Consider the following 70,189-nt stretch of genomic DNA (forward strand, 5'->3'; position numbering starts at 1 on the left):
GTGTGTTTACTGTGGAATTGACAGGCTTCACATCGCTGGACCATGTCGCATGAATCTTTAAGGGCGGTTGGCCAGAAAAAGCCTTGTCGAAAAGCTTTGCCGACCAATGTCCGACCGGCGGCGTGTGACCCACATATGCCTTCATGTATGTCGAGGAGGAGGTGTCTGCCGTCGTCGGTCGAGACGCATTTGAGAAGTACCCCGTTTGGCACTTTCTTATATAGATCATTGTCGACCATACAGTAGATCTTTGCTTTACGGGTTATTTTCTCGGCCTCTGGATCGTCCTCGGGCAACTCCTCACTGCTGATGAATTTGATTAGTGGGATGCGCCAGTCGTCTGTGGTTTCGATGTCGGCAATGGCGCGTTCTGCCTCGGTGACCTCCGAGCTAATGTCGGGGGTGTTCGGGCTGACTTCGCCGCTAACCTCTTTCACCGATGGCTTCATCAGGATGTCGAGAAAAGTGCCGGGCTCGAGCGATTCTCGTCTGGAAACACGTCGTGCTAGGTCATCTGGCTCGACGTTGTCCTTGCGGTAGACATGTCGGACCTCGATCCCATCGAACCTTTTCTCTAGCTTCCTGACTTCTGCGAGATACTTGGATAACTCGGAGTTAGAGCATTTATAATCTTTGTGCACCTGGTTCGTGACTAGCTCGGAGTCCCCTTTGACGATTAGTCGCTTGGCCTCAAGTGTAGCTGCAGCTCGTATCCCGGCGAGTAGTCCTTCGTATTCTGCAGTGTTATTGGTCGCCCTGAAGTTGAGGTGGATTGCGTGCTTGAATTGATCTCCGGAGGGAGACGTCAAGATAAATCCTGCCCGTGCTCCTTGGCTGTTGAGTGCGCCATTGAACGCCATTGTCCATGTTTCATTGTCGCCTTGGTTGTCTGATTTGTTATCTGGCATAGTCCAATCGGCAATGAAGTCGGCGAGTACCTGGGACTTGATGGCTGTTCGTGGCACAAAGTGGACATCAAACTGGCTCAGCTCGACTACCCATTTCGCAATGCGGCCGACAACGTCTTTGTTTGTCACAACTTCGCCAAGAGGGAAAGAGGAGACAACTGTGACTCTGTGGGCTTGAAAGTAGTGGCGTAGCTTCCTTGATGTCATGATGACTGCGTAAAGCAGCTTTTGGATCTATGGGTATCTTGTCTTTGCGTCGTGGAGAGCTTCGCTGACGTAATAAACTGGTCGATGTACTTTCTCTCTCTCTCTCGACAACAATGACAGTGCTAACGGAATATGGCGTGGCGGCAATATAGAGGAATAATTCTTCATTAGGTTGGGGAGCAACAAGTACAGGGGGGTTTGATAGGTAGCGCTTGAGTGCAATGAATGCCTCTTCGGCTTCCTGTGTCCATACAAATTTGTCTTGTTTCTTCAACAGAGCGAAGAAAGGTTGTCCTCGTTTTCCCATCCTAGCAACGAATCTGCTTAGTGTTGCCATGCATCCGGTTAGCTTTTGTACCTCCTTGAGTCTTGTAGGCGACTTCATGTTCTCGATTGCCTTGATCTTCTCGAGGTCTGCTTCTATTCCTCTGCCAGAGACAAGGAATCCGAGCAGCTTGCCCGACGGTACTCCGAACGTGCACTTCTCAGGATTGAGCATGAGGCGATATCGTCGGAGGTTGTCGAACGTTTCCCGCAGATCGTCAATCAATGAGTCGCCTGTCTTGGTTTTGACAACGATGTCGTCGACGTAAGCCTCGACATTATTGCCAAGCTGGTTGCTAAGTGCGCCTTGGACCGTGCGCTGGAAAGTATTCCCAGCGGTTATCAGTCCGAACGGCATCTTAACAAAGCAAAATACCCCGAACGGCGTGATGAATGCTGTCTTCTCTTCGTCCTCTTTTGCCATGCTGATTTGGTGGTAGCCAGAGTAAGCGTCGAGGAAGCTCAATAGCTCGCAACCGACTGTTGAATCCACCAGTTGGTCTATTCGAGGGAGTGGAAAGTGATCCTTGGGGCACGCCTTGTTGAGGTCGGTGAAGTCAACGCACATTCTCCATTTTCCGTTGGCCTTCCGCACCATGACTGGATTGGCTAGCCACTCTGGATGAAGTACTTCTCTGATGAAACCAGCTTTGAGAAGTTTGTCGAGCTCTTCTCGTATGGCTTGTTTTCGGTCTGGTGCAAATCTCCGCAGTCTTTGCTTTACTGGCTTGGCATCGGGTTGCACCATGAGTTTGTGCTCAATCACCTCCCTGGGGACCCCCGGCATGTCGGACGGCTGCCAAGCGAACACGTCGGCATTGTCGCGGAGGAAGGTGATGAGCGCGAGTTCCTATTTCTCGTTTAGTGTCGCCCCGATCTTGACGGTCTTGTCGGGGTTGGCACTGGAGAGTGGAACGATCTTGATGGCGCCGTCTGGTTTCGGCGTCTTGTTTGTCTTGGTCATTTTCCTGGGTGGCTCAGTCGTGGCGGGTGGGCTAGGCGTTTGCTCGACCATGTCGAGGCTCCGCTTGTCGCATTGCACCGCCAGCTTTGCGTTCCCCTGAATAGTGAATGTTCCCTTCGGTCTCGGCATCTTAAGCACTTAATATGCGTAGTGAGATGCGGCCATGAACTTCGCAAGTGCAGTTCTCCCGATGATGGCGTTGTAAGCTGTATCGAATTCAGCAACATCAAAGGTGATCTGTTCTGTTCGGAAGTTGTTGGCTTGGCCGAAAGTCACGGGCAACGTAATCTTGCCCAAAGGTCTGGACGATGATTGGGGAGTAATTCCATGGAAGGGTTGATCAGTTGGTGTCAACTCGCTTTGCGGAATTCCCATCGCGTCCAAAGTGCTGGCGAAAAGAAGATTGATTGAGCTGCCACCGTCAATGAGAACTCGCGCTACCTTGATGTTCCGAATAGTGGGTTCGATCACGATCGGATATCGTCCTGGGATAACGGCGGTCTTGGGGTGGTCTTCTTCCGAGAACTCTATCTTCTGCTTAGACCACTTCATCTTGGGTGCAGCCCCCTGCCATGTCGAGCAGACTTCACGTTCCACTTTCTTGTATTCTCGCTTGGAGGAGTACGTTGTGGAACCGCCGAAGATGTGTGAGACGTGCAGGTCAGAGTCTGAATATGCTGAATCCGATTCGTGAGGAGCCGTCTCTTCGTTCTTCTCGACAATGCGTACTCGCTTGCCTTTTTCAAATGCCATGTGCTTCTCGAGCGACTTTTTGAAAACAAGGCAATCTTCCAGAGAATGTTTGTCCGTCTTGTGTATGGGGCACCATGATTTCTTTGTGTCGCTGCTTTGTGGGTCTGGGCTTTTGGGAGGGTTCGCGTATTCTGCTGCGAGGACTTCCGCTTGAGCTTTCCTTTTCCCATTTTTGCGATTTTTCTTCTTGCTTGACTCAGATGTGTCCGTGGCTGGTTTCTTCTCTCCCCCGGTCTTCGGCTTATCGTTCTTGCGTCTTAGCGCATCATCAGCGTGGGCGCATCGCTCAATGATCTCGAATCATCTCCGAGTGGTTGTGATGCGTCTTATCGCCAACTCTTGGGTAGTGTAGCGATCTCTGACACCGGATTTGAAGGCGTGAATTACAGAAGCGTCGGTGATTTCAGGAATTGTGTTTCTGCACTCGTTGAAGCGTCGAACATATTCCCTCAATGATTCACCCGAGTTCTGTGTCAACACGTGTAGGTCGTCTTCGATCGCGTGGCGCTTGTATGTTCCTTGGAAATTGGCGATGAATTGTTGCCACAGGTCTGCCCACGAAGAGATTGAGTAGGGAGGAAGATGCATCAGCCATGAACGTGCAGAACCCTTCAACGCGGTTGGTAAATAGTTCGCTAACGCGTTGTCGTCTGCTCCGGCAGCATAGAGTACTGTGGAGTAGACTTGAAGGAACTCCTCTGGGTCGGTGCTCCCATCATACTTTTCTATTGCTCCGGGTCGGAATCTCTCAGGCCATCGGACATCACGTAGGGAACGACCGAAAGCCCTACACCCAGCGTTGGGGGCGGTGGGTTGTCGGCGGTCGTGTGTCCTTCGTGGATGTCTGTCTGACGATGAGGAGGACGCGGATGATGACGATGACGATGGGTCGCTTGGTTCCGGCGTACGATTACGAGGATGACGGCCTGGATCTCGGGAATCCTGTCGTCGTCTTCCGCTGTTGTCTCGGCACCGATCTCCATCGTCGTCGTCGTTACGGCGGCAGCCATGACCAGTATTGTCTGGCACCCATCGTTCGCGATCATTGTGATCGTGGTGGTTGTCGTGGTCCCGGTCCTCGTTTGAGCGGTCTCCTCGATTTCCGTTATCATGGCGCTGTGAAGAGACATGACGCCGAGAGCGATTCACGTTGTCTCGTGTGCGTCGTGCTTCTCGGCGGCCGTTGATTTGATCTCGAAGATCGCTAGTGCCGCGAGGTGGAGGGGTAGCTCGTTGAGGTGATTCCCTCCGTTCCGGATCTTCACCATTGGCATCGCCAGTTGGTGGCTGCTCCTTGTGTGCTGCGGTAGCGGCTTCTTCAAACGTATTGCTGAGGTTAGTCACCGATTCCCGTAGTCGTTCTGTCCAACGATCGAGGTCATCGTTCAGAACGGGATCGTAAGGAGTTTCCCTCAGTATCGCTTGAACGGCCCTGATGTGCTGGGCTGGAGTAGTCGATTGATTCCCCGCTTCTGCGTTGGCGTGCACTGACGTGCCAACGTCATCGATAGCCAATACCTCCCGCGGCGCGCTCGTTGTCGATGACCCATAGTCCTCGAGGAGATGTAAGACCGATGGTTCGTGAGGATCGATTACCCCAACGAATCGATCTGAAGTTGGAGTCGCTCCTTGTTCCTTGCCGTTATCCCTGATGGGGACATATAACTTAGGAGACGGAGCTTTCATGGCGCCGAGAAAGACTTTGCAGCTCGAGAGGTCGTGATTCTTTGTCTTGTGAATAGGACAATAGACCTCCCGAGTTGGAGAAGTACGCCGAATTCCACGTTCTTTGTAGGCGCGAATTTCAGCACGGACGTTGAGGAAAACCCAGCAATCTTGCAGAGTGTGTTTCTTGGTTTTGTGGATAGGACACCAAGACCTTGTGGCTTCGGAAGTCATCTTTGTCGGCTCATGGTTCATGTCGGAAGGACAAGGTTTGGCCGTATCAAAATCCTTCCCGAGCTTGGATGTCGTCGATGTTCCGTTCTCCGTCTCAACGGGAGGATTTTTCGACATGGAATCGCCTTGGTTTGTAGCCACTGCGTTCTCGTCTCCAGTCCTTGGAGGACCGGTTGAGATCAGCGTCGTGGTGTAAACCGGGAAGACGATTTCGCCGACTTGAGTCCATACCAGCATTGTTGAAGCAGGGAGTACTTGGCTGAGGCTGGTGCTGACGTTGTTGTCGACGAAGCTGGATGACGTAGTAGTAGAACCTTGAGTACCAAGGCTCCCTACCTGGCGCGCCACTGTCGACGGGTGATACCCGTAGACCGGATATAGAGGGTATTGGAGTACGTTGGTACAAGGATCTACGTAGTACGACATCAAGCAAACAAAAGACAAGAATTATACTGGTTCAGGTCCCTTGATAGGTAATAACCCTAATCCAGTTGATGTGGGATTATATGGTAGAAAACACAGGTTACAAAGGGAACAAGGGAACTTGTCGGATCCGGCAAGATTGTAGTCGAGTTGTTTCGACTAGCTCTCGATGACTTGGCTCCTCGTAGGCTGTGTAGGTTGTGTTGGCTCTGAGATTCAATCCCTTAAACCCTCCCCGGGGGGTCCCTTTTATATCGCAGATCTGGAGGTCTCCACGTAGAACTCGGAGATATCAGACCCTATACGATACGTCAACGACCCAATTCTGCCCGAGTAGGATTCTTCCCGTCTGTAGATTCCATGAAAGGTTCCCTTAGAATATACAGGAAATATCCGCATGCGCGTGGGTATGTCATATCGATATGTAACATTTATCGAAGGGTAAAGGGTATGCCTAACCCGTAACCCTGACAACCTATCTTTAGGTGTGTTTAGTTCACGCTAAAATTAGAAGTTTGGTTGAAATTAGAACGATGTGATGGAAAAGTTGAAAGTTTGTGTGTAGGAAAGTTTTGAGGTGATGAAAAAATTAGAAGTTTAAAGAAAAAGTTTAGAACTAAACTCAGCCTTTATTTTTTTTTTTAGCGTAAAGAGAGATTTTATTAATGGCAGAACATAGGATTTACATTCCTGGTTAAGCGATGCAAGAATTTCTGGCGGAGCGCATAACCTCCACTCCGCTTCAACTCCTGATCTCATAACCATTTGAGCTAACATATGAGCCATGTTATTTGAATCTCTCTTTATCTATCTTGTGCACTTGCACCTGCACCAAACATCGCATCACCGCTTTTGCTTCAGCAATTATAACTCCCCAGTCTGCTCTTGAGTCTTGTGTTGAATTCAGTCCTGCTACGACTTTGGCGTTGTCGGATTCTAAAATTATTGGCATCTGTACCCAATTGGCAGCCAATTGGACACCCTCCAGGCAAGCCAAGGCTTCAACCTGAGCAGCTAAACTGCATCTCGATACTCCCTCCGTCCGGATTTTAAGTTTTTGCTTTAACGTTTGACCACTCGTCTTATTTAAAAAAATTTAAAATTATTGTTTATTTTATTTGTGACTTACTTTATTATCTACAGTACTTTAAACACAACTTTTCGTTTTTTACATTTAAAAAAAAATTTGAATAAGACGAGTGGTCAAACGTTGTAATCAAAAACTCAAAATCCCTTATATTATGGGACGGAGAGAGTAGTTTCTTACAAACTGCAAACAAAACCAAACCTCTGCAATCTCTAGCGATGATTTAAATATTCCATGCCCTCACCAATCAAAACATGCATGGATATTTTTTATTAGATTGGCGGAGAGAGAACATAATACTAATAGTGATTCTCATTTCTCACATGCGAAAACAAAAATATGTTTTAGATATTGCATAATGCATACCACCCACACTAGCCTTAGCTCATGTTTGGAGGTGGTGTATAGAAAATAGATGTAGGTTTCAAAAGGGCTTCCATAATCAAAACTAAATTCTCTATTTAATGTTAATTGCTATTTTATTTTTTGTTCCGTAGCATCGCACAAGTATTTTCTTTCTATCTATTCCCTACTATTATAAAAATTAAAGATGTTTTTATTGGTACGCCATTCGTGTATGAGTCAATTTTTAAGTTTGTTCGCTTTTAGAAATACATATTTGTATTTGAGTCGGTTTCTAAGTTCGTTCATTTTTTAAAATAAAAAAGGAGTTGTATAAGAAATTTCTTTTAAAAAAACATTGGACTCCTAATAGCATCTCATTATTCTCTACTACTTAAAAAATACAAAACATTTCCTTCGTCCATCTAAATAAAAAATAGCAAAAAAAAAAAGAAGTCCAATTCCCAAAAGTTTGAGAAAAAATAGCGAATAAAATAAAAAAATCGTAGATTCAGTTCCCCTTAAAAAGGGAAAAACAACAAAAAAAAATGTCCGATTCCTATGCAAGGCGGAAAAAAGTGGCGAAAAAAAAAACATGTCCGATTTGCAAGCCGGAAAAAAACAGTAGATCTAATTCCCCTTAAAAAGGGGGGAAAATCCTATTCCTATATAATCCTATTCCCACGTATGGTTTTTCTGTTTTCCTTCTTTTTTTCGTTTCTTTTTTTTCTTTCTTTTTTTGGTTTTTTATTTCCTAATACTATATATGTATACAAACTTTATATACACGTATACAAACTTTGTAAACTGTATATTTTTTTATACGCATGTATATAAGCTTTGTATGCTTCTCTATCACTGCTACTTAAAAAATTCAAAACATTTCATTCGTCCGCCCCTACTTAAAAAATTCACATCTAAAAAAGCTCCATCTGATTCCCTAAGAAAGTGGCGAAAAAATAGTTCGTAAAAAATAAAAAAGAATGAGAAAAAAAGTAAAAGGAGCGGGAAAAAGCGCGGTAAAAAAAGTTCGATTTCTATTCGTTTTAGTAGTCCGCATATATCTCTTCTCTATCTCTAATCTAATCTAATCTAACTATTTGAAAAGAGAAGTTTTCATAGTACAACTAAAAAGAGAAGTTTTCATCGTACAATTATAAATAAAAGTTTTCAACGTACAACTAAAAATAAAAAAATACACGAGAAAATAAAAATGGTTAAAAAAGCGTGAGAAAAAAATGTCAGAAAAAAGCGCTAAAAAATGTTTCCGTCATCCCTAAAAAATAAAAAAAACATGCGAAGAAAAAACTGTTAGAAAAAACATGCCATTTCTAAAAAAAATGGTTTGGAAAAACCTCGCATGAAAAAAACACTGTATATAAAAAAACAAGCTGCTCTGAAAAAAATATCAGAAAAAACACTAAATTGATGGACGCTCAAAAAAAACACTAAATTGATGGACTCTTAGGTCGGATAGGATCATCAATTTTTTTTCATCTCCTACCATGCTTTTGTTTCGTCTCTATATGCAATTATTAGACTATTTTTGTTAAGTATAGCTAATATTTCTGATAACATATGATATAGAAATAATACTGAAAAATAAACATATTTTTAATTGTTATTTAGAGAAGAGTGCATAGTGACTCTATTTTGTGTAGACTTGACCATGCGAGGTAATGTAGTATCTGATTAATCCTATTATTGGTTGCAAGAATAAGATTGAAAGAGTATTTTAGATTATATATATGCTGTCACGTGGATAATCCAATTATTTTAGGTAAAGCAGGCATCGGTAAGGTTGTCATCGTTGAGGTTGGGCCATTACATTGAAGATGTTCCAACTTTTTGATTGTCTTAGCTATAAACAATCTATACAAACATTATCATTGACATGGTTATGTATGAAAAAAATAAATTATCGTTAGAATTTTTTCACCCGTTGCAACGCACGGACATTTTTGCTAGTTTCTTAAAAAATATATCTCTAAGCGAATTTCCACAGTAAATTTCACATTAACTAAACAGTATAGCAATAATAAGATTAACATAGCCTTCACCCGTTACAACGTACAGGTATTTTTTCTAGTCTCTATAAAAATAAAAATAAAAATAGTAACTGTTTAGATTGAAGGATTTGATCCTCTGCTTCAGAAGAATAGGGGATGTCATTATCTAAAAAAAAGAATAGGGGATGTGGATCCTCTGCTATATCAACAATAAACTGAGTCTAATACTGTACTGTAAGACGGTACTCCCAGATATGATTGCTCTAACATTTCTCATATTTATATCGATGGTAATGAATCTAAATAGATATATATATCTAGATTCATTAATATCAATATAAATGTGAAAAATACTAAAATGACTTACATTATGAAACGGATGGAGTATATTTTTGAGACGAAGTCCATATTTGGGACTTCGAACTTTAGTAGGCTAAGCTAGTGAGATGAGTTGAACCATGTGAGGTGTCCACCGCAGCCAATCAGGTGGAAAACATGGAGGTACACGAAATACCGCACCCAAACCATGAGCAACGCCGACATGATCTCCGACGAGCTCGACCGGTAGATCGAATGCTTGCCTGTCTCCCTCGCCATGGTGATCTCCCCCGCGATCACCCGCCCCAGCAGCACGGCGGCGCCGGCGTCCATGGCCCAGAACGCGCCGGCGATGACCGTGGCGAACGTGCCAACGTCTCCGGCGTTCGTGGCGGCCGAGGCCCTGACGAGGCCGCACAGCACGAGCGCCACCGGCGCCAGAAGCGTGCACCACGCTGCCGCCGGGTTGCGCTGGAGCACGCCGTCGATGGTGGGGTAGGGGTCCATGTGATTCTCCGGCACGTACAGGAGGCACATCGGCAGCGCGAAGATGCACAGGGCGGCGGCAATGGCGGCGGCGGCCGAGGAGAGGCCGCCGAGGACGCCGACCGCCGCGCCGCCGGCGACCGCGCATGTGGCGGACAGGGCGGCGGCGAAGCGGACGGCGTCGCGCCTGGCGGCCTTGGCGGTGGCGGGGACGTCGAACACGAGGGGGAACGCGATCTCCGGCGTCCGCTCCACCGCGTCCATGAAGCTGGCGTACTGGTCCACCCTCGAGAACGCCACCGCCGTGTAGCCGCCGTTCGTGAGGCACCACCACAGCGCCGCGGCGGCGGAGGCGTTCGCGGCCCAGGCGAGCGCGACGTCGTCGGCGGCGAGCACGGGCACGGCCAGGACGGCGGCGAGGAGCGCGGCGGGGGCGGCGACGGCGCACGCGAGCATCGGGTAGGGCGTCTGGTGGAGGCCGCGCGGCGCGCGGAGGAACGCGAGCGCGTAGACGGAGAAGGGGAGCATGAAGAGGAGCGCGCCGTGGCCGAGCGCGAAGGCCAGCGCCGCCGGCGCGGCGGCGGCGGCATGGTAGGACACCGCGGCGGCGAACGGCGCGTAGGCGGCGGACACGGCCATGGCGACGTCCGCCGCCTTCCTGAATATGAACACCTTCTTCTTCTTCGCCATGTGTGATGCGCTAGTAGCCGCTTAATTTCTCTCTCTTTCAAATCAAATCAATCGAATTATATAAATCAAATTGATTTGATTTATATGGAAGAGATCGAATTGGGGGAGGGGGGGTCGTCAATTATATGGACTCATCAGAATCGGTTCTTGTTTCTCAAGAAGAGAATTGGTTCTGGTTTAAGTAAAAGTAGAAGTCGATTCCTATACGTCGGTACAAAATTTTGACAACCCGTTATATTTCACAGTCCTAATCATATCTAGCGTACAAAATCTCTATTTAGGCGTAGACATAGCTCAATTCAAATAGGGTTGCTGAATTGTTTGGCTTAGATATGTGTGAAATTAGAGCCAAGCTGTGTCAGGTTTTGGGCAACTTCGGTCCCTGATGCCGTAAGTTGGTTAGGTTGGGATTCTGCCTCGATCTCTTAAGTTAATGGTAATTTGCTGTGATTAGTTAAGCTATGGCTATAAGCCGTATAAATATGAACCAAGCAAACAAAAAATAATTTAGGGTTAAAACTTTTATATCTTTACTATTTGTGGTTTAAAAGCCAACGCTACAAATAAACTACAATAAAATAATTCTAAATTAACTCTAAAATTGTATTTCTAAATTTAAATTCTGGCTCCAACTGATAAGCCTACAAGTAAAGAATGAGAATGTTTTACTACTCTCTAGCTAAAAAAGCATAAGAGAAGTTTCTAGGATTTGATTATTTTAGAAGTTCCCTTTTTACTGCACATTTCCCGTTTCAAATAATCAACAGCTTCCACTAAACCATTTTCCACTATTTTTCGAAACAAATATAGAAAAATACTTGGAACCCTTCGCTATTATCGCTCCTTTGCCACATAGTTTGATGGCATCCTATAAATACCATGAAGTTGGTTGGCTTTGCTAAAATGCCATATTGATTTTTTTTTTGAGAAAGTCATATTGATAATCTAATTCGCTCATTAGCACACCATCAGATGAAATGTCAAAATTGCTCACATATCAATTTGTATGTATCCTGGTGTGGTTTGAGTTTGTTTTTTTTTTTTAACAAGTTCGCCCATCTGTAGCCATGATTTTTATACATTTCCTGCTTGCGAACCTGAATTCCACTATAAGAAGTTAGAGTATTCAGTCAAGAGACATCGCAATCTTCGGTGTAAAGCATATATACTTTCATGTCACATCCAAACTAAGGAGAAAATGCGACAGTAAAATTGTTTCATCTCTCTGAACATCACTAAAATGCGTTAAATATATACTCCATGTACAAAACCGTCAGCGAGAAACTGAGCTTGTAATTTTCTCCTAAACCGGTCAAAGTTAGCATCATAAACACAGCCTAATACTGACCATCAGGCCAACCTAAAGCTTCTGCCATATGGCACGCTAATTCTCATCGTCGGACCCAAACGGCTCAAGCCGCCGGACCGACTCCAGCACAGCGGGCCGGCGCGAGCCGACGCCCAGCATGGACCTCACCTTGGGCACGCTCATCGAGTTCAGCGGCGGCGTCGGCGTGTTCCGGTTCACCTCCTTGAGCACCGACCTCGCCGTGGCCCTCGCCGAGCCGTCCGCCGCCCTCTTGCCGCCACCGTTCACCGCCGGCGAGGCTCCGCTTGGCCCAGCCTCCGCAGCAGCTGCGGCCTTGGCCTTGCCCTTGCCGGCGACGTCGAGCTTCTGCATGTCGTAGAGGAGCTCCTTCTGCAGCTGCTTGTCCGCCACCAGTATCTCGTCGAACTCGTTCTTGTAGTCCTTGAGCAGGGTCCGCAGGCACTCCATCAGGCAGCCGGTGAGCGGGCTGTTCTTGCTCTCGAGAAGGCGCTTCAGCTCGATGAAGATCGGGATGGCGATCTGGATCAGGTTCTTCTTCGCCACCTGGGTGACGGCTCTCCCTTTCGCCGCCTGGAGAGTGGCATTGGACGACCCGCCATCGCCGCATTCCTCATCCATCTCGGAATTGTCCGTGCAAATGTTGGGGTGGATGCGCATCTCCTTGCATGCCAGTATTTGTAGAGCATCCTGTGAAAATGTAGCTAAATGGTCACAAAGGAAAGAAGCAAAGGCTAAATGGAGGAAATTGCTGAGCAAACATTTTGATACGATTGAGAAAACGTAGAAACAGAAAAAACGTAGGATTTTGATACGAGTACAAGTGTAAAACAAAGGATTGCAAAACACAGGAAAAACACAGGAATGACCGTTTGATTGGACCGCAGGAAAAACGTAGGAATTAGAGGAGAGATGAAGACTCGTAAGAAAATTTTCATGAGGTAGAACCTCATGCTAGATTTCCTCCAAAACTTCCATGTCTTTAGACATTCCATAGGAATTTCATAGGATTTCATAGGATTCATTCCTTTGATTCAAAGGGCTATATAGGAAAAATTCCTTTAGGAATGGAATCCTTTAAAATTCCTATGAATTTCCTTTGAATCAAAGGGGACCTAAACGTGTAAACTGTAAGCATGAAAGTTAATCTCAGTTCCTTGGCTGCATGTGCATGAACAATTTACTTCACATTAGCGTGAAACTTGTCCAAAATATCAATATTGGTATGGTATGTACCTGAAGTACAGCCCTTCCAGCGGCATCATCGACATTGAGCAAGCCATCACAAGCAGCTGCCAAGATCTCGGCACATAACTTGGCAGACGTAGCTAAAAGGTGCTCTGGTGCCATTTGCTTCAGCAGAGATACATATATGTGCATTCTTTTCGACCTCGACCTTTCGTCAGTGCCTCTGCAGCAAAAAGAAAAAAATAACCATGATAGAACTCAGGAGAGGATGAAGCACAGCTTTTTGCAAAGTGGATATCTTTTTTTTTCTCAAAAACGCATGAGGAATTTCTACATATTTTACCGTATTGCAAAAAGGGTTGGTCCTCCGTCCAACCTTCCCTGAGATTCGGTTTGCGCACCATTACCCAAGCAATTGTTTAGGACATAGATAGCTTCTATGAAACTATTATATGCAAGGAGTGGCGCTTTAGCTGCAAAATTTATGTCAACATTAGACAGATAACACAGAAAGGGGGTAAATCCTTCAGAAAAAGAACTTGAGTGCTTGACTTTCCCAAGAAAAAAGAAAACGTGTGGCCACAATTTTTTTCAAATTTCAAATAAAAAAAATCAAGTAAAAGATAAAACAGAACGCAGGGTAAACCTTTCAAGATGTTCCCAAAAAGGAAGTCTGCCAAATGCCTTATCTTCTCTGACTCATCAACTAAAGATGGCAGGAACCGAAGGAAGAGCACACCTCTCCACTTTACATAGTCCCTCTAAATAAAAGAAAAGTTTCAATAAACCATGATCCAAACATGTGGAAGTGATATTAAGAAAATTATTAGCACCTGCAGCAACTTTGAGAGTAGGATAAATGTTTGCCTCCTCACTACCTCACAGGGATCACGCAACGATTTTGTTATTTTTGACATATAACTGCAGAGTGAATAAAAAGGGGAGGTCAGTTAGAAGTTGAACTATTTTAATGTTTTCCCTGTTTCCCACGTGCAGTTTAACTGATAAGATCTTAATCAAACAGTAAAGCAGTTTTACATCTTTTGCAACTGAAGCTGTAACAAAGATAAACCCAAATTTTGTGAATATTGACAGTATGTGCTAATTTTACAAAGTATGCACACACTAGTGATATCTATGCTTTATATTATGTGACTGTGTAAGCAAGCAAATGCAAATCCACTTGAAAGAAACACAGTAACAGGATTTTGGAAGGACATAACAGATATAAAAGTCAACCAATGGAGATGTAAGCTCACCAGTCAACCATTGCGGTATAACGGACATAAAAGTCTGCCAGTGCAATCATGATGTTATTCCGGAGGGTAGCCAAATCACTCCTCTCAAGTTCCTGAGTCAAAGAAGTAGCATTGAGTGTTTCTATTAAGAGTAGACATGGAAGTGCAACCATGCAAGGCTACGCACCTGAACAAAAAGTGGAATATATCTTTTCGCAAGTTTGTCATCCACAAGGCATATTTTAGCCATTGTATCCCAGGACTGTATATATAAAGATGGAGCTAGCTCTTTGAAAGAAACAGTCCCACCAGCAAGATTTTTTGGTCTTGGCTGAGAGTTTCCAGATGTTATGATTGTGTGCAGCGAAGGAATGACGCCTTGCACATTAGCAGTGGGGCAAGCTAGGATCAGCGATCCAATGGTGAATACAGCAATAACTGCATGTGACATTGACTTTTGTGCAGATGCATCTTTTCTTCCCTTGAGTTTTCCACTCAAAGGTGTAAAAAATTTAGGACCCTTAGCAGCTTCTGATGTCTCCTTTATGTATTCATCAAGAATGTTAACAGCTTTACATATAAGTTGCTGCACCCACTTCAGGATCAGTGTTTCGCCCTCCTTAGCTGTTTTTGCTTTTCGTTTGCATAACGTTTTCAGGGATTTTACATGAGCATCAACCTGTATGTGTATGAAAATAAGACATTATGGTGAACATATCACAATGAATTACTTATATCAAGAGCGATGTGGTACACAAAAATGGTATTCATCTAACAAAGAAGGTAAAGGTAGCAATGCCATGAATAAAAATAATACAAGTGGATAAGTAACACCATTGCAGAACTATGGAGAGAAAAAAAAAAAGGGCAGGTAAAAACAAGGTAGGTAACAAATAATCTGAGCATACAGATACGGGATAATCTTGTCATAACAAGTAGGTTTCCACAGAGCAATTTTGGGAGTTGGGACTATGATGTGAACCTTCAGATAAGCTAGAAGGATACCTCATTCAGAAAACTAATTCAAAATATTGTGGATTATTATAGTTATGGGTATATATACCCAGTCTTTACCTTATAGATCACTGACATGTTCACCTTCATTCAAATTAAAGACACCATTAAAAGCACTGGCTAGATCAAATTCTTCATAAAAATAAATACTCCCTAGTCCCATTTCCAATAGAGTAACATGACTAGGGTGGAATGCAATGTGGCATGGTAGATTTCAGCGTAGTGCCATAGTGGATTTACAAATCAAGATGATTAATGATTTAGTGGTTTTTACAACTAAATTGCAGCCTAGTCCTGACCACAAACAGAGTACATGATTTGTTGCTATGTAATAAATCTATTGTACTAGACTAAATTTTGCAATTGATACATTAAATGATTACCTCACTAAGGTTCATGTCAAAATTTTCAATCCGTGTGAGCAAGCTGTGTGCAAGTTCTGCTGCAGGTTCCACAGGCAGCTCCATGGAAACATTTGAAATAGTTTGCAAGAGTGAAACACGATCCACAGCCCATAATGCAGAATTTGGTTCCCCTTTAGGACGAACTTTGCCTTTATCTTGGCCAACATTATCAAGGAGTTTCCAGTGGTGTGAGAGGAATTTCCAGTTAACTGATTTAGGTGCAAATGATGAGACCTCAGAAAGAAGCCACCATGCCCCGGCTGGTGCAGTCCACATCTCAATTGGTTTACAACCTCTCAACCACAAGGACTCTGATATTGTTATGATATTCTGCAATGAACTTGCAAGCAGTGGTTTCAGCTTTTTCTTCTTCCCAAGGCTTGCACATATCTTTTTTATGCATGGTGCAACCTCTCCATCACAGATACTTTTCAGCAAATCCAGTGTCCCTTTAGGAAACACTTCCTCCATATCATTGGAATCATCATTTAGATTCAAATTGGCAGCTTGACAGACCCTGTTCAGGACCAATTCAAGAAACAAATTCTCACATTCCTCTTGGATACTTGTCTCACTATCAATAACCAGTGGTGGCACAGCCTGAAGCCACTCTTTTGTTACCCTCTCATCCGGGAAGTTCCTGAACACCTCTGAGATGGCTGCAAGAGCTGCCTTGCGTATGCTGACTAGCGGATCAGAGCACGCAGCCCCCATAGCACTGAGTAGCGACTCGTCAACAGGCCTCCCGATCAATCTGATTGACTTAGTAATGAGCACAAGCGCAGCCTTCCTCACAGCAGCCTTATCATCAGCGCACCGCAGCCTCAGCAACTCGCCAAGGCCTATGTTCCCTATCCTCATCACCTCCTGCAACCGGTCAACCTCCATGCCTCTTTCAGACAAAACGTCGAGCGCCTGGGCTGCGTTCGTCAAGGCCCGAGCCCTGACCCCTCCCACCGTATCCGAGCACCTCTCCACAAGCACCCGGACAAACTTCAGCCCCCAAGAACCCTCCTGTAGACCACAATCATCCCCTTCCGATGGCAGCAGCAATGGCAGCATCGCCAAGATCAAATCCACAGCAAGCAGCCGCCCTTTCGCCTTCCCCTTCGCCATAGCCACCACATACCCAGCAAATCCCTCCATCTCCAATTGCCCCATTGCTCGCACCACCTCGACTATGGCCTCCACCGCCATCGCCCTAGCCTCCGACTTCTCCGGCGCCTTCGCCGCCAGATACCTCGGTAGGTAACCCACCGCCTTCCTCACCCCATCCTCCCCTCCCTCCACACCCAACGGCACAACCTTCCTCGCCAAGAATTCCACCGCGGACGCCCGCGCCGCCGATCTGGACCCTGAGAGCGCCACGGGGGCCAGCGCGCGCACCAAATCGGGCATCGCCTCGGCGTAGTAGCCAGATCCGAGGACGGCGACGAGGACATCGAAGGCGGCGAGCTCCGCGGCGGTGTCGACGAGCGACCTCCGCGCGTCCGGGTGCTCCCCGAGCGGCAGCCTCCCCGCGGCGTCGGCGAGGAGCGCGAGCGCCCTGGGGAGGAGCGACGGGGCCGCCGCCGGCGACTGACGCTGCTGGTGGCTCTTCCGCTTCCGGTTCCGGTGGTTCCCCTTGCCGGAGCCGGAGCCGGAGCCGGAGCCGGAGCTAGGGTTGGCCGCCGCCGCCGCATCGTGCGACGCGGCGGACGACGACGCCGACTTGCGGAGGGCGAGGAGGAGGGAGAGGAAGGGGAGCGGCGAGAAGAGGGAGAGGAGAGGGGAGGCCGGGGCGAGGAGGAGGCGGAGGTAGGCGACGGCGGCGGGGAGCGGGTGGTGCGCGGAGGAGAGGGAGGCGGCGAGCGGGGCGGAGAGGGAGGAGGCCGGGAGGCCCGCGGCGGCGAGGCGGGGGAAGATGGAGGAGGAGGGGGACGCCGCCGAGGAGAGGAAGGTGAGGGAGGCGAGGGAGAGGGGCGGGGAGGTGGAGGTGGAGGAGGAGGAGGAGGTACCGGAGGAGCGGCGGTGGAGGGCGGCGAGCTCGGAGAGGAAGGTGGAGAGGGATCCCGAGGCGGAGGGCGGGGATCCCGTCTCGTCGGCGGCGGCGTCGATGTCCATCTCGTCGGCGGCGTCCATGGCCGGCGGCGAGGGGGGAGGAGGGAGTGCGGGAATTTGAAATTTTGGTAGTTGGGGGGGGGGGGAGGAGAGAGGTTGGTGCGGTGTGCTGGGTCCTGGGTGGGTTTAACGTTGGAAACTGGAATGTGGGTCCAGAAGTCTAGAGGGTCTAAGAGGAACTGGATAATGGCTTTTTCCTTAGGCCATGTTTAGGTCCCACGCAAAATTTTTTTACCCTATCACATCGAATGTTTGAACATAGATATAGAGTATTAAATATAGACAAAGAACAAAACTAATTATACAGATTGCGTGTAAATTGCGAGACGAATCTTTTAAGCCTAATTGCTCCATGATTTGATAATGTAGTGCTACAGTAAATATTTGTTAATGACGGATTAATTAGCCTTAATAAATTTGTCTCATAATTTGCAGGCGGAATCTGTAATTTGTTTTGTTATTAGTCTACGTTTAATACTTCAAATGTGTGTCTTTATATCCAACGTGACATCCCAAAACTTTTCATCCCTGGAATTAAACAGGGCCTTAGACCCTATTTAGATGGGATTAAAACTTTTAAGTCCCTATCACATCGGATGTTTGGGCACTAATTATAAATATTAAACGTAGACTATTAATAAAACTCATCCATAATCTTAGACTAATTCACGAGACGAATCTATTGAGCCTAATTAATCCATAATTAGCCTATGTAATGCTACAGTAAACATTCTTTAATTATGGATTGATTAGGCTTAAAAAATTTGTCTCGCAAATTAGCTTTCGTTTATGTAATTAGATTTGTAAGTAGTCTATATTTAATACTCTAAATACAGAGACTAAAGTTAAGTCCCTGGATCCAAACACCACTTTAGTATATCTTTGTACGGAAGACGTGTGCAATGCTATATTTCTACTCTCTCAGTTTTATATTATAGGTCACTTTGACATTTTTTTCCTAGTTAAACTTTGTTAAATTTGACCAAATTTAAAGAAAAATTTAGTAATATCTAAAACACCGAATTAGTTTTTATTAAATCTAGCATTGAATATATTTTATTAAACGCACGATAGGACGGCGGGATAGTGTGGGCCAGTTAGGTTGGGCTTGGAGGGGAGGGGTTGGGCTAGGATAGGATGTATAATAGTTATTCTATACTCACATCAAATTGGATACGGACGATATATAACAACTCAAAAACGGATGACGTATCAAAATTTCGACAAAAAACATCTTTGATTTTTATAATAGTAGATATATGTTTGTTTTGTGTTAAAAATGCTACTATGTTTTTCTATAAACTTGGACAAACTTTAAAAAGTTTAACTAAAAATGTCAAAACGACATGTAATACGAAACAGAGAGAGTACTTTGTATTACCTCTATTCAAAATGTAGGTTTTTTTAGTGAGCATGGGTATTTAAAAAATCGGTAGAAATAATTAAAGTAAGGTTGTGATTAGCTGAGAACAGACAGTAGACGAGATAATTAAATGGAGAATGGTTATGATTTGTTGAGAGGAGGGGAAGAGTGAAAAAATAGCTTCATTTTGGGTGAAGAGTGAAAAAAATAGTTTCATTTTGGGACAAGACTGCCTGTATGTTGCAATGGCAAAAAACAAAGTCACGTTGTGCACACTTATCTTTTTGAAGATTCTGCAAACTGGCTCTTTCTAATCCTTTTAACTATATGGATTAATTCCCTACTCCCTCCGGTTTCATATTAATTGGCATTTTAGATGAGGTTGAGATCGAACTTTTATAACTTTGACAATTAATAACTTTAAAAATATTTAATTTAAAAGAACTAGAACAACATATATAGATTTGTCTTTCAAAGCACTACAATAAAAGTAAATATGCAATTATTTATTATATATATTATAATAGAAAAATAAGGTCAAAGATATATTTTGTAGACCGTATCATTGTCCAAAACGTCAATTAAAATGAAACTGAAGGGAGTACGTACTTACCGGACCTTAAAAAAATATTGACATTATTTTGCTTAGACATACTTTTTTTTTTACGTTTGAATCCAGTGAGCACGTGAGTTTCACCGATAAGGAGGCCTAATATGTTAGCGATAGAGGTGATAGTAGCAGACTCACTGCTACCACCAGTCCATCACTACTATATTTTAAAATAGTATAGATAAAAAGTACACTTATTTGAGTCGGATGGTGACAAATGTTAGTATTATAGTCACGTTGATGAAAAAAGAATGGAGGTGTGGCATTCATTTGTGGTGTTCATTTTTTGTGGCCTGAGTCAGGCAACTCTCCAGATAAGTAACCAAACAAATTTGTATGTTGTTCAGACTTGTTACAGGTGTGGCATCTAGGCTACCAACCAAACACACTCGTAATGTTGCTATGAATGTGGAGGATATCATGGCCTTAACGGATGTATGGAGATGATCGAGAAAAGCATGCTACCAAGACGTGGTTAAGATATGATCGAGGAGGACACCCTGACGTATGGAAATAGTTAAGTTGATAAACAATGGAAATAGTTCAAATCCATCCAGTGACCGGACTTTAAGTTGATAAACAATGGTGGAAACATAATAGCTACTCGCCTACTCTCTCTGTCCTAAAATATAATCATCTCTAGCTATGAATCTGGACTGGGCTATAACTCGTTGAGCAAAGGTTGAGATGGTATTCTATTCCATTATTGGCCCTGTTCGGCAGCTAGGGCTGCCACAGTCGCTGCGGCCGCAGTTCAAAGTCGCTGCAAGCTGCAGCAATTTTGAACAGTTGCAGCCGCAGCCGCTGCTGAAAAATGACAGCTGAACACACCCATTAGAAAAAAGAAAATAGTTAAAAGAAGCAAAATGGGATGAGGTTAAGCTTGATTACACGAGTTACTGGATCCGATGGGAAATTGGGAATACACCCAAATCATTGTCCTTTAACGAGCAAAAGATATAAAATAGTGAGAAAACAATATACTTGTAGGTAGAAGTAACATGAAGATGATGAGGATGCGAGTGAAACGAGAAAAGAATTTGGGAGATCGATGCAACACGGTGGCAGACCCATGATTTCATCAAGCCACTACACTATAAAACACTTCCCAATCCAACCTTTAATAAACTATTAAAACACTTCCCAATTCAATCTTTATTTGAGTTAACAGATCTGTTTTATTAAATATCACATAACCCTATTTATTATGGTTTTAAATGGAACAAGATATATGGGTTTTGGCATATTGCACAGTGACCATCGGTATTAGATTTCACAAAACCACACTACTAGTAATCAATCTGAATTAACACTATAGCAAAATAAAAAAGAATTAACTTAGATTACTATAACTTTTATATGATCGAATTAAAGAACTCAGATGAAATTTTGGTTACTGCTGCTGTTTTCTGAAGTTATAGGAGCATAATACCATTATAAGCAACATGCCAAAACAAATGACTTATGCACAATTGGTTAATACATGAAGTTCCGTAAAATTTACTCTTTAAAGGAAACTCTACAGGATTTTGTGATACTAGCGTTATACGTTCAAGGAACGAGCAAATAACGAAGCGGTAACAGAGAACAAGAGGAAATCAAAATTCCAGATCAACTTTATACAAAATCACACAGGAATCAGAGGAACATCCCCAATGTGTGTTCCAGAAGTTCACTATAAACAAGATAATTGAACTTACGAAAAGCCCATGGCATCAAACTGGCAACATTCATGATCCATGCAATTTGGGCCCTCCATGGTAAATAAACCCTGTGCCTAATCCAAAAACCACAACACTGGCCACCCCAAATCCGCTGCTACACAACCCTGGATCAACCGAGCAAAAAGAACGCTAATATACACCTACTGGATGAGGGTCTGCCGCAGGGCCACCACATGTGGCTGTGAAATGTCATTTGAATCAACACATACAGAAGGGAGAAGATGAGGGTGTATAATAAAACAAACAATATTGGTAATAACAATACAATTGTAATTATGGTGGAACTTTCACTTCATCGTTTCATGGGTCCGCCGACCGACTGCTCCAGCTCGGTTGTTCTATGAGGTGCTGTCCCACCCCGATTGCCTCATGCAGGTGAAGATTGGTGAGCAATATGTTTCATTTGCGCAGGCCGTTTAGAAGAGTTCCTCTGAGTTGAATTTGTTCCATGCCTCCTGTTTTGTGCAAACATAGAGGAGGTTTAATTAAAGTTTATACCAAAAGGATGTAATGGGAAACACTAGAAAATAGAACTCTTTAAAAGTCCCGGCACTTGGTAAACAATTTTAGGGAAAACAATTGAGTACAAGCTCTTTTTTCTTGCTAAAAATAAATAATAAGATCCTAAATATGCAACATTGTATAAAGAAGTAAGCTAATGTAAGATATACTAGCCAAAGTACTAAATATCAACAAGATCAATCTGATGTATTAAATTATCGTATCGTGTATATGTCAAGCATTTGCTTTTGGGTTCCTCTAGGCAGACTATCAGGCCATTACTAAGGTTTGCATTAATTTGGTTGTGGGCATAGTAGGCAGGGCATGCCAGATATACTTGCGTTGGCACCAGGTGGTGGTCCAGGTGGACACAAACCAAAGTTTGCATTAATATGGGTTATTCTAGTGTACCATCAATCATATGAAAACTGTCAAACCTTGGCACTTTCCATGTGAAATCATAGAGGAAGCCTTATTTGGCTCAATGGACCACACATGAATAATAATATCTCAAAATGTACAGTGAAAGATCCTAAATATTCATAATTGACAAATAGTCAGTTTCCATGTAGAGGCCAATGTCCTAAAATTGGAAAAACACATTAATAAGTCCTGTTAGGCTCTGTAGCTAGGCAGTCCCTAATTTCTCCACAATAAACTAAAAGGGAAATAAAAACATACGGTTGACCAATTGTTAGTGTGAAGCAGCATGCTGCTATTATGGTTTGTGAATATATTTTGGCAGCATACACACCTTAAGGAGATCAAACACCTTCTCGGCAACATATTTCTGCTGTAGATTTGCCCCCTTTTGCTGCACCTTGTCAGGATGTATGCACAATGTTGCCTTTCTATATACCTTTTTAACCGCAGCAGCAGTAATCAAGTCAGTCAGGGATACAGGTTGCCATCCACATTCTGGCCAAAGTACCTGTCAGAAAGAACAGAATTAATAATAATTCTCTTCAAACTAGCCCTAAAATGCAATGTTTGTTGAATAGGAGTAATTATTAGTCCTTCACAATTTTCTATTTACTTACATACAGAGTATGTATTATAGCTTGCGAGGAAGGAGCTACTGTATGCAGGTAATGGCAAACCAAGAGAATAACACCAGATAAACGTTTTTACTGGAAGACTTAGAAAAACAAAAGATATTCAGCCCATCCAGCAATCTGGTCTTTGAGCCACTCAGCTATGTTACATTCAAACATCAGCAAGAAACCAAAACTATCTGATATCACCTATTCACCTCAATACCATGGTTTTGGTCACCACAGGTGAAAACAAAGCTTACAAAAAGCTGTAGCAGGGAATACAATTACTGGAACCTGCATGCTTAACAAAATTACCTCGGAACTACCCTTGGATAGAAAATATCATGTGTTGAAATGTGACCATGATAAAGGAACACACTCTACGTTAAAAATTGCACTACCAAACTGATCAGGGAAAAGTATGGCTTCCAGAAGACAAGCAAAAGAGTCAAGCAACTTTCTTTGCAAGAATAACACCGAGAGAATGAATAGAAAAATTGAGAAGACAAGGATAATTGATTCAATTTTTAGCAGCATCAGGAATAAGGACTTACATATTGCAAAGTTGATAGCAATGCACGCAAATTGCCTTCTTTTCCAGCAGCCCATCGCTTAATCTCAAAGTCCATTGTTTCTGAAATTCTCTGGATTAACAGATAACGAAACAAAGGAACTAGCCATTAGCAAAATATTGATAGAGAGTGCATTCATGGTACACTAACTTGTATGGTGGGTGCAAATAGGTACAATAACTTGCAAATTGCTTATTCCAGTACAATAACTTGGCCAGTTTGTGCAAACCTGGGCCAAACCGATCCACAAGTAAAATTGATCAAATATGATACATTACATACTGGTGTGTAATTATTGTTACACATCAAAATTTTATACTGACAACGTATATTTTCAAGATTTAGACCAACAAAAAAGTAAAATAATTAAAAATGCCCAATCATTAAATACACTTTCGATGAAAGAGTATCTGAACATGAACATGAAAATTAAAGTGTTCTTTTAGGAGTTAAATGTACAGATAAAAATTGTCTTGGTCTTGAACAGATAAATAAACATTAGACGAGTTATATAGAGGATCAAATTTTCCCAATAAATGAAATAAATACTCTATCCTGGACATGAAAAATAAACTTTTGCACATCTAATTCCTCTTTTTATTTGGATTCGAAATAAGATCTCCAAATCACAGTCATACGTGTATGCTGTCATATCATTAGTGTGTGCTAATTTAGAGCAATTTTACTTGTGTGGATCATTTTGGCCCGGTAAACACCAACTAGCCAAGTTATTGTATCAAAGTGAGCAATTTGCAAGTGGTTGTATCTATTTGCACCCACCACACAAGTTCCATGTACCGTGAGTGTAATTTACTCAACAAATAAAATGCACCACAACATCATCAGTAAACTTGTATATGAAAATAAATGGAGACTAACCAGTATGACAAGTATTTAAAAGAAGTAAAATTGGGCAATTGAAAGATAAAAAGTACTTACATGTCTTTCAGCCTGCTCCCTTTGAACCTGCATATCCCGTTCATTCTTTTCAGCCAGGGCTTTTGCCTGCATACACGGTGAAGTTAATAAATGGCACTGCAACTCAAATTCATGCATCACAACTCTTAATAAATAGAAAAAAATAACATGTAAATGATAAAATTCAGGAACATAAAATGAATGTCCACAGTACCAAATTATAACAGCAAGTTACAAACAAATATCTATTTTAGTTACTAAAATCATTAGCAACATTACCGCTCGTTCACGGGTCCTTTGATGCCGTTCGAACCTAGCACGTCTTCTTTCTTCACTCTCTCCTTCAATTTCTTGAAATTCTTCAGATGATGTGGGAGCTAAAAGAAAAGAAATCAACCAAATGAGTTATAGCGATAGCCAATAATATTGCAAAACCTTGTATGTTCAGAACTGCTGCATTTGGGTTGATCCGTACCTCCTCCAAATATTGCAGATAGGTCATCTGCAATATTTGTTGTTGATGATGCCTTCCGCATAGATGCTGAAGCAGAAGATGCTGCCCCTCTATTTTGAGTTTGAGAATTGAACATCGAATCCTGAAACGTCCACAGTTGGTAAAACAATAACCCAAAAATTGCCATGAACAAAATTTTAGCATGCATGTTTTGGTAGAGTAATCACCGCTGTTGGAGCCCTTTGCTTCGGCGCACTATTGGCTCGAGCTCCCATACCAAAGAAGGACTCAAGATCGTCCGGTTTACTCTGTTTTTCTTTTGCTGCAGCTGCTGCAGCAGCAGCAGCAGCAGCCTGCCTTTCTCGAGCCTCAGCAGCTTGACGTTCCCGAGCCTCAGAAGCAGCCCTCTCTACTGCTGCTCTTTCAGCTCTCCTCCTTGCTTCTTGTTGAGCTCTCTCCACTGCAGCTCTTTCTGCTGCAGCCCTATCCCTGGCTTGAGTTGCAACCTTCTCCTTGGCTTCAGCAGCAGCCCTCTCCTTCGCTTCAGCAGCTGCCCTCTCAGCTCGTTCCCTAGCGTCTACAGCAGCCCTCTCACGTGCTTCCTTTTGAGCTCTTTGAACAGCAGCCCGCTCTGCACGCTGGCGTGCCTCCCTCTCTGCTTTTGCACGTGCTTCTGCAGCTGCTCTTTCCCGTGCTTCCTTTGTAGCCCTTTCCACAGCTTGCCTAGCAGCCCTCTCTCTTTCTCTCTGTTTCTCAAGTTCCCTCTCCTCTTCAAGTCTTCTTTGCTCTCTCTCCTTTTCCTCCCTTTGTCTCATCTCTCTCTCCCGTTCTAGTCTTTCCTGCCTATCTCTCTCTTCATGATCCTGGGTGTTGAACCTTGCTTCATCATCTTGTTCCTGCTGTTCTCTATTTCTATGTTTTGCATCGCGTTCCCTTTCCCGTACAACCTTCGCATGCTTGAACTTTGCCTCAGCTTTATCCATTGCTTCCTTCATAGCAGCTGCAGATGCTGCTGCTGATGAACTATGCTCAAATTCTTCCTCATTAAAAGGATTTGCATTGTCATAGGCAGAACTTTGAGACTTGCCCATGGCAAAATCTTCCAGTTCATCTATTGAAGAAGAACCAGCTTGATTTGACGAGCTTCTGTGATGATTGTGGTTTTGGTTAGACCGGCGTGGATAATTGTCATCTTTTCTTTTTGCTTGTGATCCATGTGGTTTTTGCTTAACAGCAAGAGGTGGTGGTGTTCTTGAAGGTGGTGGGGCACTAGTTGGCTGTGTGAAGAGGGGAATCTCAGAAACTGTAAGCCAGATCTCATCTTCGGACTCATCAGATCTTGGAGACTGGTCATCCATACCATTCCCACTGTATTTCTCTGAACCAGAGGCACCAATGTCAACATGAACATCAGAATATCGAGCAGACTGTGACTTAGGAAAGATATTTTCGAAGTTCTCCACAGAAGGTTTTTGGGTTGTATTTTTTCTGGAAAAATTTTGCACAGGACTTGAATCTCGATCTTTGGTGGAGCCATTCCTATCTTTCAAGTCATCATTCAACTCTGAGGTAAACAGAGGTTCTGATTTTGGGACCTGATTAAAAGTGCTTGAGTCCTCGAATAGGCCACTGTCAACAGCAGTATTATCATGTTTTTTCCCTTGAGATTTTGCAGGCCTGCCCAGTTCATCCAAGGGATCCGTGAATATCCCTGAAGATGTATGCTTTGAGGTTGAAGTTGTACCAAGAACATCAAATGGGTCACTTGCCATGCTAGCTGGCTTAGACGTTGACATGGACACATTCTTATCTTTAGTTCCAACAGTCTCCCTATGATTCAAAAAAAAAAAGGATGAGGGAATTTATGGTAACAAATCTGTATATGATTGACATATTTTAGATTAAAAAGATCCAAATCATTCTTTAAACAAAGCAATTTCAGAACCTCGTAGATATTCTTCTTGCATAACTCACTACATATTCCATCACTATAAAGCGTTATATTTGAACCTAAGGTAATTTGCAATCAAAGTTGTGCAGCCTATGAACCTACCACATCCGGTCATTAATGCATGCTGAACATTCTCTATGAACTATGTGCAATTTAAATAAACCATAATAAACCTAGCATACACTGTATTATCCACATAACGCAATATAGAGGCCAAAGCAAGTTTGCCTGAGAAAGTGCACTGGTATCTTTAGGAAAGTAGGGAATGCTTATAAAAAGCATAGCATATGTTCCTAGGCGTTTCTAATAGTAAAATCGAAGTAGAGCCCATAAAATTCACAAGATGCCCATAAGTTTATCCACAAGATGCCATTGATATTCAATGGTCAACACAGATCATACCTAATGGAAAATAGCCTATAAATTCAATTACCAAATAGATTTGAAGATATAAGCCATCAATGAATTTCCTACCTCAACTGGTATAAGTTACCAATTCAAACAATCGCACGTGCACATTAACAAGCTAAAATCTAAGCAAATGCAACATAAATTAGATATGGGAGTCCATAATTTGTCCAACTCAACTGAATTATCACATGGTTCTCTCGTTGCCGAGTTGGCTCATACCGACAAAGCTTCCGCTTGATCCAAACTACTACTAAATTTACTCCTAGATTGCACATGTAGACAACATAATGCCCGAAATTCCCATGCAAAAAGGTGTGCTCACCTGGCACGCATCGGGATCCTCCCGCCAAACCCTGGGATCAAATCATCAAACCCAGCCGATGAAGCGGCCGGCTCAGGCTTCCTCTTCTCCTCCGGCAGCACCTCCTTCACCTCCGGCTTGCTCCCAAATCCCCCAAGCAGATCATCGTACGCAGGTGGCGGCGGCGCGTGGCTGCCACCGAATACATCGTCAAACCGCGCCGAGGAGCTGCTCTTCACCCCGGGAACCCCATCGAAGATGTCGTCATCGTAGACCGGCTTGTCAAACACCGGCATGGACGAGTGCTTCGGCTTGGGTGGGGCATCCGGGGCGGAGGGCTCCTTGAAGGAGTCAAAGATGGCGTCGAGGGAGGGCGAGGGCGCGGCCTTGGGCGGCGGGGCGGAGGGCGCCGCGGCCCCGAAGAGGTCATCGTACAAGGGCGCGGGCGGGGCGGTGGCGGCGGCGGCGGAGGACGCCGATGCGGATCTGGAGTTGGACCAGGCGGATCCGGAGGACGCGGCGGCGCGGGCGGCCGACATGGGCGCCGCCTTCCCCTGCGGGCGCAGCCCAAAGTCGCGGGCCAGGAGGCCCTGGAAGTCGTCCATGGCAACCGCAACAGCGCACAGATCACCGGATCTGACTCACGAGCTCACCCCCCGCCCACACCACCACCACCTCCCGCCGCGGAGGCTAAGAGCGAGTACGCGAGGGGGGGGGTGTGGATCTGGGGGAAAGGAAGAGGAGGAGGATCGGGGACGGCGACGAGACAGCTACCGATCTGGGGAATGAGGGGGAGCGCTCCTTGGCGGCGGCGGCGGTGGCCCGGTCGCCGGAGACGCCGCCGGAGAGATCGCCGGAGACGGGAGGGGAGAGAGAGAGACGGTGAGTCGAGGAGGAGAGAGAGAGATGGGGAGAGAGAGAAGAGAGAGAGGTGGTGTGTGGGCGATATCATCGGGACCCGTGCTTTCCCCACTGCCACGTGGAGCCCACGAGGAAAGTTGGAGATCGTGTTACGGCTACGGGGGATTCGTCCGAACCGCGTCACTGACAGGTGGGTCTGGTTTTTGTTGGTCCCACCTGTCTGTGAGGTGTGAGGGTGGTGAGGAGGGCTTGAACGTGGGAGTGCCAGCGCGTCGGTGGCGGCTTACGCGCTGTGCGGGGGGATTCGGTGTGTGGGGCCGGGGGATGTTTGGGGGGTACGTGGACGGATGTGATTGGTCGGAACCGGTGTTGTGTGGTTTGTGCGATGCGGTGTGGTGGACGAAGTGGATGGGCCCACGGGTGGGTGGGTCCACTTGTTCGGTTTGTTCCTTTCTCGCGCTCGTCCGTCTCCACCGTGCGTGATCCGCCTGAAGGCGTAAACCTTGAGGTACCGCGTTGCTGTATAGAAAGCGTCAGACTAGGTTTACTAAAATGAGGTGTTCCGTTTGGTCTATGCATGTGTACACCGGTAACATGTGTTTTGAATACAAAGTGTATCATTTGACTTTTTACGGTAAGTAGGCCAGTAGGCCTCATGCTTTTTATACTGGACGGTCGTCAGATGCCACATATACAATATGGGCTAAAGAGTTTACATAACAACGGGTGAAATGAGCTAGTACTATATAAAAAAAAGTATATTACAATAATAATTTTGTTATTGACCTCCATAAATTAGGTGTAGGAATAAGCACCTCGGCAACCACTGGACAAGTGGGCAGTGTGGAGGAAGCAGTGGCAACAATTTGACTTAGCTTTTTTCTGCACGTGAAATAAAAACATTTAACATATTATTAATTAAGTATTAAATCGATAAGCTAGATTTGTTTGATTTTTTTTAAAATAAGCTTTTATATAAAAATTTATTTTAAAAATACACCGTCTAATAATTTAGGAAACATACTCATAGTAAACGAACGAGTTGCAAAAGCTAAACTCACTTTCAAATTGGCAACAGCCAATAAGATGACCTTTTGTTGGCTCTAAAGAATAATCACCTAAATTTGAAAGCCATATACATATACAACAATATTTCTCAATGCTTTCTTTAAAAATTATTTTATCTTTTACCGAGTCTCAAATCTTTCTCTTTTACTTTGGACTAGCTCATGCACAACAGCTAGTACTTGGTGGCTATGCGCTCACACTCAACGAACATATGATTACTTCTTTCTCATTCATGTAGGATGTAGGTTGATATGGCTTGAGTGATAACGTTTGCATGTAAACTAAGGTTATTATACTTGCCGTACATATATGATACTAGGATGAAGTAGATATACATTTATGATAGATGCTCACAATTTTTCTTTGTGGAATCACACTTTTTTGGATGGCAATTGTTGATTAAGTATGCAACCATAAGGGGTGTAAGGAAAGTCAATCATTGTGCAGCTATGGTTTATTGGGCATTTGGATGGAGAGGCATCTTTTTTCTCTTCTAATGAAGTGAACATTGAAGAAAAGTATGTTATTCTTCGCTCCAAGTATCAATGCATATACTTGTAAAATAAGCATCACATCACATGTATATACATGTACCATGCCAAGAAGGTAAGCATCACCGTTTAGCGATGATTCGAGGACCAGCATAGTGTAGAAGAGCGGTGTACATCTTACCTTAATTTATAGAAGAATGGTATCTCCCGATGAATAAAACCATATAGAACACGGCTATATCAAAAACTCATACCATATTAACCTTATTGATTTCAACCAGAGAGAAACGGGACTAGGAAAAACAATCTAAAACGACTAATAACATGTTGTACATGGTAGAGGCGAGATCAATCAAGGAGTCGATAGTGGTGTATGAAGCACGTATACATTCATTTCTGTTTGAAACAAGGGTGCGTACACCCTGTGATCACAAATATTTGTGCTCTATGATAAATCTGGTTATTTTTTATTGCTTGGCCTATCAATAATCGGGATAACTTTTAGTTTGAAAACATAAAACAATATAAATAGATTTATCTCGAAAAAGTACTTTTATTGAAAAAATTCAAACATCTTAGTACTAAATTCAATCGAGCAAACTTATGACAACAAATCATTGACCATATGCTAGAGGTTGTAACAATATGAACAATCCCACTAAACGAGGACTCTTCGACATTGCATAGAAATTATTAATTTTATGTTCAGCTAACCTTAAAAAGACTACTCCTAATATAATTTTCATAAACGAACGAGGTATATAGCGACTCGAAATGAGGACAAATCAGGTCCATTTTTTCACCCCCATGCAGGAGGAAAATGAGAGGCAGGGGTATTTTCGGCACTTCACAACTCGAGAATAAACAAATCTTGAAAAATGTGACAAGATGGCCGCTGCTCTGCTCTGCTCCTGCTCATCATCTTCTTCTTCTCCGCTCTCCCTAATCCAAAAAAAGGCGGCTGCTTTGGTCGCTCGCTCGCTCGCGCGGACGTTGGAGGAGAAGCAGCTACCGGGATGGACGCCATGGCCGTGCTCGCGAGGACCTCCCGCCCCGCCCCGACCCTCCTCGCCGCGACCTCCCCCGCGGTGTCCCGGCGCCCGGCGGCCGTCTCCTTCGCCGCCGCCGCCTCCCCGGGGTCCCGCGGCCGCGTCGCGCTGAGCGCCGCGTGGGGCGGGAGGGCGGCCAGGGGGCGCGTCTCCGCCGCCGGCCGCATCGTCGCGTCGTCGGTTGGTCACCTCTCGAATTAATCCCCTTGTTTTTACCTACTCGCGTTTGGTCCAAATTGCAGGAAAAGATTAGTTCCTTTTTTGTGGGTTGAGAGGGGCAATTTGGTTTGGTTGTGATGTTGGTTTCAGACTTTTACTCTACTGTTGTATTGGCCCGAGTCGTATTTTTTTTGATAGATTGGGGAAGAAAAAGACATGCTACTAGCTGAGCACAGATGAAGATAATCGTTTTTTTGGCTCCCTATTGATTGCAAAAACTGAACAGATAATTCACTGAAATGTCCCACATATTCATACGTTGCTTTGGCCAGTCTGAATTTCCTTTTTTGTTGAGAAGAGTCAGTCTAAAATTTTAGTACCCGTTTCTGGAATATTCTATGGTTATTGACATAAGTTATTGGAAAAAAAGGAAGCGAACTTGAACTGAAAGTAAGAATTTTGCCTTGCTGCTGTCAGCGGCAGACAGTACTGATGAAAATATGGCACTTAGGCATGCTACATTGTGTTGATTGCCAAGTAGGAGTTGCTTTTGTACCGTGATGCGCATATGGAAATGGTCATGGCAATTATTTTGGATGCTCTGATAACCATCTAATTTGCTGCCTAGTTCGTGCAGTACAATTGAAGATGTTTGCTATATATGTCATTATGTAGAATTTTTGTGCCCATCAGAATTCCAAAATTTGGTCTTCATTTTTTTTACTCTTTTTGTTAATAAATGCAATGATCTCTGTGGTTCTACTGTGAGATTGTTTGAATTATTCAACAACGTGTTTCAAATTCCAGTACTTGAACAGGTCCAAGTTTCCTTAGGCAATCTCATTTTGCGATGCAGCATGACAGTTGTTGCAACTTGCAATGTCTTAAATACACAGTGAAGGGGTACTGTAGAACAATCTAAATCTGTTTATGCATAGTTGAGAAAATTGAGTTATGTTGAAGGGATGCCAAATTTATTCTTGTAGTTTTTCATTATTCCCCTCAAGCATAAAGCCATTTTCTGTTTGCTAATCTCAGTAACGTGTTAGTGCATCAATGTTGGTTTTATTAATCTTACGCATTTAATCCCTGAAATCAAAGATGCAGATCAGCAGAACTTGTAGAACTGTTTCATTTTTTATGTCCACTTATTCTTTTCATGGCACGATATATGCCTATATCTGAGAGGTATTACGGATGCTGTTTGACTTAGCTTAAGTATGGAACCTGAGTTCGTCGCTTCTATTTTCACAGAATAAGTGTGGATCTGTCTATTTATGAAACTAGGAAGGTAGCCCGCGCATTTGCGCGGGCATGTTTTTATTTCGTTTCGAAAACATGTCTAACAAAATAAGTTTAAATTAAAGTGAGGTGTTTCCCTTCTTAATTGAATGTTCATTGTATTTTTTCTTTAAAAATCTTGAGAAACTTTAATTGCTCATAAATATATATTTTTTACTAACCTGCTATCACCTTTTTAAATTGACCAAATATACATATGTAAGATAGTGATTCTTATGCGTAGGATCCTACAGTATTTTTAAGAAAAATACCAAGTTAATATGAGTCTTAAAATAAAAATTAGTAGGAAATTTCTAATCATATCGTTATACGAAATGCTTATTGATTTTGTATTGACACCTTAGAGGCATTTACATGCAGGTCGTGGAATTTAGTGTATTCGTTTAATTATCATTGACCTTCATCTCCTGATGTGTCAAAGTGAAATATGACTTGTATGTAGAGAAGAAAAAAAGTTTAAAAGAATAAAATATCGTTAGGATGTAAAATGAACTTTTTTTTCCTCTGTAACCAATGGAATAGATTGATTCAATACTACTTTTGCGGGTTAAGTGCTCCACTAAAATAGTTCACTGTGTAAAAGCTTCAACTCTACCTTCTGGGTTAAGTACTCCACTAAAGTAGTTATATGTAAACACATTACAAAAGTTATTTCTAAAGGTAGCCCATGAGTCCGAGGCAAAAGGCTCATCACATAGGAGGCTGCACATTTGAGGAACATGAGAACAATATTCTCGCGGAAATCATTTGTTTAGAATGTGATGAACATAATTGTATATTCAATTAAAAACGTTAGAAAAGTGGCTTAAAGTTGTCATTTCACATTGATTGGTTATGAAAATAATGGTATATATAAATCTTTGTGCCGATATCATTGTTTGCCAACAATCAACGAACTTGATAGTTACTTTTGGTGTTCCTTTTGGTATGTAGCAAATTGGCTACATATTTTACAACTTACTGTATCCTTTGCTGAGATGCACTTGCTTTTTTTTCTCTGTATACTTGATTGTCTCATTGTTTATTAATGGATGCCTTCGGTCCACGTGACACAATATATATTTCAAATAAAAAGCCTTCTCGAGTCTAAATTGATTTTGCAGCGTAGGAGATAGTTTATTGTTTCGTGTAGAGTGTGTGAGACTCCATGTAGCTTAGCAGGAACATAATTTTCATTGCGAAAAATAACTCCGCATGTGTGATTATTATGTAGTGTGGTATGATTGTTGTCATGATTTAAATATTTTTACTCTAAAATTTATGATTAAACATTAGGATTTTACATAATGCAAACAATCACTTTGTGATTTTATCTTAGCTAACATGCATTAGGCCTTTAGTGATTATGTTTATATTGCATAATCCTAAATATGAAGCCTACAATGCTTATCCTATTTTATCTTTGTTGTTTGAAAGAATTAGCCATTTATACAACCATGGTAGTTTAAATACTAAATAGTTTTTAACTTTTAAGTTTCTAAAATAATTGGTAGATAAAGCTTTTAGCTCGGTCATGCATGATACATACATGTAGTCCCAAGCTAATTTGCCCCCTCACGCTGACAGTGTCCTGAGTAATGTCGATGGGGGCAAAATTGTGACCGATCAAAGTCTTAATTTTTTTCAGTTCAAGAAAAAAAAATGAATCTCAATTTTTTAGACTACTATCCAATGTCTTGTACTCTATATGTACGAACGAAGCTATAACCGATCTCTTTTCCTTTGCGTTAGATCAATGTATATGGCCCACACCATTAATTTATATATATCTAATGGTTAAAATTAATAGGTCCACCGATTTGAATGAAAACCGATGGTAAGATATTTTTCTTTTTTTTAGAATTTATAGGATTTTACCTAATTTATTATAGCGTAAAGTGATGATTTAGGAGCATTTGTAGAATATGCATGTGGTGGCTTGATAATGTTTATTGGAAGTATAATGGACTTTTAGTATTTTTTTAAGTTTCAGAAAGAAAAATGAATCTCGATTTTTTAGACTACTATATAATGTTTTCTTCTTCCGTAAGTGTACGAACGAAGCTATAACCATTCTCATATCCTTTACATTAGATCGATGTACGCATGGTCCACACCATTATATTATTTTATATAGATCTAATGGTTAAAATTAATTGGTCTAACATTTTAAATGAAAATCAATGCTAAAGATATTTTTCTTTTTTTCTTAGAATTTGTAGGAATTTTTCTAATTTATTAAAGAGTCATGTGGCAATTTATAAGCGTTTATAGTATATAATATAATATAAGACACGTATAATTATATTATTTTGACTTACCGGGGAGTAATTTATTTTCTAATTTAATTATTGTGTAATTATGTTTGATGATAAAATCTATATCGTTATTTTTTCATAATATTTTGGAATTATTTAAATGGCACGTAAAAGTCAGAAATTGTAACCAAAACATGACATTCTTTTTGAAAGATTAAATATAAGCAGTTTAGATGTTATATTTGTTTAATTGTCAATTGTGCTCACCTATTGTGCTTTCTACCTAATATTGCATAAGAATAGGAATAAGAAATAAGAGAGGGAACAGAGGAGGAAGAGAGGAGGCATACGGGTCCAAGTACGTACGTATACCTACTACGACTCCACGTAGGTACAATACTGATAGGGATTGGAGGATTATTTTTTCTTTATAGATTGATCTAATGGTTAAAAATATCGGGTCCACCAGATTAAATGAAAATCAACGGTTGGGTGTTGTCTTTTTTTTTAGAATTTTAAGAATTTCTATAATTTATCATAGTGCCAAGTGGCAGCTTGGGAGCGTTTGTAGGGTACACGTGGCAGTTTGGGAGCATTTGTAGGAAGTTTAATGGACTTTTATTATATAATAGATGTCAGACATTTCTGATTACCTCAATATTCTGTTATTTCAGTTAGAAGTTGAGAACTCTCCACTTAGGTGATCTCTTCCTGATCAACCATAAGATTAAATCTATTTTTTCTGTAGGTTGAGCAATCCTATATTATGATCAAGCCTGATGGTGTTCAGCGAGGCCTGGTATATCATTTTACTTACTTTTCTAACTTTAGATTCCATTACTTTTTTTTGACGTAATATATTCCATTACTGAATACTGTAGTTCCATTATAGTTTCTTTCAGCTCAGATAAACACTCCTGTCGATTCGTTCATATAGGTTGGCGAGATTATTTCCCGTTTCGAGAAGAAAGGCTTTGTGTTGAAGGGCTTAAAGCTTTTTCAGTGCCCCAAGGACTTGGCACAGGTTTGCCTCTTAATATCCACCGTTTTCTTCAAAAGTAAAGTGTTTTCTTCCACCATCTGGGGACTCACCATTTAATCATCGTTGGAGAGCAATGGTGCCATTTCAAAATATACCATGGTTGCGTGGCATGACAAAATATCATGCCCAGTTTATTTTCTTGGTAGTGGGCAATTTGCCAAGACTTGAATGGACTTATTTGAGGAGATCACAGTTTTATTGTTGTGAATGGAAATTTCACAATCGAATAAATGATAAATAGCATGTCTGTCTGGTATGTTATTTCAGGACAGCCTTGATCATCCAAAGTACTCATTCTTTGCTGACTGCTGAGATAGTTCTTTCGAGTCACTTTTTCTTGTATTCAGCCAACGAAAAGTGATCCATTAAATATCCAAGCAGCTGGAGAAAATTTTGTAGAAATGCCATCGAAATTTGTGGTTAAACCTGGTTTCTGCTCACCGTCAGAGCATACAGTATTATCTTTGTTTTCACATAGGAAGGGAATCACCAGGAGTATATTATGTTTAATCAACGAGCTGCTAATTCTCTCTTATGTGCACAGGAGCACTACAAGGATTTGAAGGAAAAACCTTTCTTTCCCGGTCTGATCGAGTACATAACTTCTGGCCCTGTTGTTTGCATGGTATATATATTTGTAAAGAACCAAACATATTTGTAACTCTGCACTTTGATCAGTAAACTGTTTTCAATTAAATTTATTGTTGTTCTGTTCTGTAAGGCTTGGGAGGGGAATGGTGTTGTTGCATCAGCTCGCAAGTTAATAGGAGCTACTAATCCCCTTCAAGCTGAACCAGGGACCATACGGGGCGATCTTGCAGTTCAAACAGGAAGGTTGGAATCAAACAACCTTTCATGTTTTAACATTATTATATCTACCACATCTTTCACATTTTAGCGGATATCTCTGCATATATATCTCTGTCAAAGAAATTAAATTTCTTATGGACTCTGCTTTCCAGGAATGTTGTCCATGGAAGTGACAGTCCTGATAACGGCAAGCGTGAAATCGGTAAGTTCTACTCCTTTTCCCAGTAGTCATGGTATAACAATATAAGGTGCATAGAATCATGAGTTTTAAGTACTACGAAGAATGAAGTAGTTGACACAGTGATTAGGATCATGTTTTTTTTTTTTAAAAATAATAATTCAGCAGCACTATGTGCTTAGAGACGTGCATGTTTGTTAGCTTGGACTTAACTTTATTGTGACCTGCTATTTTGTTCTTTACAAACAGATGATAAACTCATTACACATTTTCTGTCTGTAGCTCTATGGTTCAAAGAAGGCGAACTCTGCGAATGGGAATCTGTTCTGACACCATGGCTTGTAGAGTAATGCTCCCAGATCAGTGCAAGAACTGGATGCAGTGCTTGTTCTTGATTTGAGGGGTTATGTATGAGTTCAGATCAGCAGAGTAAAGTAGCTTATACCAAAGCTCGGCCTTCTCATGACTGTACACCCTGACATTCCCCTTTTTTGTAATACCCAACATTCCCTTTTTTGCGTTTGACCGATTACTCTCTGTTGTCAAATCTCCTGGCATGTCTGTAATTGGTTCAGAACAATACCAGCAAAGCTCCAACTTCCAAGTCATTATGCAGATGAATGCGTTCAAAATTATCTCAGGCAGTTGACCGATGACTGATTGTCACTGTTGTACTATAGCTCCCAGCAGAGGTGAACTCGTGCAGAGTTGCAGAGTTCATTTGGCTGATGAGCCATATCTTGATCAGCAGTTATGAAATTGTCACCGTATTGGTGTTCAACCCACAAATGAGGAGGCTAAGGGATACTCGTTTGATCTTTTTTGGTGCTTGCATTTCTTGAGATAATGTTTTACTGCTTGATATTTCATCCCAGAAGCTCTCATTTGTACCTCAGCCTCTCAACACCTGAAAGTCTGGACACTGAAGGCATTGATAATTTTCTTACTTCATAGCCGAAAATAAATAAAATCTCAAAATCAAGACTATAGGTGAAAAACCAGCTAAGTGCTTGTGTTTGAGATTAGCCATAAAGCATATTGGCTCAACATGCGAAATTAAATCTGGAGCGTTGGGCACACTCAGGTAATTGTGGGGACTTGGGCCGTGCCGGTCTAGCACGGCATGGCCCATCGTGCTTCGTGCCGGCCCAAGCACGGCCCAATGGCACGCAGTGATATTTGGGCGAGCCCGGGTTCCCTTCTTCCTCGCTACTCTACTCGGCGAGGCGTTACGAGCCCTTCCTCACTAGTCACTCCTCAGCGACGTTAAGGAGACCCGACAACTTCTTCGTCAAATCTTGATACTGGGATGAAAACGGTAACGGAAATTCTTAGCTGACCGATGTTCGTTTCCGACTTTCTACCGGCCAAGCCATATGAAAATGGTAATCGATTGGAACGAAAATGAAAATGGTAAAATTTTTAAATGTGTCAGTTGCTGATTTTTTTTATTTCATCTACCTTATAATTCACCAACTCATTTTACTCATCTTTCTCTCCTACACTCTTACATTCATCACTCAACGGTTCAGATCACCTCTGTGAAATCCAATGCTCAGGATCGTCTCCACCTCCCACGCGCGTCAAACGCCCGAGAATACGGTCGCCATCCCGCAATCCGCCAATCCGCCCCTCTCCCAGCGCCGATGTCCCTCACAATCGTCGCCCTGGCCGCAGTAGCGCCTCCCCCTCCCCAAGCCTGGCTATTGCTCCCTGAGCCGGCCGGCTGCAGATCGCCTCGCCGCAACGCAAGCGCGTGATTTCCTCCCCCTCCCCCACGCGAACGCGATCTCCTCCCCTTCCGAAGATTGGGGAAACGCAAGCCTGCAAGTGTGGAGGCATCCATCCGCCTGACGTTGCAGCCGTCGGCGCGGACGCCGCTGATCCCGAGTCGACACCAACCAGGCCACTGGCTGATCTACTTCCAAGCTCATGCGCGTGAGCAGGTCCATTTCTCTGATCCTGCCTGATAGGAATTGCAAGCAAGACATTATGGTTTTGGCTTATCAATTGGATCTGAATGCATCAGATATCTTCCTCTCCGGAAATTGATTTGGGACGAAATTGATGGATTACTAATGGTTGTTGCAACAGGGTAATTTGCCCTCAATCTGAGGTATTGCCATGTAAGTGCTATTTCCTTTAAAATGTTCTTTGGACTAAACACGGTGTTATAATTTTACCTGATGCAGGTGCATTGCGTGTTGTTCAGTGCAATTCGAAACCAGATAATTTCTTGATTTTTCAAAATGCACCTTCTGCTGTAACAGCAGTAAAAAATGCTGGAATGTGATTGGCCATTACATGTACATATGTGTAAAAAATAAAGATGCACCTTGGTATTTAATATTTCTTGAACTTCCATTCTCCTTTTTCTTTCTTTCTTCTTCTTATTTATTATTTATTATATTTTACTTTTTGCATAGAGCAGCAAACTGATAATAATCAGTGCTTGGCTACTTGGTACCTTCTGAATATTTACTATGTGGTTCGTGAGATTGGTAATATGTTCCATCAATGAATGACTAGGCTTCAAGGCTAAGAGGGCAGATGACGAATGTAGTGATATATGTAGCTGCCTACGAGCTAATATTATTGACCTTTGGGCTTTGGATTAGAACTGTAATAAATAAAGTATCAATTGATTATGTAAACATTTCTTCTCGTTGTTGGCATGCCAGAGTCAAATATTGGTAATCTTTTTTTCGGGCAGATTTGTCCTATTACTAAGCATTTTCCAAATGATGTTATGCATATCAATTCCACGGTCCTTTTTTTTTCTGATTAACACTGTAGTACTTGTTCTCTGAAGAAAATGTACATATCATGGATATGTAGAGTGGAGAAGAGAGGCTGCACTGGGAATAAAAGTGAGGAAAAATATTTTTGTAATACACTGTATTGAACACGATAAATTAATAGCTGGTCGAATTTATATGTGTTGTAGATAGTTAGAAATGTATAAAAATTGTGATTTTATTTTATGCATGCGGCTATGGAATCAACAATATACTAACTTAAATCCATCTCATCCTATGCTTTTAATTTACATTACTGATTGGCTTTGAAGCATTAGCACAGGCATATTACTATAAGTATATGTTTACAGAATATGTACACTGGTAATTGCTACAGCATTTAGTGTTGTGTTTTATTTTTTGTTAGATGTTGTACCGAAGAAAATATAAAGAGCCCTTTCCTTTATTGATCGAATGTTTTGCAAAAAGCAACCATGCATGCATGTATATCAACCATTGATATTTGACCGGATGCTTTTATATGTAGAGAGGCTTGCAGAATTGTTCCGAGTACAATGTAAGTGCCACTCTTCTCTAATTACTATTAGTATTTTGATAAAATTATGTCTCATTTTCAGACTGCAGTTCAATTTGTCATTTCAAGGGATAAGCAGGGTAGATAATATATGTATTTTGTTAGAATAGAATACGGACGCTTCTGGTATTTAGCTGATACCTACACATAGTGAAGAGTAATGTGCGCTCGCCACCGGCTGAAGGTTTCGCTCGCCAAGTCTGACACAGAGAAGCAGTTGAAGTTAACCTCGGTTTCTCAATTTTTTTTTCATTCTATTTGTTTTTGAGAGCTGGGGATTGGGCATTTCTATTCATTTAGCAACAACGTTTCTATTTTTCCTTTTTCAGCACATACTTCGACTGTGAAGTCACTGTTATTTGATCCTTCAAATCCCAAAGTTATTATTATACAAATAGTTGAAAGGTTCTATAGGTGCTATTTCTATAGAACCAATAGTTACAAATATCAGTTGAAAGGTTCTATAGGTGCTATTTCTTCAATAAATCCAGCAGCCTTATTCTATGCTTTATAATTAAAACAATATTAACTTCTTTTTGACTAAAAACAATATTAACTTTTGGAGATTACAGAGTAAAGTACATAGACGGTCCTTACACTTGTAGGGTTATGTTATCTAGATCCCCAAACTCTTAAAATGGATCCACGTCTCGGAACTTATCAAAGTGTATCATCTAGGTCCCAAATCGACACAGCCCCTCTAAGATCCTATGTGGCACTAATGTGGCATGCCACATGGACATGATGGGTCTTTTTTTTCTTCTTTTCTTTTTCTTTTTCTTTTTTTTGGTTTTCTTCTCATTCTTCTTTTTTTTTTCTTTCTTCTGCTTGGGTCATAGAGAAAGGAGAAGAAAGGAAAAATAAAAGAGAAGAAAGAAGAAAAAAAGAAAAAGAATTTTTTTTAAATGGGTCTCATTTGTCAGTCAAAATTATGCCATGTCATGCACGTATGGCATGCCACATCAGTATCATGTAGGATCCAGAAGGTTGTAGCGATTTGGGACCTAGAGAACATACTATGACAAGTTCTGATACTTGGATATGCATTTTAAGAGTTTAGGGACCTAGATGATACACCTCTACAAGTTTAAGAGCCGCCCGTCCATTTTACTCTACTAAATATCACCGTTGCGTTAGCACGGGTATATTACTAGTCATATATAATTTGATGTTTCACTCGTTGGTCACCGGAATACCGTCTGATTTTTTTTTGGGACGTCGGACGTTCGATGGGAGAAGATTCTTCCATATTTATTCATAGGAAAAAAACATTGACGGTAAAACATTATTCAGATGGGGATGGATCGATCGAAACATGCACACAGTACATATCACTTGCGTGCATGTGATCATTATTTAATTAAGATAAAGATGGCCGGGGGCCCGGGCGCTGAAGGAAGGCAGATGAGGGAGGCTAGCCGATGGTGGGGGTGCCGGCGACGGTGTCAACGAAGATGCGGACGCGGTTGGAGCGGAAGTCGAGGGTCACCGGCGACCCCGCCGGAAGCACGACGATGTCGGCGTCGGGCATGTCCTTGAGGATCACCTTCTTCGCCTCCTCCGCCGACAGCCCCACCACCTCCGGCCACGACGTCTTCCGCTCCCCCTCGCCGCCGCTGCACGCCGCCGACCTCACAACTCCGGCCATGATCGATTGATGATGATGAGCTATATATCAGCAATGTAAACTTTGGAGAGAGTATATATATATATATATATATATATATATGTAGCTAGCTTAATTAGCTTGCTTAATATGGCGTATATTTATAGGCATAGCTAGAGAGATGGATTGATCGATGCATGGGTCAATTTAATATGTCGGTGTTGCATGTGATCGATCATTGATATGCGTGATACACGAGCGAGTATATAAACGCATTATGCATGCAGCATGTGTTTTGCTCTCAGTGGTCCGGTTGCTGATCGAATCAAACTGGCCCATGCGCGTATGCATGCTGCCAAATTAGTCGTCATTGATTGTACATATATTTCCCATTTCACGTGAAGCACATACCCGGCCGTACGTAACTTTTTCTGTTTGGGATAACATTATTTATCCATCCCTAGCACACATCCAGAATGAGAAATTATTTAATGGAGGGGATCATCCCCCAAACTATTGCTCCTCTCCCTCTAGCTTGTTCCTCCTCCCATCTTTCCTTGTATCAATGACGATTCAGCAAGGCAGAAAAGCTCTATTCGCTAGCACCCATTGTCGCATCCGTCCCTTTATTTAGCTAGCTATCCTACCACGATCAAGATGCTCACTAGAACATGGTGTGTTTTTTTTATATGTTTGTTGGGTGGTATCCAGCAAGTTGCTGCGGGTAGGGGTGAAAACAGTCGGAATCAGTAGCATCTCTTCAGAAACGATGCTCGATCGGTCGGTAATTGAACATATTTATCATTTAAACTACTCAATATCGACATTAATACGACACAGAAAGAAATTAGAAAAAACAAAATTTTAAAATAGCCAAAAACGTTATGGTCGGAAACGGTACCCCTTAAACAGAAACAGCGCCCGGTCGATTGGGAATTTCCGTGACCGTTTTCACCCCTAGCTGCGGGATTTTATAAAGTCATAAGTAAAATTTTGTTATAAGTAAAATTATAGAACAATGGTCAAGAAATTGACTGGAGATCATTTTTCTTGTTATTGAGGGAATTATTAAATTAAGATAAATTGGAGAGCCCATCCAACGTAGCTGCCCTTTCTGGTTTTTCGATATTTCCGATATCGTTTTTGTTTCTGAGAAAAATATGGTTATGGTAATGGTTGAGCCTGTTTTATGATCGTTTCCGACCGTTTTCATCCCAACTTGACACGTGAGGAGTTTGGAAGTTTTCCCAAATTTTGTAACTTCGTATCAAAAGATTGAGAGCCATGAGCACAAAGTTTTTGATTTTTTTTTTTGGGAAGTTTCAGTTTTTGGATTAAAAGTTTTGGGATATTATATTGAAAGTTTGAGCCAAGAATATTTTTTTTGATCTTTTAGTTGAAAGTTTCAATTTTTGGATAAAAGGTATGTGATTTTATATATGAAGTAGGTTTATTTTTTTCCTAGTTAAACTTTCTTTAAGTATGACCAAGTTTGTAGTAAAATATAGCAATATTTTTAACACAAAAACATAGTATCAAAATATATCCAATGCTACATTTTATAAAACTAATTTGGTATTATAGATGTTGCTAATATTTCTATAAACTTGGTTAAACAAAAAAAAGTCAAAACAATTTATAATATGAAATGGAGGGAGTACTCATTACAAAACAAAAGAAAAATCTATGAATTATATAGAGATACTACTAGGAGCGCAGTGTGCTCCTAGTATTCCGAGCGCCAAGCATGCATCAGCCCAAGTCCACCTCAATCCATGTCCCGTCATCCCGCTCTTGATGCATCAAGTCCACCTCAATCCATGTTCTGTCATCCCGCTCCCACCATTATCAGAGTAAACGATTTACTTTGATAAAAACAACTTCCCTGCTCCCCACCCCACCCCACGTCCTGCCATCCCGCTCCAACAATTATCGGAGTAAACAATTTACTTTGATAAAAACAACTTCTCTGCTCCTGACGTGGACTGCAGCAGGTGTCGGCTCTGTCAGGCCGCGGCACGCAACTGCATTGGGCAGCGGTGGTGGCTGCAGTGGGAGGACCCACTATTATGAATACAATTTTCTTAGACGGGGTGCATTTATTTTTCCAGGTGAAGATCATTTTCACGTATGGCCACCTAGGAAGATTATTTTAATAATAGGTAAAGGTTACGAAAAATCAGTAAACTAATGTCACAACGGACGAAAAGGTGGGTGCCTACATAATCATCTTAAATTTTAATAATAGGTAAAGATTACGAAAACCCTTGGACTCGGGCGCCCGATGGGAACGAGAATATCGGGCACCCGCGCCCCACGCCTCGCTCCACCCACCGCCCACACCCTCGCACCCCCTCCATCTTATCCATTCCCCTCCTCTCTCTCAACCATTTCTCTCCACCCGTTCCTCACGCTCACTACTACAAAATCGATTTTTCATGGCATCAACTTATTTGTTTTCTCTGGCGGCCATACGTGAAAACAACCAGCGAAATTTTAACAAGGGTCGGCAGCGAAAATGGATCTTCGTTGGCGGCCGGGTTAAGAGGGCCGCCGACAAAAATAGAGGTATTTTTGCAGGCGGTGCTCTTAAGATGCTGCCAGTAAAAAAAACAATTTTTACTGGCGGGGTGTTGGGAGCTCCGCTTGCAAAAGTAGTGGGAGAGAATAAACAGCACGTGCTCCCTCTTTTTTTTCTCAACCCCCCAGATCCAACCCTTCTCTCTTTCTTTCTTTCTTTCTTTCTTTCTTTATTTTTCTCTCTCTGAATCTCTCGCGATTTCTCTCTCTGTATAGCTAGTAGCGGTGAAGTGGTGCAGGAGCAGCGGTCAACGATGGCGGCGCTCAGCGGCAGCGACATGACTTGGCCATGCTTGGGGGCGGCAAGGAGAGCCACGTAGTGGAGGTCGGCGGCAGCGGAGGGGAGGCGGTGGTGTGGTTCTGTCCCGTACGCGGCCGCGACAACGAGACGGTCGCGCTGCAGGGAGAAGCTACGGTGGCCCGGCTCTCCCCTCCCTCCTAGATTTGGCTGGAGGGCAGGGGTGGCTCGGTCCGGATCTAGCGATCGTGGGTCGTGAGGGTGCAGATTCGGCAGCAGCAGGTCACGGGGGCACGGATCCGGCGGCGACGAGTCACGGGGGCGTGGATCCGGCGACAGTGGGTTGCGGCGGCGCGAATCCGATGGCGGCGGGTGACGATGGCATGGATCTGGTGGCAACGACTTCCTCTCGGCTATGGTTTCCCCTTGGCATATATCCTCCTCCATAGCGGCAAAGGAGACGGGTGGCGATAGTGTAGGGGATAGATCTGACTGGGGTGGTGTTCGATACCACTGGATCCGCCTCCACGGCGGCGAAGATGAGGGGCGGTGAAGGAGGTAGATCAGGCAGCGGTGGTCCTCTGGACCACGGCCGTTGATCCTCGCAGGCCGACCGCTGTCGTCGACCCTACCCTACCCTCATACGATGACATCTCGAATTTCAAATTTTTTTTATCCCAAAACATGTTTTCATTGGCTATCCTCTTTAGTTTGCCACCTGCAAAAATGGTATTTTTGCTAGCGGCTGTCTTAGCACGCCTGCTTGCGAAACTCGATGCCAGTGAACAAAAATGGTTTGGATGTTTCATTAGTTAGATCGAAGTGTTTTAATGGGTTTTTTTTAGTGTTTCATTTTTTCTCTTCGGTTTTCACTTGGATCTTGTTGATGGTTTTTTTTTAGAATTACATGGTACAAAACAGACACTCACAACGCACGCACAATCACCCCTATGATCGCACGCACGCAAACCCTATCCCTATGAGCATTTTTGAAGACTGGGCCGGCAAATTCATCCTGGAGTGGACAAAGTCATCACAGGCGCCTCGCTGTCGACGGATACGTTACCTACCACTGAAAGCACAAAGCCGTTAAATCTTGAAAAATTCGCTCCCATGGGGAGTTGAATCCAGGGCTGCACAAAGCCATTAAATTCTGAAAAATTCGCTCCCATGAGGAGTCGAATCCACGACCTATGGTGCTACTGAGCCTCTTATAACCACTTCTTTTTAAATCATTTGTTTATATGTTGAAGCAAATTGTTTCATATGACTATCCGATTGTATTCCACTTCTTTTTAAGAACTGAAATATTTTTTTCACTAAATGCTGCAACATTAGTTTATGAGAGGCGAAACACCGTCCGATTTTTTTTAAGAGAAAAATAATAAAATGGGATGTGCGATTTGTAGTTGTTTTTAGCTAGGTAGTTGGCTACCATGCATTAAATGAAGGTCTCTTTATTTATTCGTAGGAAAAAAAACATTAACACGTAGGTAAAACATGATTCAGATGAGGATGGATCGATCGGAACATGCACAGTACATATCACTTGAGTGCATGTGATCATTATTTAATTAAGATAAGCAGGATGCTGAAGGCAGGCAGATGAGGCAGGCTAGCCGATGGTGGGGGTGCCGGCGACGGTGTCGACGAAGATGCGGACGCGGTTGGGGCGGAAGTCCTTGGTCACCGGCCGGCGACCCCGCCGGAAGCACGACGATGTCGGCGTCGGGCATGTCCTTGAGGATCACCTTCTTCGCCTCCTCCACCGGCAGCCCCACCACCTCCGGCCACGACGTCTTCCGCTCCTCCTCGCCCGCCGCCGCCGCACCGTCCTGCTTGCCGCCGGAGCTCATCGCCGACCTCTCACACCTCCGGACACGATCAACTGATGATGAGCTATATATCAGGAATGTAAACTTTGGAGAGAGTGTATATGTAGCTTGCGTATATGTCATACATATGGCGTATATATATAGGCATAGCTAGATAGATGGATCGATGGTGGGTAATTTAATTTGTCGGTGTTGCATGTGATCGATCATTGATACATAGGAGTAGTATAGTATTATTATGCGTGATACACGAGCGAGTATATAAATGCATTATGTTTTGCTCTCAGTCGTCCGGCAGCTGATCGAGGCAAACAATCCATTTAGCATATATAATTAATTAACTGGCCCATGCACGCATGTATGCTGCCAAATTAGTCGTCATTGATAGTATATATATTTCCCATTTCACGTGAAGCACATACCCGTACTCTAGCCTTTTCTGTTTGGGATAAGATTATTTATCCATCCCTAGCAAAGATCCAGAATGAGAAATTAATGGAGGGGATCATCCCCCAAACTATTGCTCCTCTCCTTCTGGTTCCTCCTCCCTCTTTCCTTGTATTAATGACGATTCAGAAAAGCTCTATTCGCTAGCATCCATATCGCATCCGACCCTTTATTTAGCTAGCTATCCTACCACGATCAAGATGCTCACTAGAACATGGCATGTTTTTTTTTTATGTTTGTTGGGTGATATCCAGCACGTTGCTGCAGCCTACGGGATTTTATTACTATAAAGTCATAAGTAATATTTGGTTATAAGTAAAATTTGGTTATAAGTAAAATTGTAGAACAATGGTCAAGAAATTGACTGAGGATAATTTTTCTTCTTATTGAGGGAATTATTAAATTAAGATAAATTGGAGAGCCCATCCAGCGTAGCTGCCCTTTCTGGTTTTTCGATATTTCCGATATCGTTTTTGTTTCTGAGAAAAATATGGTTATGGTAATGGTTGAGCCTTTTTTCCGATTGTTTCCGACCGTTTTCATCCCTACTTGACACCCTCGTGAGGAGTTTCAGTTGAAAGTTTTCTCAAATTCTGTAACTTCGTATCGAAAGATTGAGAGCCAAGAGCACAAAGTTTTTGATTTTTTTTTGGGAAGTTTCAGTTTTTGGATTTTATATTGAAAGTTTGAGCCAAGAGTATAATTTTTTTGAACTTTTAGTTGAAAGTTTCAATTTTTGGATAAAAGGTCTTGTGACTTTATATATGAAGTAGGTTTATTTTTTCCTAGTTAAACTTGCTTTAAGTATGACCAAGTTTGTAGAAAAATATAGCAATATTTTCAACACAAAACAACATATTATCAAAATACATACAATGCTACATTTAATAAAACTAATCTGGTATTATAGATGTTGCTAATATTTCTATAAACTTGGTTAAACCCAAAAAAGTTAAAACAATTTATAATATGAAATGGAGGGAGTACTCCTTACAAAACAAAAGAAAAATCTATGAATTATATAGAGATACTACTAGGAGCGCAGCATGCTCCTAGTATTCCGAGCGCCAAGCATGCATCAGCCCAAGCCCACCTCACCCCACGTCCCATCATCTTGCTCCCACCATTATCAGAGTAAACGATTTACTTTGATAAAAACAACTTCCCTGCTCCCCACCCCACCGCACGTCCTGCCATCCTGCTTCCACCATTATCGGAGTAAACAATTTACTTCGATAAAAACAACTTCTCTGCTCCCGATGTGGTAAAGATTACGAAAACCCTTTGACTCGGGCGCCCGATGGGAACAAGAATATTGGGCGCCCGCGCCCCACGCCTCGCTCCACCCGCTGCCCAGCCCTCGCACCCCCACCTTCCATATTATGCATTCCCCTCCTCTCTCTCAACCGTTTCTCTCCACCCGCTCCTCACGCTCACTACTACAAAATTGATTTTTCATGGCGTCAACTTATTTTTTTCTCTGGCGGCCATACGTGAAAACCACCAGTGGAATTATAACAAGGGTTGGGGGCTAATGGCCAGCAGCGAAAATGGATCGTCCTTGGTGGCCAGGTTAAGAGGGCCGCCAGCAAAAATAGAGGTATTTTTGCAAGTGGTGCTCTTAAGATGCAGCCAGTAAAAAAAAACTATTTTTTACTGGCGGGGTGTTGGGAGCCTCGCTTGCAAAAATCGTGGGAGGGAATAAACATCACGTGCTCCCTCTTTTTTTCCTCGACCCCTCAGATCCAACCCTTCTCTCTTTCTTTCTTTCTTTCTTTCTTTCTTTATCTCTCTCTCTCTAGCTAGTAGCAGCGAAGGGGTGCAGCGGCGGCGGTCAATGATGGCGGCGCTCGGCGGCAGCGGCAGCACGACTTGGCCATGCTTGGCGGAGGCAAGGAGAGCCACGTAGTGGAGGTCGGCAGCAGCGGAGGGGAGGCGGCGGTGTGCTTCCGTCCAGGACGCGACCACGACGACGAGACGGTCGCACTGTAGGGATCAGAGCAGTTGCGGTGGCCTGGCTCTCCCCTCCCCCTCCTAGATTTGGTTGGAGGGGAGGGGGTGGCTCGGTCCGGATCTGGCGACGGCAGGTCGTGACGGTGCAGATCTGGCAGCAGCGAGTCACGGGGGCATGGATCCGACGGCGACGAGTCACGGGGGCATGGATCCGGCGACAGCGGGTCACGGTGGCGCGAATCCGATGGCGGCAGGTGACGATGGTGGGGATCTGGCAGCAACGACTTCCTCCCGGCTATGGCTTCCCCTTGGCATATATCCTCCTCCATAGTGGCAATGGAGACGGGTGGCGATAGTGTAGGGGATAGATTCGACTGCGGCTGATGTGATCATGGCTACTATGGATACAATCATTGTTCACATCATGGATGAACAAGAAGATATCAAGATCAAGTCTTCCAAGTGCTGGAATCCAATTCGGCCACCTGCAACATTGCTGACTTCAAACGGCCGCCAAATCTCCATTCGAGCTCCGTTTTCGTCCCGTGAGTACTTGATGGAAAGCTCTCAGAGTCCTCTTTCCAACGGATCCAGCCTCATTGTGATATTCCATCTCAGTGAGCCGCAATTGAAGAAACAAGGGGCTGCATTGTCTGTAATGGGCCTATGGGCCTGTAACTTCGTCTGGGACCCCGGCCCAAGTGGGGCCCAAGGGGGGCTGTGCCCCAAACAGAGGGAGGACGCCCTTCTGACCTCCTCCATCCCTTAAATAGCTAGTAACCCCTCCAGGGTTAGTCAGGTTTTGTTTAGATGAAAGTTTAGCTATTGCTACTTCCTTGTAGCGCGCGTGTCGGCTAGACCGTCCGTCTGCTTGTATTCGGAACCCCAACTTATCATTTGTATTAAATTCCTATTTGCAATATCAGATTGCTTTTATCTTGTTCTTGCTTGTTTCTTCGATTTGCTTGCAGGAATAGGGTTGATCTGCACCAGCAAGATCAACAACCCACGGAGAGGTGTATCGATCGCTAAGGCGCAACACAACGTCTCGTACGGTTGTAGTCGGATCGTTAACGTTTCTCCCAAATCGTAGTTATCACAACTCACCGAAAGATCGGGCCAACAACAGCCTTGAGTGTCGAGAGGAACTTAGGGTCCATCAGCGGCGAAGATGAGGGGCGGTGAAGGAGGTAGATCCGGCAGCGGTGGTCCTCCGGACCACGGCCGTTGACCCTCGCAGGCCGACCGCTATCGTCGACCCTGCCCTGCCGCTATACGACGACATCTCGATTTTCAACTGTTTTATCCCAAAAAATGTTTTCATCTATTGTCCTCTTTAGTTTGCTGCCTACAAAAATGGTATTTTTGCTAGCGGCTGTCTTAGCATGCCTGCTTGCGAAACACGATGCCAGCGAACAAAAATGGTTTAGATGTTTTATTAGTTAGATCGAAGTGTTTTAGTGGGTATTTTTATAGTGTTTCATTCTCTTCGATTTTCACTTGGATCTTGTTGATGTTTGAATGGTTTTAAAAAATTTGTTTTATATGTTGAAACAAATTGTTTCATATGACTATCCAATTGTGTTCTACTTCTTTTTAAGAACTAAAACATTTTTTCACTAAATGCTACAACATTAGTTTATGAGAGGCGAAACACCGCCAAATTTTTTTAAAGAAAAATAATAAAATGGGACGTTCTATTTGTAGTTGTTTCCTAAAGATTAGCTAGGTACTTCCTCTGTTTCACAATGTAAGTCATTCTAATATTTCCCACATTTGTATTGATGTTAATAAATCTAGATAGATATATATGTCTAGATTCATTAATATGAATATGAATGTGGGAAATGTTAGAATGACTTACATTGTGAAACGGAGGGAGTAGTTGGCTACCATGCATTAAATGAAGGTCTCTTTATTTATTCGTAGGAGAAAAACATTAACACGTGCGTAGGGTAAAACCAACATTATTCAGATGGGGGATGGATCGATCGAAACATGCACAGTACATATCACTTGCGTGCATGTGATTATTTAATTAAGATAAGCAGGATGCTGAAGGCAGGCAGATGAGGCTAGTAGCTAGCTCTAGCCGATGGTGGGGGTGCCGGCGACGGTGTCGACGAAGATGCGGACGCGGTTGGGGCGGAAGTCCATGGTCACCGGCGTCCCCACCGGAACCACGACGATGTCGGCGTCGGGCATGTCCTTGAGGATCACCTTCTTCGCCTCCTCCGCCCGCAGCCCCACCACCTCCGGCCACGACGTCTTCCCCTCCTCGCCGCCGGAGCTCATCTCGCCGACGACCTCACACCTCCGGACACGATCAAACTGATGATGAGCTATCAGCAATTAATGTAAACTTTTGAGAGAGTATATATGTAGCTAGCTTAATTAGCTTGCGTATTTATCATGCATATGGCGTATATATATAGGCATAGCTAGCTAGATGGATCGATGATGGGTCAATTTAATTTGCCGGTGTTGCATGTGATCGATCATTGATATATAATTTATGCGTGATACACGAGCGAGCGACTACTATTCATATATATAAATTAATGCATTATGCATTATGCATGTGTTTTGCTCTCGATCAGTCGTTCAGCTGCTGATCGAATCAAACTATATCCATTTAGCATAATTAATTAATTGGCCCATGCATGTATGCTTACTACCAAATTAGTCATCGTTGATTGTATATATTTCCCATTTCACGTGAAGCACATACCCGTACCTAACACTAGCTGTTTCTGTTTGGGATAACATTATTGATCCATCCCTAGCACGGATCCAGAATGAGAAATTATTCAATGGAGGGGATCATCCCCAAACTATTGCTCCTTTCCCTCTTGTTCCTCCTCCCCTAATTATCAATGACGATTCAGCAAGGTAGAAAGGCTCTATTCGCTAGCACCCATATCGCATCCGTCCCTTTATTTAGCTAGCTACCCTACCATGATTCTGTAACTTCGTATCGAAAGATTGAGAGCCATGAGCACAAAGTTTTTGATTTTTTTGGGAAGTTTCAGTTTTTGGATTAGAAGTTTTGGGTTTTTATATTGAAAGTTTGAGCCAAGAGTATAATTTTTTTGAACTTTTAGTTGAAAGTTTCAATTTTTGGATAAAAGGTCTTGTGATTTTATATATGAAGTAGGTTTTTTTTTCCTAGTTAAACTTTCTTTAAGTATGATACACGAGCGAGCGACTACTATTCATGCAGCATGTGTTTTGCTCTCAGGCCCTATTTAAAAAAAAAATTTCACACTGTCACATCAAATGTTTAGACATACGCATGAAGTATTTAATGTAGGAAAAAACCAATTACACATATTACGTGTAAATTACGAGACAAAATTTTTAAACCAAATTGCACCATGATTTGACAATGTGGTGCTACAGTAAGCATTTGCTAATAACGAATTAATTAGGCTTAATAAATTTATCTCGCAGTTTTTTAGTAGAATCTATAATTTATTTTGTTTTTAAACTACGTTTAATACTTCAAATGTATATCCGTATATCTGATGTGACAATCAAACCTAATTTTTTTCCCAACAAAAGAAAGCCTCAGTCGTCCGGCTGCTCATCGAATCAAACTATCCATTTAGCATAATTAATTAACTGGCCCATGCATGCATGTTTGCTGCCAAATTAGTCGTCATTGATTGTATATATTTCCCATTTCACGTGAAGCACATACCCGGCCGTACGTAACTTTTTCTGTTTGGGATAACATTATTTATTTATCCATTCCTAGCTACTCTCCCCCGTTTCACAATGTAAGTCATTCTGGTATTTTCCACATTCATATTGATATTAATGAATCTAGATAGATAAATGCTAGAATGACTTATATTATGAAACGGAGGAAGTAGCACAGATCCAGAATGAGAAATTAATGGAGGGGATCATCCCCCAAACTATTGCTCCTCTCCCTCTTGTTCCTCCTCCCATCTTTCCTTGTATCAATGACGATTCAGGCTGTGTTTGGAATCCTGTGTTTCCAATCCCTCTCCGTTGTATTTCGCGCGCACGTTTTTTAAACTACTAAACGGCGTGTTTTTTAAAAAAAGTTTATATACGAAAGTTGCTTAAAAAATTATATTATCTATTTTTGAAAAAAAAGAAAATACTTAATTAATCACGCGCTCATATACTGCTCGGACATGCAACAGCTGATTCCAAACGCACCCTAACAAGGCAGAAAAGCTCTATTCGCTAGCACCCATGTCGCATCCGACCCTTAGCTTTATTTAGCTCGCTAGTTATCCTACCAGCATCAAGATGCTCACTAGAACATGCATGGTGTGTTTTCTTATGTTTATTGGGTGATACTCAGCACGTTGCTACAGGATTTTATAAAGTCATAGGTAAAGTAGAACAATGGTCAAGAAATGACTGGAGATCATTTATCTTGTTATCGAGGGAATTATTAAATTAACATAAATTGGAGAGCCCATCCAGCTTAGCTGCTCTTTCTTGATAGAGAGTTTAAAACATACTATTATCCTGTATATACCAATTAAGAAAAAAAAGCTTCACCGGGTAAAGGTCATTACTGAAATACATATCGTCGGCTTAAAGATATATACACATCGAATTTAAAAACCAACTTGTTGACTTATATTCTTATTAGATCTGAATAAATGTAGGTGACAAATCAACCAACTGGTCTAGATGATATTTTTTGCCACATCCTTGCAACTGCAGTAATGAAAAATGATCTGTGATTCGATCGGGGACAAAAAAAAAGTATCTAAAATCATGGGAAAACGAACGGGGGATGCATGGTAAAAAGAAGGAATTGACATGGGTAAAAGCACCTTCCTCCCCATTAACGTTCAGCATGACGTGGCGTTTCAGTTGGCGGGGATTCTTGGTTGCTCCATAGCTTCCTTCCCCCAACCTTATTTATGCCTCCCTCTCTCTGTTTGTTACCAAGCTTTGTCTTGCAAACTGTCAACCTCTCATCGCTAGGATTGACAAGCGACTTGCCGGTTGGCGCGGTCACCTTCTGTCTTCCGATGGTCGGCTTGCCCTCATCAATTCGGTGCTCTCGGCCCTCCCATCATACATGATGGGGGCTATCCTTCCTCCTAAAGAAGTGATTACCACTATTGACAAGCGCTGAAGGGCCTTCTTCTGGACGGGGGAAGAAAACTGTCACAGCGGCAATTGCAAAATTGCGTGTAACATAGTTTGCTCTCCGAAAGCGAAAGGTGGTGCTGGATAAAAAATCTCAAGACACAGAACATATGTCTTCTCCAAAAATTTCTCCTCAAAATGCACGAGGGTGATTCTGCACCGTGGATCGATTGCTTTCGCGATCACTACGGATGGTCTGCCTCGTGTGATCTAGGCGATCTTTTGCGCCTTGACACGATCATCTGGAAGGACATCGTCGCGGGCCTTACACACTTCCGTAGTGTTTCGAAATCCATCATTGGAGATGGTCGGTCCACTTCCTTCTGGTTTGATAATTGGATTTTAGGCGGCGCCCTCTTTCAACTGTTCCTTGCCTTGTTCTCACATGCAACTCGCCCCCAACATCTCTATCACGGACGCCCTAGACCGTGTTGGAAATATAGTCATTATTCGGCATATTTTAATCCAAGAAATTGAAACTATGATCATGGCATAAGCAGTGTAGGGTGATCTTAACATAACCAGTAGCATACTATGCGCATCATGAATGTCAGAAACAGGAACATACCAGTAATGCGATAACATGCTAGAGGCATCATGTAGAACAGAACCAAGAACATAGCGCACACAGTATAGCGCTAACAGCAGTAGAAGGAGAAGATTATACCCCGAGAATGGCCCTCCACTGGATGGTGAGGCAGAATTGCCTCCGTTGTTGTAGTCGTTCACGGCACCTCCTCCTGGCGCACCAGCTCCGGATCCAGCTCCTGTCGGCGTCGGCGGCGGCGCACCACCTCCGCCAATAGCGGCGGCAGCAACTCCAGACATGGCGATGAGCAGTCGTGCAGGAGGCACTCCCCAAAAACCTGATCACCCGCCTACCCGGTGCAGATCTCAGGCGAAGGTGTGGTTTCGGAGGCACTGCTTCTTCCAATCTCTCGTGCGCGCAAGAGATCAGAAGCGGGGAAGCGAGAGCAACTCAGGCGCGGAGAAGGAGAAACTAACACCGGGAAAGAAGCGAGGAACTCGGATCAGACTCGCGGCCTCCTTATCTATCAGGAGAAAGAACGTGGACGCGCTGTTGCGGAGGGAATCGTGGGAACGTGGGTTAGTGGCTGCAAAAGGATAGCGACGTGACGCACGCACGCACGCCCGCCGCCAGCCAGCCACGCCACGCCACGCCCACGCCCCGGCCCGGCCCGGCGCGCGCGCGCGTGTGGCATTCCGACCCCCACCTCAACTGGTCAACAGGGAGCCTCTAATAACTCCCTATTTAGGTTGAGATATTTCTCGCTTAAATCCAGAGGTGGTATTATTATCCTCAACATTTATTATGGGCCTTTGAGATTTAATATTATAAGTTGGGCCTAGCCCAATTATTCTAACAATCCCCACCAAATTTCAAGGCTCATAAGAAATGTTCTCAAGGCTGTGCCTGTTTGATATACCAGGGTTTTGGTGGAGACTGTTAAGTTGAACTTCCACCTAGGAAATGAGCTACATCAGACCACAACTGAACAATGGACTATGCCTTGAATTGTAAGTTTTGTGTGATCAGGTTTCACTCAGAACCTTGACTGGTACTGGGCTGCCGTTCGCATCCCCTCTGTTTGGAGCATATAAGTCAAACTCCAGGCCTTTCATGAGTATCTAGAGATTGCCCAAACCTCATAGACTGTGACTAGCAGTCGAACTCATATAGGTGTGTTCCTTCTGAGATGTTCTGCAGGTCAACATCTCTGCTTGGAAAAGCCACTCGGATCACATTAAGACATAAGCCATCCTACCATGCAGGAAAGAAGAGAAGCACATCATGAAAATGAGCCCCTTTCAAGGGTCTCTTCTCTCAGTCACACAATAATTTGTTTCACCATCCAAATTCACGGGATCTCCGATCACAATGGACAGGTTTCCACTATTATGCAACCTTAGGTGGGTATCAAGCCCATTTCCCTCGATGCACTGTCTATCACATTACGTGGTAGCCCCTTGGTAAACTGATCTGCCAGATTTCTAGCCGTTTGGACATAGTCCAATGCTATCACTCCGGAGTTTTTCTGCTTTCTGACAGATTTCAGTCTTCTCTTGATGTGTCTAGATGACTTCATGTTGTCCTTTGAACTGTTCACTTTAATAATCACTGTTTGATTATCGCAGTTCATTAGGATAGCTGGCACTGGTTTTTCAACCACCGGCAAATCCATCAGGAGTTCACGAAGCCACTCAGCCTCAACTGTCGCAGTATCTAGTGCTGTAAGTTCTGCTTCCATTGTTGACCTCGTTAAGATGGTCTGCTTGCAAGACTTCCAGGAAACAGCGCCACCTCCAAGTGTGAACGCATATCCACTTGTGGCTTTTATCTCATCAGCATCAGATATCCAGTTTGAGTCACTATACCCTTCTAGTACTTTTGGATACCCGGTATAGTGAATTCCATAGCTCATAGTGCCCTTTAGATAGCGCATTACTCTTTCCAGAGCCTGCCAATGATCATCTCCCGGATTTGAGACAAACCGGCTCAGCTTGCTTACAGCAAATGAGATGTCAGGCCTCGTTGCGCTAGCCAAGTACATCAATGAACCAATGATTTGAGAGTATCTCAGTTGATCCCTTGCTATTCTTCGGTTTTTCCTTAATAGCACGCTGGGATCATAAGGAGTAGGAGCTGGCTTACAGTCACTATATCCAAAGCGACTCAAAACCTTGTCCACATAGTGGGATTGCACAAGTGTAATCCCACCCTCATCTCCTCTTTGTAGTTTGATGTTAAGAATAACATCAGCCTCTCCCAAATCACTCTTGGACAGATAGTCTTTGACCTCCTCAATCACATTAAGGCTGGTCCCAAAGATCAGTATGTCATCGACATACAAGCATAAGATCACCCCTTCTCCCCCACCATAGCGATAGTATACACATTTGTCAGCTTCGTTCACAACAAAGCCTGCAGATGTAAGCGTGGTGTCAAACTTCTCATGCCATTGCTTAGGTGCTTGCTTGAGGCCATACAAGGATTTCAATAGTTTACACACCATTCCCTCCTGACCTTCTAGTACATACCCGTCTGGTTGATCCATATAGATCTCCTCCTCCAGCTCTCCATTTAGGAAAGCTGTCTTAACGTCCATCTGATGGACGAGAAGACCATGAGAGGCTGCCAGAGCAAGTAGTACTCGAATCGTAGTCAAGCGAGCAACTGGTGAATATGTGTCGAAGAAATCCTCGCCTTCCTTTTGGGTATAACCCTTGGCCACAAGCCTTGCCTTATACTTTTCGATTGTACCATCAGGCCTAAGCTTTTTCTTGAAAACCCATTTGCATCCTACGGGCTTACATCCATATGGACGCTCAACGACTTCCCAAGTACCATTAGACATAATCGAGTCCATTTCACTGCGTACTGCTTCCTTCCAGTAGTCAGCGTCAGGAGATAAATATGCCTCTTCTATGGTTCTTGGGGTGTCATCCACGAGGTATACAATGTAGTCATCTCCAAAGGATTTTGCAACCCTTTGTCTCTTACTCTTGCGAGTATCTACAATGTTGTCCTCCTCAGGATTTTCCTCAGGCGTTTGATCATTGTGTTCTATCGGTGCAAAGTGCTCATGGGGCATGACAGTTTCTTTACTAGAAGTGCTAGGTGTATATTTCATAGGAAATTCATTCTCAAAGAAAGTAGCATCTCTGGACTCAAAAATTGTACCAGCATGCATGTCGGGTACTCCAGAGTTTACTATTAAGAATCTATAACCCACACTGTGGATAGCATAACCAAGAAACACACAATCAACAGTTTTTGGTCCAAGTTTCCGCTTTTTGACTATAGGTACATTTACCTTGGCCAAACAGCCCCATGTTCGTAGGTATGAGAGATTTAATTTCTTCCTTTCCCATTCCTCGAATGGTGTTACTTCCTTGTGCTTCATTGGAATTTTATTCAGGACATGACACGCAGTCAGAACTGCCTCACCCCACCATTCCTTGGAAAGCCCCGCAGTGTCTAACATGGCATTCACCATCTCAGTTAGAGTACGGTTCTTTCTTTCGGCCACCCCATTTGATTGGGGTGAATAGGGAGGCGTCATCTCATGAATAATTCCAAACTCTTCGCAAAAGGATGCAAACTCATTGGAAAAATACTCCCCACCTCTATCAGACCTCAACCGTTTGATTTTCCTTTCAAGTTGGTTTTCTACCTCAGCTTTATAGATTTTAAAGTAATGCAATGCCTCATCCTTTGTTTTCAATAGATACACATAGCAAAATCTAGTGCAATCATCTATCAGTGTCATGAAATATTTCTTTCCCCCTTTAGTCAACACGCCGTTCATTTCGCACAAATCGGAATGAACAAGTTCTAGAGGTGCCAAATTCCTCGCCTCAGATGCCTTGTGAGGCTTACGAGGCTGTTTCGATTGAACACAAGTATGGCACTTGGAACCTTTGACCAAAGTGAATTTTGGAATTAAACTCATGTTAGCTAAGCGCATCATACAACCGAAATTCACATGACAGAGTCGCGAATGCCACACATTAGACTCATCATTCTCGCTAATATGGTTCACAGCGTTATGATTATTACACATGTCATTCAAAGAAAAGCGGAACAAGCCTCCGCTGTCATAACCTTTTCCAACAAAAGTCTCATATTTAGATACGACACATTTATTGGACTCAAACACAAGTCTAAAACCTTCTCTACACAATAGAGAGCCGCTAACTAGATTCTTCTTTATTGAAGGGACATGCTGCACGTTCTTCAGCTGCACGGTCTTTCCCGAAGTAAACTTCAGATCGACCGTACCAACACCATGAACAACTGCAAGCGACCCGTTTCCCATCAACAAGGAGGAACCTCTCCCGACCTGATAAGAAGAAAACAGAGAAATGTCAGCACATACATGAATATTAGCACCAGTATCCACCCACCAATCAGGTGAATGAAAAACAGAGAGAACTGTAGGTAATATTTTACCGTACCCCGATGTTCCTCCGCCCTCGCTAATGATCATGTTGGCAGACTTCCTGTCTTTGCGCTCAGGACAGTCCTTGGCCCAATGCCCAGACTTGCCACACACAAAGCAGTCTCCCTTTGCCTTTCCCTTGCCTTTCTTCTTAAAATTGGTTGCAGCCTTGGGTTTGACATCAGGCTTGACTTTCTTGTTGTTGTGGGATGCATGAGGGTTCTTCTTCTGTACCATATTGGCACTAGAACCTCCCTCAACCTTTTTGCCCCGGACGTCCTTTGCCCTCGCCTTCTCCTCAACACCCAAAGAGCCAATGAGATCAGGAACACTGAACTCTTGTCTCTTGTGCTTTAGAGAAGTGGCAAAGTCCGACCAAGAAGGTGGTAGTTTGGCAATAATGCCACCCGCCACAAACTTGTCCGGCAACTCACAGTTGTTGTTCTCAAGTTCCTTAGCCAGCATCTGAATCTCATGAGCTTGTTCTACTACAGAACGGTCATCAACCATCTTGTAGTCATAGAACTGCTCCATGACATACAGCTCACTGCCGGCGTCAGAAACTCCGAACTTGGCCTCAAGTGCATCCCACATGTCCTTCCCAGAAGGCATGTGCATGTACACGTCCACTATGTTGTCAGCGAGTACACTGATCAATGCTCCACGGAACAGGCAATCCGAAGCCTCGAACTTAGCCTCTTCCTCAGGAGAAAGAGGTGGTTCACTTCGTTTACCCCGTGAAACATAGAAGCACTGCATCGCTGTCAACCACAATAGTGCACGTGCTTTCCATCTCTTATAGTTTGAACCATCAAAAGCATGTGGTTTCAGTGCAGCAGCAAAGCCAACTACCGAAAATGACCTATCAGGTTTTTGGAATGTTGGAAATATAGTCATTATTCGGCATATTTTAATCCAAGAAATTGAAACTATGATCATGGCATAAGCAGTGTAGGGTGATCTTAACATAACCAGTAGCATACTATGCGCATCATGAATGTCAGAAACAGGAACATACCAGTAATGCGATAACATGCTAGAGGCATCATGTAGAACAGAAACAAGAACATAGCGCACACAGTATAGCGCTAACAATGGGAACAGGAGTAGCGCTAACAGCAGTAGAAGGAGAAGATTATACCCCGAGAATGGCCCTCCGCTGGATGGTGAGGCAGAATTGCCTCCGTTGTTGTAGTCGTTCACGGCACCTCCTCCTGGCGCACCAGCTCCGGATCCAGCTCCTGTCGGCGTCGGCGGCGGCGCAGCTCCTGTCGGCGGCGGCGCACCACCTCCGCCAATAGCGGCGGCAGCAACTCCAGACATGGCGATGAGCAGTCGTGCAGGAGGCACTCCCCAAAAACCTGATCACCCGCCTACCCGGTGCAGATATCAGGCGAAGGTGTGGTTTCGGAGGCACTGCTTCTTCCAATCTCTCGTGCGCGCAAGAGATCAGAAGCGGGGAAGCGAGAGCAACTCAGGCGCGGAGAAGGAGAAACTAACACCGGGAAAGAAGCGAGGAACTCGGATCGGACTCGCGGCCTCCTTATCTATCAGGAGAAAGAACGTGGACGCGCTGTTGCGGAGGGAATCGTGGGAACGTGGGTTAGTGGCTGCAAAAGGATAGCGACGTGACGCACGCACGCACGCCGCCAGCCAGCCACGCCTCGCCTCGCCTCGCCCACGGCCCGGCCCGGCGCGCGCGCGCGCGTGTGGCATTCCGACCCCCACCTCAACTGGTCAACAGGGAGCCTCTAATAACTCCCTATTTAGGTTGAGATATTTCTCGCTTAAATCCAGAGGTGGTATTATTATCCTCAACATGTATTATGGGCCTTTGAGATTTAATATTATAAGTTGGGCCTAGCCCAATTATTCTAACAGACCGCTCCTGAATTGCTCCTTCATCTCCGGCCCCGACTGTGTCGACAGTGGCCATACACGAATTGGCCAATATCCAAGCCCTGGTATGCCACCTAAAGCTAGACCCAGAGATAAAAAACAGACGCACCTTGTCCACAAATCGCCCCCTCACAGCAAAAACAGCCTACGACTTAAGCTTCTTAGGGTTATAGGATGACCTTTTCGCTAAGCCCATTTGGGACAACCACGCTCAAGTCAAATGCAAGATCTTCCTTTGTACTACACACAAGAGGCGCATCTTCACCAATGAGAGACAAGCTCGATGTGGATTAGTAGCATCCGCACGTTGTCCTTTTTGCTCCTCTGTTAAAGATGTGGAGCACCTCTTCCTACGCTGCACCGGAGTGGCAACAATATGGCACACCTTTGGCCTGGACGAACAACAGATCGCCTCCCTGCCGCAGCTTGAAGGTGTCTGGGACATCCCTCCACCCAGACAACCCGCCACTCCACGAGTCTGGCGCTCTATCCTCCTTGCCGTCATGTGGAATATTTGGAAACGACACAACAACAAGGTCTTCAATTCTCTTGATGAACCTGCTAAGTTAGTTCTCCGGCGTTGTGCTAGCGACATTGACATTTGGTCCCATCGATGTAAAAATGTTAAGAGCAAACAATAGCTCCGCAAGTGGGCCTTATACCTCTTTGTAATTAATTCTTAATTTAATTCTCCCCCTCTCATCCCCTGTAACCCCTCTCCTGTAAATGTTTCTTCATTTCAATAAAACTTCAGGCTGGTGCCTTAAACACCCACCGTAGTTTCCCTTAAAAAAGTCCATGTTTACAGTTTAAATCTACGGCCCTAGTATACCATCAATCTAATCTAATGGTCGGATCTTTCATGTTAACGTAAAAGCTCGTAGAAAGTACCTAATTAATACGAGTATAGAGGTATAGATAGATTGATCACAGAGGGAGCGCATACTTAACCAAAGTTGCCATACACGTACGGCAAATTCCACCCAAAATCGCTTTCATAGGTGAAATTGGTATTATAATATCGTCGAAATTTCGTAGTAATTTCAGTTTTATTGCATACAAACTCCGCATTTCACTTTATTAGTGGTATATATCCCTATCAGTCATTCTGCTTGCTTACCCGTTTTGGTTGACTTGTGTTGACCTAGCCGAGTGACTCGGTTTTTACTATACTGCCCTTGGCTGCACAACCTTTTATCAGTCGATCCCCACCGCCGGCGGCCATCGTCCCCGGCGTTCATCTCCGTCCGCCGGCGTGCTCCTCGCCCCGCATCAGCTTCGTCCGTCGCGGGCTCGCGGCTCTCCGGCAGCATCAGCCTCACCCCGCCGTCCCTCGTCCCGGCTGCCTTGTCCCTCCTCGCCCATCGCCGACGAGAAGGTATTGCAGTTCTCTCGCATGTTGCTCCCTAGATGGATAATCTTTTTTTGCTTTATTGGGCAGCGAAATGGGCTGTTTGGATTTGTGAGCCGGTCAACGCAAGTCAACCAATTCGGAAAAGGGAACTGAAATCACTGACTTTATGTGCTATATGGAACTGAAATCGTGAAATTTTGATGCTATCGAATCAATTTTATTTTTCTTGTTTTAAACAGGTGACTGACTGTTCCAAAGTCCCCAACAGTTAGCTTGACTATTCTGCTGTTCAGCTCAGACGCCATGGTATTTGCTTTCCCATCGTACACATATATAATGTCAACTTGATCTATTGGGATTCGATTTGAGAAAACGGAATATTATTGTTGACCACCACAATTTGGCACTAGGCCAAATTTGCAACAAATATTTAGGTGAATCTGTATTGGCCCGAAAAGGCACCAACAATTATTTATGCTGACAACCAGATTATATGTTTACGAATTACGGTAACATCTGTGATCCACTGATCTGGGCTGTTCTTCTTTAGTTACACTAACTCCAGCCAGCTAGCCGAGGCCTTTGCTTCCTCACCATATGATTTTTTTTCCTTTGACTTTCTCAAACAATCAACTGAACAGATTTTGACAAAACCAAAGTCAGCCTACCTTGCTTGATGCTAATCAAAACTGATTAAATTTAATAGGATGGACATATTTATGTTAAGAATGACCATGCTTCTTGTAGATCAGTTTTTTTTTCCATTCTTGGCGTGCATCTCCAGGCTTTATTATGTACGAGTATACAACGAATAGAGTTCTGAGCATGCGGGCTTACATATTGGCTTTGTTGCGTTGCAGACTTGCAGTTGACCTCCACTCTGCACATCTGCAAGGGAAGAATGACTAGTGGAATGGAGCCCGTTGATGACTCAGAGTGGGAGGAAGTTAGCTCCATCAACAACTACGCGCTGTTCATGGGACACATGTCTATGGCCGTCAAGGGGCTAGGTTATCTTCTTGTTTTATGGACCACTGTTATCCTTCTTGGTGGCTTCGTCTCCATACTGGGGAAGAAGGATTTTTGGTGTCTCACAATAATTACCCTTGTCCAGACCGCTGGGTTAGTCTCTTTGCACTGCTCAATATCTTAATTTTATATTTTAAGCTCGCATAAAACATTTATTTTGGAGCTATATTTTCTGCTAAGACAGTTCCACTTTCTAAATATTCAGTCACTGGCAAGTAGTTTACATCCCCTGATGAAAGTTCATGTGGGCATATCCATTCAGTCACTGGCATGTAGGACATCAGGAGCTAAAATCTAGAGCTAGCAAATCTCAATAGCTTAACAACTATTCGAGTATTGGACAATTCTCCTTTTTGAGTCGAATTCTAGAGCTAGCAAACCTCAACAATTGAATTCATTGCGAGTTAGAAAGGTCTCACTTTTGGTGTAAGTGCTTTTTGACCTTTTGTCAACTTTATTAGTTTTGGTACAAACTTCAGGCTATGACCAATACAAAAACGGCCACACTAATACCGCGATGAGCATATGCACAATCTGGCCTATTCCAAACACGATTGTATTCTTTATCTTGTAATCTCTCTCAATTGTGAGAAGAGCTTCATTTCCTCAATTAGGAAAACATACCTCTATATATCGTCCTACCTGAGCATGAAATTCCACCATTACTCAGTGCGTCCATGCAGTGCACTGATCTTCAAACTCCACTAGTGCCTCAGTGCCAAGCTCCAAATTCCTCCACCGCTGACAAGGTCGTTTGTGCAACACCAAGTGCCAAACTCCATCGTGGGGTCGACATTATCCTAATACATTGGTGAGAACACTTTAGGATGGATTGCCCATGTAATTTTGAAGCCAAATACATATTTTTAATAATTATTTTTTGAACTTTGAATTATTATTGAACTTTTTAGTATAATGGATCAGGGCTGTTGTGTCGAAGACACACAAAGGCCAGAATGAATAGAAAACTTACATTAATCCATTTCAAACTTCAAAATTATAATGGATCGGTTTTTTTCCCCTGCAAGGATAGAGATTTGAAAGTTTATTTTGTATATGAATACATATGAAAAATGTAAGTATCCGATGGCTGTTGATATGTATTTTCCAAAAAAAAATATTAGTGCTAGATAGGTTCAAAATCTATGTAATATATCCTGATAAGTGTGAAATGCACAGATTTACCACCAGCCTATATAGCTCTTGATTACTTATCTCACCATCTAACTGGAACAATGAAATTTACCCACAGAGTCTCCGACATCTTTCTGAACGAAAAGCTACGATATACTTGGAGGTCGTTTTTAGGCTTTTTCTCAGCTACGGATACATTGGAAACGGAAAGGGGTGCCATTAGCTGGTTCTATGGCCGATCACGGTCACGCTCCTACTACCTGAACAACCTAGTAGTAGTTGTCATATGGCTGCTCCATTTGTTCGTGTTTGCCACCATCATCTGCCCTCTAGCGGTGCTCTACATGTTTGGGCTGATCATCACCACTGCCATATCCGCGTGTCGTCTGATACAGCATGACTACGGGGGTGAGGTCAACAATGGCGGCGCCAACCTGAAATCTGCGCTGAAGTTCGTCTACTCCATCGCCTTGCTCCAGGGTGTGCTCTTCTGTTACCGGTTCACATTGTGCTATGAGCAGAAAAGGCTGGTGGATTTGGTGGTTAACAAATATCGCTTTGTTACTAGTTTGAGCGAGTCAGTGATGGCGTACATGCAAGAGACGATGATCGGGTGTGAGAAGGACCCGTCATTCGTCAAAGGAAGGAACCTGGTCACATATGCCGTCGGTTTAACCAAGTCTGGATCCCCTGATGGCTTCCTCTCTGGGGTGAGGATCCTGGACTCCCTCCTGAATACGCCAATGTACAAGTACAATTTCTTTCTCGAGGTTGAGGTCGAGGTCGAAGAGCAGAAAGCAATGGTAAAGCAGCTCCTCCTATCGGCATCCTACAGCCAAGATGGCGGCCTGCACACACTGCTGCAGTCACTTGATTGTACGAGGGCATACAATGCCGAGGCGAGGGAGCACGCTGCAAGGATCGTGGCGCACCTTGCTGGTGACCTCCACCTGGAGCAGTTTCCACAAGGGATCCATTGCATAGCTTCTCTGCTCGAAGGTCCCCCTAAGGATTGTGATGGCAACATCCCTGTAAATTACCGAGAACTGATGCTGCAGGGCCTGAGTATCCTCATGAAGCTCGCTGCACACGAGGACTGTCAGCGATCCATCAACAAGACGGAGGGCCTGCTAGCCAAGATCATGGCGCCTCTGCGGTCTGGCCTGCTCAACCACAACGATGACCCTAATAGTGCGTGGTTCAGAACAGTGCATGCTTCGATGGTTGTGATTCTCCGGCTTGTGGATGCTCCTGGCCAGACTGGCAAGGAACTCCGCCGCAAAATCTCAGGAGACGTGGAAGCCATGGCTAGTATGGAGAGGATTCTAGGTTGCCAAGGATGTGGGCTCGGATCGTTCCATGATAGTTCCCTGTTTATGCAAGCATTGGACATTTACACACGAATGCACGAGCACACGCTTTCTAACATAGTGACGAGGGAATATTTCATTGAGAAATTGTTACTCATCTTCACTCACAAAGTTTATAAGGAGGCCAACATCATTTTTGGGTTGGCAGTGGTAGGTGAAAAGCTTGCGACGCTATGTTCCCATGGCAAAGCAAATGCCAAGTTAATCTTACAAGTGAAAGATGATGTCGTTGGTGATCTCACAAAAATACTTGTACAAGACAGATATCCCAAGGAATACAGAATAAGCGCCGCGCAAATCCTCGAGCAGCTGTGTGTTCATCACACTGATGATGATGAATATATCCAGAGCCTCAAGGAAGCCTTAAAGGTTAAGAGTCCAGAGGTATAGTCTGTTTGAGGCAAGAAAAGAAACACTTGCTTTATTTTTATCAGCATCATATATAGGGTGATAATTAGTCTTTGTGTTGGATCGTTACGCTTGTCATACTGAAGATAAACATAATGTTGCAGGTGCTTGTGAGAACACTTCGTGCCGAATCTGTGGACAGACAAATGCTGGCGGCAGTTTTATCTCTGATTGTGACGATGACACGAAACTTAATGGATGCTGAAGATTTGCCTCCTCTTATCGATGCAATTAACAGGGCAGCCAACGGCTTCAGCATCTTAACGGAGCTCCAATCGATGGTCACAAAGCTGTCAATGAAGAGTAAGGTGACTATAGTGAACAGATTGAACACATTGAAGCTTATCACTGAGATATTCATACTAATCGTTAGACATGGAAGCCGTTACACCGTAGAAGAAGCAGAGAACTTGATTAAATCACTGTCGAAGGCTGCGAGGAACATGTCGGAAATCGAGGACATCATGGTTATCTCTGGCTGTAGCAGCAGCCTAAAGACTCTTGGTTCCCTCGTGAAAGAAGCTGAGGAACTCCTGCCTAGAGCAAGGGCATCCGAAATGGAAGTGATAATTGAGCATCCTAGCTGTGTCAATCGAAATCAGATTAATTAAATCGTACATAATCTGTATTATTTTAATCCATACCCTCATTGGAAAACTGTGTGCCGGGGAAATCTGATAATCGATCTGAAAACCGAAATTAAAAATTACTCGTGCCGGTCAGTAATAAAATCAAAGTGAAAATCGGCCTTTAATCATCTGAGGCCAATGTATAGTATTTTTTTTCTTACACTTTTGTACATTCCATTTTGCTGTTCTTCTCTTCTTTTTTTCTACTCTTTCCCAATCATGTAACAATGTAACTTATCATTTCTATCAATGAAATGGCTATAAGGTAGAGCTGGCTCTACGTTCTTATGTTTACTCGTGCATTTGTAGAACATCTTTTTTTTTTGGGTTCCTCTCTCTGGCAAGCTGAGTGTTACATGCCCTGCATTCACGGTGTTGATGTTAAGCCTCTTAATGCTACATGGAAAATGATGTTGTTTCTGTTCTCTTATTATTTAGATTTCTTACCGCGAAAAAAATGTAATCTCTGCAGGAAGGAGAAGTCCAAATATCCTCTGAACTTTACCCAAGAGTCCATCTAGGACTCTAAACAGAGAAAACAACATTCAGAGGGAAAGATGGAATGAGGAAAGCTTTACCGAAGAAATGACTCTAAGTCTACTATTCCCATTCATCTTATTCAGTCAGTGGTACAATAGGCAAGATGACGTGGAAAGTGCGTCCAGTCAGCACACCGCACAGCCAAAATCGCCTAGACAGCCAGCCTAACAAGGGGGGCTAGCAAGTTCAGGCGCTAAACCTTTTGGATTAGGAGATGGATTCTCGGGCAACTATTTGGACTTTCCTAATATATGAAACCACATATATATAGTATTTGTGTGAAAATCGTTAGTTTTTTGTGCTTGCGTCCTATGCATTGGTCATTGAATGCAAAATATTCAGCAATAATAATGTTCTTTCTTGACCAACTAGAGGTTAACTTTCTTTGTTCAAAAAATTATGAACTTATAATATAATTGTATCGTATTTTATTTTTGGTAGAACTGTATGCAGCTTGACTGTAGGCCTGCCAATGAGGTTAAAACCCGCCCTGTTCCCAATCCAAACCACAACAGCCAGCTAAAGTAGTCCAGACCAACCCAACAATCCAGAAGTCTTCTTTTAGAATCTAAACCAAACCATTTCCCATCTATGGGTTCAATCCACCCTTCCAATTTCCAAACCATTTGGGGCCATTACAATCGACCACAACCACACTAACCCATACAGTCCATTCACCATCAACAAGTACTTGCAGCGGCCATGGAGAGAGTAGATAGCAGGATGACATTAGCTGGCTGCACTAGTACATCAACGGCGACGGCCTGTGATCTTAACCTCCCCAAACAGAACCAGTCTCATCTTGTGATCCATTTCTTAGCTGCCAGCAGCCCAGCCAGTGATTGAAATTTTGAAACAAAATTTCGGACCCCCCGGTAAGTCAATATCTCGGCTGAAATTTTTGTGAATTTGATCAAAATTTAGTCAAGTTCAGTTAAACTGTGTCAAAAATTTCGGTCCAAAAAATGCTGAAATTTCCGAAATTTCGGTACTACCGAAATGACTGAGCCCAGCAGCAAGAAGCGGTGTCGATTTCCTGTGCGCGTCACTGCCTGTCCCTGCCACCGCCTCGTTCCGGTGCGTCGCCGGCGGCGATGGCCTCAACGAGATAACCGATCGATCGCTTGATCAGTGCTTTTTCGTAATAAAACGGAATAGTGGGAAGTTCAGAAAGTTTTGTTGTCCCGATATTCGTGAAAGTGGAGCGACTCCCGCGCCGCTCTCCATGGGCGACGACACTGGAGGCGAACAGCCCCGAGCGAATGCTCCCCAGCCACGTCCGCTCGCGTCGCTGCCACCGGCGACGGCGGTGCGGCGGTGGTGGCGCCTCCCACCCCTTTTCCCCTTTCCTCCTTCCCTCTCCCTTTCCTTTCCTCGTTTTCTTCTGTTCCACCTTGACTCGCCACCGTCGGCGTGACCGCCAGCGATGGCACCTCCTTCCCTGTCCCCATCCTTTCTCCCACCCTCTTCCTTCCCCCTCCATTTCCTTCCCTTTCCCTTTCTCTTTTTCTGCAGATCCAAATTCAGGCGATATGCATGGTGGGTCTCCGTGAGGGGACTAGCTATAGGCAGCTGGTACTTGACCGGTGGTGCCGCAGCGCAGGTTTAGAATCGGAATACAACTCGATGTAGTTTTAGGGTGTGTTTGGTTTCTAAGATTGGATGGGATATGGCGGTCCAGTTTTTTGTTTGGTTATGTGAATATGGCGATCCAGTTTTTTATTTGGTTGTAGGGACGAAGGTGGAGTTGGTGATCTAATTTTTTTGTTTGGTTGGAGGAAGTATGGTGGATTTGTAGGTGTGGTCACCTCTCACTTGAGATGGTGAATATACCCGTTGACGAAAAAATTGAACACACCGGCCTGAGAGATCTGCTTAAATCCTGTGCAGGTCTAAAGATTGTTGAGATGCGGGCGTGCTAGTCAGTTTGATCCTGCAACTGACAAGATATGTAAACAGTAGATCAAATAGCCGATCGGCTGACAAGCCAATGTAGTGATTCCAGCCGATGCCGATACTAGCCGATAGCGATAGGGTTTGAGCAATCGGCTATGTGTCCAATGTAGATAATGATGCAAAGACAATCAGCTGATGATATTAAAATATAACAATAATATAATCCAGTAGAAACCAATCGGCTAACAATGACATGATAGAATAAGCACTGATCCGATGGTTAAAGCATACATCGACTGGAGGTCCAATGTCATAAAATCCACAAGATTAGATTAAACAGTGAAACCTTTGTTGTCATCGGCTAAATCCAACTTATATGTATATGCAATCCTTATGAGCCGATGCAACGTCTAGATAACTCACCGGCTGAAACCCCGATGAAACCCTTATTGGCAATCAAGAAGCAGGATAGAGATTATGGTTCTAAGCACGACTTAGTAGATCAAACTTAACTGATACAGCATTAAGTATGAAAAGATACACAATCTAGACAATCAAACCGTTGAATGAGTTTTCAGGGTGGTAGATGTCTAAGCTAATCTAATCTAGCAACGCGATTTAGCTGATACCGGCAGAAACCCTAAAACAAGAAGCAGCCGATAGAGCTAAATTGATATGCTAAGACTAGATTAACAGAGACATATGATAAATAGGTAGGCAAGTATATCATCCAAACCAGAGCAATCTAAGAGGTCGAATGTCCTGATGCAGCCTTGAACGACGCCGACGTAGACGATATAATTGCCTGGGCCGACGGAACATTGGACTTACCCCTTAGCCGGAGATCGAACACCGATGCAGCCCCGCGTCGGGTGCCAAGTTCCGCCAGAACGTAGAAACAAAAGTAAAAGTAAAAAGGGTGGCGATGCGCCGAATTGTATTGATCGTGAGGATAGATTACAATGACCCCGCGTGTACATATTTATACCCATGGGTAGATACTAATCCTTGTAGGACAAGAAAGAAACTTTCCTAAAGATAAAAGGAAAACATAAAGTCCTTATAGGACACTAAACACACTTTCCTAAAGATAAAAAGGAAACTAC

At 43.3% G+C, this 70,189-nt stretch overlaps 6 protein-coding genes and 1 long non-coding RNA gene across 9 annotated transcripts; 3 read left to right on the top strand and 4 right to left on the bottom strand.

Moving 5' to 3' along the window:
* Nucleotides 1-11,598: 11,598 nt before the first annotated feature.
* LOC4352458 (condensin-2 complex subunit CAP-D3) lies at nucleotides 11,599-17,776 on the bottom strand. Its single transcript, XM_015763229.3, has 8 exons — nucleotides 15,561-17,776; nucleotides 14,351-14,842; nucleotides 14,185-14,276; nucleotides 13,759-13,846; nucleotides 13,572-13,686; nucleotides 13,269-13,398; nucleotides 12,974-13,148; nucleotides 11,599-12,427 (listed from the first exon to the last, which is right to left on the bottom strand). Exons 1-8 carry the CDS (start codon nucleotides 17,700-17,702, stop codon nucleotides 11,795-11,797), a joined length of 3,867 nt encoding a protein of 1,288 aa, XP_015618715.1. The 5' UTR covers nucleotides 17,703-17,776; the 3' UTR covers nucleotides 11,599-11,794.
* A 3,473-nt stretch (nucleotides 17,777-21,249) lies between these two features.
* On the bottom strand, nucleotides 21,250-28,457 carry LOC4352459 (auxilin-related protein 2). Its single transcript, XM_015764533.3, has 8 exons — nucleotides 27,545-28,457; nucleotides 25,088-26,690; nucleotides 24,882-25,002; nucleotides 24,686-24,783; nucleotides 24,428-24,493; nucleotides 23,471-23,560; nucleotides 22,634-22,810; nucleotides 21,250-21,833 (listed from the first exon to the last, which is right to left on the bottom strand). Exons 1-8 carry the CDS (start codon nucleotides 28,126-28,128, stop codon nucleotides 21,795-21,797), a joined length of 2,778 nt encoding a protein of 925 aa, XP_015620019.1. The 5' UTR covers nucleotides 28,129-28,457; the 3' UTR covers nucleotides 21,250-21,794.
* A 2,430-nt stretch (nucleotides 28,458-30,887) lies between these two features.
* Nucleotides 30,888-37,355, top strand: LOC4352460 (nucleoside diphosphate kinase 1). Its single transcript, XM_015762777.3, has 7 exons — nucleotides 30,888-31,172; nucleotides 35,439-35,489; nucleotides 35,628-35,714; nucleotides 36,277-36,357; nucleotides 36,454-36,566; nucleotides 36,695-36,744; nucleotides 37,003-37,355. The coding sequence occupies exons 1-7, from the start codon at nucleotides 30,960-30,962 to the stop codon at nucleotides 37,068-37,070; spliced, it is 663 nt and encodes a 220-aa protein (XP_015618263.1). The 5' UTR covers nucleotides 30,888-30,959; the 3' UTR covers nucleotides 37,071-37,355.
* A 980-nt stretch (nucleotides 37,356-38,335) lies between these two features.
* Nucleotides 38,336-40,466, top strand: LOC107279726 (uncharacterized). 2 transcript variants are annotated; one of them, XR_010738240.1, is made up of 5 exons: nucleotides 38,336-38,666; nucleotides 38,750-38,836; nucleotides 38,913-39,059; nucleotides 40,006-40,035; nucleotides 40,164-40,466. It is a non-coding gene; the product is annotated as an uncharacterized lncRNA (long non-coding RNA). The 2 variants fall into 2 exon arrangements; XR_001542017.3 differs by lacking the exons at nucleotides 40,006-40,035; nucleotides 40,164-40,466 and having other exon boundaries at nucleotides 38,913-39,381.
* An 817-nt stretch (nucleotides 40,467-41,283) lies between these two features.
* LOC9271283 (subtilisin-chymotrypsin inhibitor-2A) lies at nucleotides 41,284-41,942 on the bottom strand. The gene has a single exon (XM_015762576.3). It carries the CDS (start codon nucleotides 41,699-41,701, stop codon nucleotides 41,468-41,470), a length of 234 nt encoding a protein of 77 aa, XP_015618062.1. The 5' UTR covers nucleotides 41,702-41,942; the 3' UTR covers nucleotides 41,284-41,467.
* Nucleotides 41,943-50,611: 8,669 nt separating this feature from the next.
* On the bottom strand, nucleotides 50,612-51,280 carry LOC112937351 (subtilisin-chymotrypsin inhibitor CI-1B). Its single transcript, XM_026021872.2, has one exon. The coding sequence runs from the start codon at nucleotides 51,005-51,007 to the stop codon at nucleotides 50,801-50,803; it is 207 nt and encodes a 68-aa protein (XP_025877657.1). The 5' UTR covers nucleotides 51,008-51,280; the 3' UTR covers nucleotides 50,612-50,800.
* A 10,561-nt stretch (nucleotides 51,281-61,841) lies between these two features.
* On the top strand, nucleotides 61,842-66,941 carry LOC4352463 (uncharacterized). Of its 2 annotated transcripts, XM_015762622.3 has the most exons (5): nucleotides 61,846-62,101; nucleotides 62,317-62,383; nucleotides 62,938-63,199; nucleotides 64,359-65,994; nucleotides 66,123-66,941. In XM_015762622.3, the coding sequence occupies exons 3-5, from the start codon at nucleotides 62,979-62,981 to the stop codon at nucleotides 66,627-66,629; spliced, it is 2,364 nt and encodes a 787-aa protein (XP_015618108.1). In that variant the 5' UTR covers nucleotides 61,846-62,101; nucleotides 62,317-62,383; nucleotides 62,938-62,978; the 3' UTR covers nucleotides 66,630-66,941. The 2 variants fall into 2 exon arrangements, with proteins under 2 accessions (XP_015618109.1, XP_015618108.1); XM_015762623.3 differs by lacking the exon at nucleotides 62,317-62,383 and having other exon boundaries at nucleotides 61,842-62,101.
* The last annotated feature ends 3,248 nt before the right edge of the window (nucleotides 66,942-70,189 follow it).

This window comes from Oryza sativa, chromosome 12, assembly GCF_034140825.1.
Source record: "Oryza sativa Japonica Group chromosome 12, ASM3414082v1".
Classification (NCBI taxonomy): Eukaryota; Viridiplantae; Streptophyta; class Magnoliopsida; order Poales; family Poaceae; genus Oryza; species Oryza sativa.

Bases quoted from the DNA above. Each gene is read 5' to 3' on its own strand.
- LOC112937351 (XM_026021872.2), bottom strand. From the start codon at position 51,007: ATGAGCTCCGGCGGCGAGGAGGGGAAGACGTCGTGGCCGGAGGTGGTG.
- LOC4352460 (XM_015762777.3), top strand. From the start codon at position 30,960: ATGGACGCCATGGCCGTGCTCGCGAGGACCTCCCGCCCCGCCCCGACC. The intron at 35,490-35,627 runs GTATATCATTTT...TCGTTCATATAG, and splicing joins ATGGTGTTCAGCGAGGCCTG to GTTGGCGAGATTATTTCCCG. The intron at 36,358-36,453 runs GTATATATATTT...CTGTTCTGTAAG, and splicing joins CTGGCCCTGTTGTTTGCATG to GCTTGGGAGGGGAATGGTGT.
- LOC4352458 (XM_015763229.3), bottom strand. From the start codon at position 17,702: ATGGACGCCGCCGACGAGATGGACATCGACGCCGCCGCCGACGAGACG. The intron at 13,847-14,184 runs GTGAGCTTACAT...TTCACTCTGCAG, and splicing joins TATACCGCAATGGTTGACTG to TTATATGTCAAAAATAACAA. The intron at 13,687-13,758 runs GTGCTAATAATT...TCTTTTATTTAG, and splicing joins TACTCTCAAAGTTGCTGCAG to AGGGACTATGTAAAGTGGAG.
- LOC4352463 (XM_015762623.3), top strand. From the start codon at position 62,979: ATGACTAGTGGAATGGAGCCCGTTGATGACTCAGAGTGGGAGGAAGTT. The intron at 63,200-64,358 runs GTTAGTCTCTTT...ATTTACCCACAG, and splicing joins ACCCTTGTCCAGACCGCTGG to AGTCTCCGACATCTTTCTGA. The intron at 65,995-66,122 runs GTATAGTCTGTT...ATAATGTTGCAG, and splicing joins TAAAGGTTAAGAGTCCAGAG to GTGCTTGTGAGAACACTTCG.
- LOC9271283 (XM_015762576.3), bottom strand. From the start codon at position 41,701: ATGGCCGGAGTTGTGAGGTCGGCGGCGTGCAGCGGCGGCGAGGGGGAG.
- LOC4352459 (XM_015764533.3), bottom strand. From the start codon at position 28,128: ATGGACGACTTCCAGGGCCTCCTGGCCCGCGACTTTGGGCTGCGCCCG. The intron at 24,784-24,881 runs GTACGGATCAAC...CTTTTCTTTTAG, and splicing joins ATCTGCAATATTTGGAGGAG to CTCCCACATCATCTGAAGAA. The intron at 23,561-24,427 runs GTAAGTACTTTT...CTGTTAATCCAG, and splicing joins GGGAGCAGGCTGAAAGACAT to AGAATTTCAGAAACAATGGA.